This window comes from Sorghum bicolor, chromosome 3 (genome assembly GCF_000003195.3).
Source record: "Sorghum bicolor cultivar BTx623 chromosome 3, Sorghum_bicolor_NCBIv3, whole genome shotgun sequence".
Taxonomy (NCBI): Eukaryota; Viridiplantae; Streptophyta; class Magnoliopsida; order Poales; family Poaceae; genus Sorghum; species Sorghum bicolor.
The window spans coordinates 68,412,890-68,483,730 of NC_012872.2; the positions used below are offsets into that span (position 1 = coordinate 68,412,890).

Below are 70,841 nucleotides of genomic sequence, written 5' to 3' on the forward strand. Positions count from 1 at the left end.
AAACTCACCCGCACATTGCCTCATTTTAAGCTCACTCGACAGTCGACCAGTGGCGGACGCAGGAATTGAAGATTGGGTGTATATGGTGTATATAGATACACATAAGAACCAAACCATTATAGCATACTATGTACTAAATGTCTATCAATTTAAAGCAAACAGTACTTGAGTATAAAGTACATTAGTATAATTAATTAAGGAACATTACAAATTTTTTGTGTCATGGTGTGTTCTCTGTGCGGCTGTTGTGCCGCCTACTGGTGTCGACTTTGTGCCAATGCCATTGAAATCAAACCCTAGGTGGCCGAGCGGCGCAGGTGGGGAACAAAATTTGTTGGTCAATTGGGAAAGGTGAGTTCAAGTAGGCAGGCAAGTGCTTGAGGCGACGAGCAGAGGGCATCACTCCTGGTTGGCTGGTTCCCTCCGTGAGTTTGCTTCTTGAGCTAGCAGTCAGACCCACCTAGATGGTAGAGGCGAGGAGGCAAGAAACGTGGCCTTTTTACTCTTAGGCCCTGTTTGGTTACCCATATTAAACTTTAGTCTCTATCACATCGAATGTTTGGATATATGCACGAAGTATTAAATATAGACTATTTACGAAACAAAAAACACAGCTAGAGAATAATTTGCGGGATAATTTTTTAAACCTAATTAGTCTATGATTAGACATTAATTGTTATAGTTACAAATATGCTACAATACCTATCGAGCTTTAGTCCCTCCAATCAAACACTCCTTTACTTGGATCAAATATATATAATTTGGTCTACTTATATGTACAATACATACAAATGTATAGTGTCTGTAATTTTTTTCTCAAAATTATTGGGTGTACATCTGTACACCCATGTCCATATACTGCGTCCGCCAGTGCAGTCGACACACACCTAGTCATGAAGTTCATGAGAAAAATGGCTAAGTGTGACCTCTCTCATGCCATTTATTTCTCTTGTGACCTTTTCCTTGGCAACTAGAAAAGCAACGTCTATTTTCCCCCGATGACCATGTTATTTTTTTTCCCCATGATGCCTCCCCAAGATTCACCACCCTTTTCCAAGGCCTTGTTTACTTCCAAAATTTTTTGCAAAATATGAATAGTGACACTTTCGTTTGTATTTGACAAATATTGTCCAATTATGGACTAACTAGGGTTAAAAGATTCGTCTTGTCAATTTCGACCAAACTGTGCAATTAGTTTATTTTCGTCTATATTTAATACTCCATGCATGCGTCTAAAGATTCGATGTGACGGGAAATCTGAAAAATTTTGCAAAATTTTCCGGGAACTAAACAAGGCCCAAGTGAGAACGTGCTACAAGATTGTTTGTTTGGATATCCGGTCGGAGTACCTCGAGGCCTACATGGACAAGTTTTCCCTTGCTAACAAAAGCATGCCAAATGGCGCTTTTGGGCTAGCAAAAACAAATGAATACTCTTGTATGAGTGAGCAAGACGAAACGAGGTGGCTGAAACAACAAAACATATATTTAGATCCTATATTTGGTACCGACTCTGACAAAATTATTTGACTCAATCAAAATAACAATCTTAAACATTTAATTTTAGTTGTCTTTGGTTGAATGCTGGGCGAGGCAATTTTAGCAAATTTCTATGGTCCCCGACCAGACATATCCTCACTCACTCGCAGCTCGCTGCGGAGTGGCAACGTCTCAAGGCAAAATCACCTGATGTTGCTAAAAAAAAAAAGAAGAAGAAGGCAAAATCACCTGATAATCTTCAGTTCACCGCCGAACCACCTATATGCTCTGAGTCCATGCACCGAAGTCCACCAATCTACCGTTCGTTGAACAACCTACGGCAGGGATATAGTTCCCAGGCTCCAAGGCCTGAAGCCCGAGATCGTCTGTCCCGTGGAACGGCACCCCACATCGTTTCACTTCAACCCGTCAGTCCCCTCACTCCGTCAGTCTCCCCTCCGGCCTCACGCCGCGCTCACGACGCTGCCTCCAGTTCCAGCCTTCCAGGCTCGCACTCGCACGGCCTGGCCCGCCCACGCTCCGACCCTTCTCGGCGACAAGACACGTCGTACCGGCACGTCCCCCCGCCCTGTCTTCTGCCCACCTGGCACCAGCCACCAGCGGGTCCACGCTTCCAAGGGTTTCAAACTATCGGCGGCGCGAGCAATGGCGGCGGGGGCCCGGGAGCACTGGTAGTTTCTCGTATCGCGGCGGCTTGTTGGCTTGATGCCACCTCGCCATCGCAGATTATGGGGATCAACGGCGAGGAGTGGGAGGGGACGGTAGTGGACGGCGGCGTTCGGAGGCGGAAGGGCGGTGCCGAGGGTGCCTGCTTGGGCGCATCGTCCTCCTTTGCGGAGGGGACGGGGGAGTTCGTGCTGAGGTCCATGGACGCCAGGTTCTCCGGATCGGTCGACGACGACGAGTTATTTGTTTCGTCGCGGCAGCCAGGTACGTCGCCGGACTGTTTGTGTTTGGTACTTTGGTTCGGTGGGCTTGTGAATTCTGAGGATATTAGTAGCAGCATATGTGTGTAAACGTGGAGACTGAGATGTTACGTGTGGTAAGTTTCGTGAAGGGGAACCGTGGGATGGCCAAGTTTAGTGTCATGCCAATGCGGGTGTGCGATGATGATTTAAGATTTAGTCAGGTTTCACTGTAGTCTACCCATCTTGCTTGGGACTAAAAATTCACGACTGTAGATGTACAACATGTAGAATGAACCATAGAAAACTTAATTGTGACGAGGGTTGCTGTTTTATGGCTGCTGTCACACGGTTGTGTTGGCAGTCGCAAATCACAATATTGTCTAGGCTTTGTTTTGTTCATGCTAGTCATGTCGTGCATTGTAATTGCCAAACATCTGTATCAAAGTTACTATGGTTTCAACAGAGCTAGAAGTATGCTCCTTCATTTTGAAAAAGCAAGCTACTGAACACTATAGCATCTGCTGCAGTTAATCTTTCAATCAGCTAAGTGATTGCTTCATGTTGTAAGTTGTATAAAATGCTAAAGCTAGGGTGCCGTATTTCTAGACTAAATTGCTATTTTGTAAAGATAGAGAGGAATTTGATCTAATAGAATAGTAGAATAAATAAATTGTAATGGGAACAACAGTACATCAGAACTCTACTAGAGAGTTCCAAACATGTTTATTTTTTCTGCTCTGAAACATTATCCATTTGTTCTTCTACAGTATTGGGGCATAGTAAATCAACAGCTGCTACTTCTGGTACCTTTAAAGGGCAAGAAAACGTTTTTGTAAGGTCATACTCTGATAGGTTGCTGAAGTGTGACCTCACTTTGGATATGCTATCAGAAAATGAGAAGGTAGGCATATTAATCCACACTTTATTTATTTATTTTATTATTGTTGCATGGTCGATAAAAAAGCAGTGTGTTCACTTATCTAAAAAATGCATGTGCATGGATACTGTCTTTTTTTTTTGGTCATCTCAGTACTGCAGTGGTCCTGATGATTTTCTGATGTCGAGACTTGGTCTCTTATGAATGCTAGTATTCACAAACAGTGTGATATCTAGTTGCAATCCATCTGTTCGTAATGGTTTCATTATGTTGGTGCAAGAAGCCAGTTGACTTTAGTATGTTGTCACTATGATTATACTGCCTCTGGCACATGTAATTCTGCTACACCTCTCTTATTAATTTAAGCTGGTAATGTTCAGGTCTTTAATAAAATGGTTATACTGGAGTGTTTTGTTTTAGTTTAGAAGGATCTGTGAAAGTCAGGAACAGCATTTCTATGAAAAAGATAAATTGTGTCTTGAAATTTCCATACCTGTCCTTTCTTTGGTACTTATTCAGACTTATGTTATACCTATAGCTATTCATTGTTGCTTGGTGCTCCAGATAAAGATAACCGAAAGGCTGGTAAAGATCCAGAATGATGGTACAGTGGAGGTAGATGTGACGCGCAGTGCTCTTGTTGCCTCAGAACTCTCTGAGATTGATGCTTTTGGTTATGTACCACGTGATGTTGAAGAAGTTACACCTGGAATCACCAAGTCAGTCCCAAAGCTGAAGATTGCTATACTTGTAGTTGGAACCCGAGGGGATGTACAGCCTTTTATAGCATTAGCTAAACGACTGCAGGTAGGTGAACCCACAAGCACTGCTAGAGAGGCTAAGGCTCTCCGGAACATAAAACATTGTGCAGCATAGTGATATATAATGGAGATTCTGGAAAATGCAGATTTTTAATTCACTTTTTTGAGCATGCAGTCAAGTATGCCAAGAGTAAAGTTATCATTATCTTCTCTGATTTGTTTTGAAATTGGGATTAATCTTGCTTATTGCCCTAAGTTAAGAGCAAATCTATGCCTGTCATCCTTCAAAATCTTTAGATGATACAGTGCCCATTAGATATTTTCATGGAGTCAACATGGCCTCCTTTTTGTATTTTACTTTATTCATACATAGAGAGATTAATCTAGGTATCTTCCACTGTGTTCAACCCCCCAGTAGGTGTTCACAAAACTTAAAAATTTTGAGTTTACACTCAAAACATCAGAATATCAAACAGTCATGATACGTCATCCTCTAGTTTTACTCACCATCAAGAAACAATATGATGGCTTTGTAATATTGTTACACTTCTTTTCTCTCTAGAAAATAAAAAAAAACTCTTTTGTTTCAAATTCATGGTTTTGTAACTTGAATTGGAGATTGGATTTTTTCTGCAGGAATTCGGTCATTATGTTAGACTGGCAACTCATGTCAATTTCCGCACTTTTGTGAAGTCAGCTGGCATTGATTTTTACCCATTGGGTGGTGATCCTCGGGTTATGGCTCAATGTATGGCTTAAGTGCTCTTTTATCTTGAATATTGTGTTTTCTACTCAGATAAAGAGCATTCAATACTGTCTAGTGTGCTGAGATGATTATAATCACCTCGGTTCCTTAATCAATTAAAAAATGCAACCAACTGTTGAGCGGCACTTGGTTATTTTAATTCACTTTATTATCCATCTAAACATACTTGTTTTTTCTTCTTAATATAACTGTACACAGTTCACTAGCGTGTTTTAGAAAGAAAAAAAGTCAAAATTGTTGAAGAGTCTAAAAAATCGTATTGTGGTTTGTTAATGAATGAAATAATAATCCAGACACCTTGTTTTTTAAGGAACAAGACATCGATTCTTTAGCCAATTAAACTGATATAAGGATGCTTGTGTCCTTCATACTCAATTTTGATTAAGGGGTGCACTTTCAACTGCAGATATGACAAAAAACAAAGGGTTTTTCCTGGCTGCACCAACAGAGATTGCTGTTCAAAGAAAGCAGCTTAAGGAAATCATCTTCTCACTTCTACCTGCATGCACAGAACCTGATTTGGATACAGGAGCTCCTTTCAGAGCTCAGGCAATAATTGCGAATCCTCCTGCTTATGGTGGGTCTGTCCATCATGACACTGCTATTTTACACCATATCTCATCATTCTTTAATAATTTTTGAAAATAAAAATGTGGTTTTATGGTAATACTTGCTGACTATCCTCGGGTCTTTCATCCTAATCTTTCTTGAAACCCCACCTTTAGGAACTAGCACCTGAGCTGACAATATGGCTGTGCTGGTGGACTGCACAGAGGACAATGACGCATTATGTGTTTGTCCATCTTGTCAGCACTTGGAATTTCATAAGGGTGGGGCTTATGAAACACTGTGATGATAAAAATTGTGCTTATTGATCATCAGACAAAGTATCAGGGGTTTAATCAACTTTGATTACAAATCCAGTGTTTTTCCCCTGTAGCCTACTGTATATTTATCTTATTCTTGTTTTAACTTTAACATGCTCTCCCATCTAGTAAAACCATAACTCCCAATATATAGGACCTCTTTTTCTTCTGTACCTGAAGTTGGGACTTTCCTTTCTTCTCATTATTGTGGAAATTTTTAACTTACCAACCAAACGTAATGCTTCAATTACCCGTCTTTAATTAGATTTACTAATCCATATAAGACCGTGGCATATTACTGCCTTTTGATTTAGCAATTGTGGTTTTATCAGCCCATGAAACTACTCAAGAATCAATCTCATTTGCAGCCGGTACTTGTAGATTGCCCTATTCCATAACATCTCTAAGCATAATATCCCATCTTGTAGTGCTTGCTCACATTTGAGCATCTGTACCACAATCATCACTGTCTGAAGTTGGCCAGAAAGTTATTGCTGTCCAAATAAAATAGAGCAATCAATTTCATTTCTGGATTGTATCATTCCATTCTCCTAACAATTTGTGACTTTCAGGTCATCTGCATATCGCAGAAGCACTTGGAGCACCTCTGCATATCTTCTTCACTTTTCCATGGACGTAAGTCTGTATTGATGGATCTTCCAGAATGAAATATTTATAACAATTTCAAGTTTTTATCACTGTGAAGATTTCTACATTATTTTTCATCATTGTGGAACTGCTAACACATTTCCTGAGCACCATAGATTAAGGCTTGACAAGTAAACAACAAAAGTTAAATTGCCCGTGTACCTAATATTAATTCTCTGTATTGCTTTAGAATATTCATATGACTATCGGTACGACTGCCTCATGCAGGCTAGCTTCCCTCATTTTGGCATGCTAATATGGTCACCTCAGGATGGAAATAAATGCCACATAGATTCCTGAGTTACATTGTAAATAAATATATATTTTTAGAAGAGAATACATTGTAAAAAAATAGAGAAATGTCACTTCAACAAATATATGTGAATGCTTGTGTGAGATTGTACATATTTTTTAACTAACGTTTATGGACGATTATGCTATGTAATTTTTCCTAACTGCTAGCATTTGTTGATAGGCCAACTAATGAATTCCCACATCCATTGGCTCGCATGCCTCAAAGTGCAACTTATAGGGTATTACCACCTCCACCTTTTCACTATTCTAGATATGCAATTAGAATGTGTGATTTTTCTCTCTTTTGCATAGGAAGGTGCAATTGTTCTATTTTTTTTTCAGGGAGAAAAATCTGACATCTTTGCACCTCTCACGTTCAGCTATCATATCTTATTCTGGATTTAATAGTTTGGTGGGGCTCCAGGGGATTCATAAATGATTTCCGGAAGAAATTAAATTTGCCTCCTATTGCTTACTTCAGCACATACCATGGATCTATATCACACTTACCTACTGGATACATGTGGAGCCCTCAACTTATGCCAAAGCCAAAAGGTAATCTGATTTTATTTTATTTAGCTTCGTGATAAGTAGCTTCAGTGCTACTTCAGTTAATTCAATTGAAATTGTTTGATATTTTTCCAAAGTGTGAACTTAATGCACCCCTGTGAATGTAAATGCAGAAGGTACAAGTAGCACTGAATGTAATGCATCCCCCAGAATTCTTAGAAACAATACCATCCGATGATTTTGATAACGATGTGCTTGTGAGTTAAGTTACACAGTCTAGCCAACGTCCAAAATGGGCTCAAATTTTATACATGTGTAGCCTTGCTGATGTGCCCCTGACAAACAGCATTGAGCAAAGACTTCACATGATTTTTAGGGCATAAAATATTTCTTGTGCGTATGCAAAGCTAGATGAACATACCGTTCTGTAATATTGTACAAAATTGAACAAGAGAGAAATCATGTGCCGGTGTTCTATCTTATCCGGACCACACAGTTTTCTGCATCTATCAATTTTGTTAGATGGATATACGTTTGTGGCATTCAAATTAATTTATGAATTTCATAATTGGTAAATTGTTCCTGTGCTAGCATAGTCTTGTTTACGTTAAGCCCTTATTAATGATGTTTTGTCCTCTTCAGATTGGGGTCCTCTAGTGGATGTTGTGGGATATTGCTTCTTAAATCTTGGAACAAAGTATCAACCACCACCAGAACTATCACAGTGGCTTCAACAGGGGCCCAAGCCAATATACATTGGTTTTGGTAGCATGGTATGTACTCTATTAGGGAAGAATTTATCTCAGTAATTCTGGCTGATATGTATTGTTTTGAATCGAGGCTGTTCCCCGTTTCCCTTATCAAAAATGTAAATACAAGAGTTAGATACAGAAAACGGGGAAAGCACAGAACAGCACAAGGCTAGAGGAAGGCCTTACTTCCTCCAAACCAACAACTCTGCCTAAGATTTTGCTGTACTAGGAGAACGCAGGACAGACCCTAACAGAACAAACTTATTACAGTCTGAAATACATGACCGAACTGGCAGTCCACAAAGGCAACCCAAGGAGTATACAAGTACCACTATATGTATGACCCCATAGAAAACGAAGAATTCATTGAGAATGAAAGTTTTTTCTTTAGAAAAGATTGCGCTTACTTCAGCACATACCATGGATCTTTACCACACTTAGAGCATCTCCAGCACACATGGAATCAGACTTGCCATCACTGTTTTTATCCATCTTGCAAGAATTTGAGCCTCCAGCAGACTAGCCAACGGCATCACCATTCCTGTTGACACTGTTGTGCGAGTGTCGGCAACCAAATTTTGCTGGTCAGCATGCCTCGCTATCCTCCATTCCATGAGTCTGACAGCTAGGGCCGGTGCCTATTTATGTTGTTTTGCTTCAAAATTTCATTCCTATCCCCCTCTTTCATAAATTCAGAAGGCGACTATCAAGGTATTGAAATCACTCCTGTTTTTTTTACTGATAGAACAAATAATAACAGAGAACCCATTTGACTGGATTAAACTCAAAGTCTCTTACCGATTTTAAATTAAAATTCCTCAGAGTTGTCTGTTTTTCTAAAATATTTGAAATTTAGGGCATCATTTGTTTGCCAAAAATCTAGAAAAAATGTATCAATTCATGTTAATTTGAATACCAAAAAATTATAGTCAATTGGATATGGAGAGCGAGATTTGGTAGTTTGCTGGAGTATGCTGAAAAATGGGGAGGGAATCTTATGGAGTAGATAGCCAAATGAAGATATGGAGGGTCGAATTTGTAATGTCTGCTGTAGATGCTCTTACCTACTGGATACATGGAGCGCTCAACTTCTGAATGATGTATATATGATGTCATCTATCTTATAAGGTCATTAAGGCTATGTAAGTTAAATCTCAGTTTCTTTGTTGCCTGGAAGCGTAATTTCTTTCATTTTGTTTTTGCCATTCTCAATAGTATTCAATGGATGGTCATACTGCTTTTTAGCTTTACTCATAATAGCTATATGAGTCTTTTTAAAAAGCAATAATGATAAGAGATTTGTATAAACTTAAAGTACCAAAGCTCATGTCAAGCACTACTCGCTGTTAGCTCGACAGGAGCGTACCATTGCGAGCATTTATGTTCTTTCATTTTTATATTACCATCCTGTTACAATTTGTTGATATAATATTCTACAAAATGCTTTCTCTCCCTTTTGTTGTGCTGACACAGCTACCATCTTATTTCTGCTAACTTGGTTTATGTTATGTTTGAAGCCTCTTGATGATGAGAAGAAAGTCACTGCTATCATTTTGGATGCACTTAGAGAAACCGGACAGAGGGGAATCATTAGCCGTGGTTGGGGAGCTCTTGGAAGTTGTAAGTTACCTAGTATTTGTTGCAACTCAGTCCTTTATTGCATATGCCATATCATGATGAAGTTAATGTTAGTATTGCTATCTGATTGTATGTAGAACAGTGAATAGCCTAACTTCTTTATATTTCATATATGCAACCTGCAATTGCAGTTTCAGAAGTTCCAGTTGATGTCTTCATCTTGGAGGATTGCCCTCACGATTGGCTTTTCCCTCGGTGTGCTGCAGTGGTGAGTTTACTATTTCAGACATGCCAGGGAGGTGCTATGCCTTGTGTCAGACATGACATGAAGCTTTCTATTGGTATATATTGACATGTAGCTATAAACATAGCGATCGGACTGTATGAGAAGTCATAAAATAGGATATACTCCCTCCGATTCAAATTGTAAGTCGTTTTAGTTTTGTCATAAATCAAACTTGTCTAACTCTGACCAATTCTATTGAAAAATATATTACAAATCTACACTGTCAAAATTGGCCCCTTATGTGAGCAGGAGAATGAGATCATCAAACACATCCTGTGTGGCTGTGTGTTTGCATGACAAGTATGGTCTCTCATCTTTCATCGTTATGGGTTGCCTGACTTCTCACCTTTCCCAGATGACAGTATCTTCTGTGATTGGTGGTGAGATTATGAGAATACTTGCTTTATTTCCCAGGTACAGCAAGGGAGTGCTACATTCTTTGATCACTTTGGTTGCTTGGTCCCTATGGAAACATCCCAGTGTACAAACTGTCCTTAGACAAATTTTAGAGGAGACTAGTCTCTGGTGCCTGGCTGTTGCTAGGATTGGCTCATCTAGAGGTCGTTGCTTCATAGGGTTTAGCTCTCCGCCTGGTCGAGTAGTTATAGTTTCTTCTAATGTGAGAATATAACTATGTGAAATTGTGAGGGGGCGTGTCTCGTGTGCATTATATTATATAAGTTCTTCTTAATGCGATAATACACAACTCTCCTGCATATTCGAGAAAAGAAAATATATTTCATGGTGTATCTAATGAATCTTGATTCGTGTTATACACGTTTGTGCATTTTTTTTATAGACTTAGTCAACGCTAGAGAAGTTTGACTTAGGACAAAGCTAAAATGACTTACAATTTGGAACGGAGTGAGTATGTATTACTATACTGTACCAAATTATTTATCAATGTATTTAATATCTTCATAAAATGCAGTTCTGTTATTTTATATATTGGAATGAATCTGCAGTGCTTGCCAGATTTGTCTTGAAGTCCAAAAAAAAATCAGTAACGTTAAAATCACTAATGTTTTGGCGTCATGGGGTGCAGGCTCTTTAGCCAAAATATCATGTTGCAATGTTTCAAAAAATCATCACAGTACATGTATGTATTACACATAAAGTTAAGTATATATGCAACAATCAGTTTGAAATTCATCTTTGATGTTGAGAATTGAGATTCAAAAAAAATACAAGCGCACTATCAGCACATGATGAACAATACCAGATTGACTCCTTATCTATTTTGTTTCTTGCTATCCTCTTCTCTTTTGTTGAGCTGAGTTGGGTTGTGTGTGTTTGCTGGTTTACTCGTTTTTTCTTTTAGTTTTGGTGCTGTGTGAATTTTGGGATTGGTCTCTCGGGGGGGGGGGGGGGGGGGGTTGACTTCTCCCTTGTAGCCACCTTTTTCTTCTTAATGACATGCAGCTCTCCTGCGTCGTTCGAGGAAAAAAACATCTAAGATGAATTTCAGACTGAACTATACTTAACTTTATGTGTACTACATACATGATTTCTCTGATGATATTTTGAAGCATTTAAACACGATATTTTGGCTATTGAGGATGCCAAGTCTACATTGAATGTCAAAGAGGAATGGAGGGAGTAGTAGGTGGTAGAGCCAGTACATGTATTTGATGCATCACCAAGGCCATAGTATGGGAAAAAAACATTACTTTTAAGCTTTCGCTGAAAACACATTTCTTTCGGCAAAAGATACTTACAGCCATTCCAACCTTGTTCTATCCAATATATTTTCTGTATATGAATACAATTTACTAATCAGATTATATGTGCGATTGTTAGGTGCATCATGGTGGAGCAGGTACTACAGCAGCAGGGCTGATAGCTGGGGTAAGCTGCTAATCTCTTTGCTGAATGAAATTCTCTGTGCTACAGAGGTTTGAGTGAGCCTAATAAGGGCCTTAGGATATGAATGCCTTTTTTTGTGCAAACATGTCACTTAAATTAAAGAATAGAGCACTTGAGGGTGCCCATATATTGTTTATAAAGCAAAAGGCTTACAGCCTAATGGAGGCATGCAATACAGAGTTTCAGCTGACTATATATAATCTGCAATGAATAGCAAGAAGTTGGCAATTAGCATCTATAGCATTGACTACCATCATCCTTTGTAAGTGCTCTTGACAACTCTTTGTACCCTTGACAGTGTCCTACTACCGTAGTGCCATTTTTTGGAGACCAGTTCTTCTGGGGCGAGAGAGCTCATGCACGAGGAGTGGGCCCTGCACCTATACCTATTGCAGAACTTACTGTAGAGGCACTATCAAATGCAATAAGATTCATGCTTGATCCAGAGGTAGTACTATTTCTTATGCTTTCACTATATGCATCTGGTTATATGTGATGCACTTATCTGATTCTTCTATGTACATTAGTATGCCAAGAGTGTTTTTGATGCAGAACTCTGTGCTTTGGTAAGGCCACATTGTGGTAATTAATTCCTTTTATGGTCCTTCGCTGAAGGTAAAATCACGAACAATGGAACTGGCGATAGCAATAGGCAATGAGGATGGTGTGGCAGCAGCTGTAGATGCATTTCATCGTCACCTGCCGTCAGAATTGCCACTGTCGCCACCCGCACATGTGGAGGAAGAACGCATAGACTTCTTGCAATGGTTTTCTCGAGCCCTGGAGAAGTGTTGTTTCCCATTCAATATGTAGGTATGGTGTTCCATGTAGGTATAGGTATGATTTATTCTTTTATGGGTTGGAAAGGTCGATCACACCAATTTTCTAAATTTGAAATAAATGCTGGTACAAGCCATTGGTAGTTGGTTCGTTCTCATCGTGTTGTGGATGCAATAAAAAGGATTGACGCCATTGTAAATGTTTGGGCAGCTAAAATATGTGTATGTTCCATTTTTGTGTACATGGTCATCAGCTGATGCTATAAATTACTATCATTCAATTTTAAGATGGTAAGCACAGCTCGTAATTGTTGAAAAATTAAGATAATTTACGTTTATTTAACATTTGAAAAATAAATCGCAAACATTTTATAAATTTCAAGAAACTTTTAGATACATTGTTTAAAAGTCTCATGTTGTGTACAAACATATTTTGGCGAATTGCAGTGCAAATGTTTAAAAGTCTCATGTATAAGTGACTAAGTGGCTCATGGACTTAGTGACTGAGTACGTATAAGTGACTAATACAATTAGAGAATAATTTGTGAGATGATTTTTAAGTCTAATTAGTTTATAATTGAACACTAATTATAATAATTACAAATGTCCTATAGTTAGGGCCGTGCACAAGGTGTGTGGGCCGTGCGACGGTATAGGCCCCAAATTTTTAGGGGCTCAAAATTTTTGCTCATTAATAATTAATATTAAATATTTTGTACCGACTTTTCTATGTGGAGTTTATGATAAATTCTTGTGCCAACTATAAAAATTGTTACATTATTTCTTTTTATTTGACACCATATAGTTTCATCTAAACAGTTTGTCCATCAGTCTTACTACTCTGTGTGTGATCCAACTTGCTGAAAAAAAACGTCTCCATAAGGTAGCTAAGGAATCTCAAGTCTAGTACTCAATTGCTAACATTAAAGTGTAAATTATAGAGCGTTGGCGATGAACATTGGAAGGTGTGTTGGCAAGTGCCAAACTATATATTATAGTGTCATGGATCAATCGAAAATAGATAATTGGTACTTGGAGGCTAGAAAGCAACAAATATCCTAATTCTTTAAGATATGCCTATAATTTATGGTTTATATAGAAAATATTCTTAGTTACCCAGTGCTATAAATTGGTGCTACGTTATACTGTATATAATTATTATTTTATTTTTTCTAGACGAATTGGGCCTATTTTAGTGTTTAAAACATGGCCTTAATTTTTGTCGGCACGACCCTTGACTTAGTATCTATTAAACTTTAGTCCCTCAAATCAAACACCTCTTAATTCGCTGAGTGGCCAAGTGATTAAGTCGGTCCATTGCCTAATTATTTAAGTGACCGAGTGTCTAAATGTAGTGCGCATGTGCAATTTCACTAGTTTTCACTAAAATAACATCATCAATTTAAAAATCGAAAGCCTAGAGCCCTAAATCACCGAGTCACCGACGCTTCGATCGTACGGACGCTCGCGGCCTTCACGGCTAAGCAGCCGAACCCACTCACGTCACGTGACCTCGCATCTCCCTCCTCGCTAGTCTAGTCGCTAGCGCAACTCCCACGCCGCAGGCAGGTCGGCACGCACCCGCAATTCGCAAACCCGCACCACCTCCCTAACCCTCCCGCGAGATCTCTCACCTTCCCCTCAGATCCGCCTCACCTCGCCGGCGCGCTCGCGCGCTTTCCGCACGCCCGCCGCCATGTCGCACAACCACAGCGACACGATCCCGCTCCACCCCTCGTCGGCGCAGTCCGACATGGATGAGATCGAGAGCCTCATCCACGCCGCGCCATCCCCGGCCACCGTGCTCCCCGCGCGGCCGCCGTCTCCGACGCGGGCCTCCATCCCCGTATCCTCCTCGCCGGCGCCGGCCCCCGTCCCCACGAAGCCGCCTCTCCCCGCCGCCTCCATCCCGATCTCCGTCTCCGTTTCCCCCGTTCCCGCCTCCGTCTCCGTCCCCATCGGCGCTGACGGGTTTGGGCCTCCGCCCAACACGCTCACAGAGCCGGTATGGGATACCGTCAAGCGAGACTTAGCACGCATCGTCAGCAATCTCAAGCTCGTCGTCTTCCCCAATCCCTACCGCGAGGACCCCGGCAAGGCGCTCAGGGACTGGGACCTTTGGGGTCCCTTCTTCTTCATCGTCTTCCTTGGCCTCACGCTCTCCTGGTCGGCTTCCGTTAAGAAGGTACTCACTTCCTCCTGCAACTAGATCTGGTGCTCCCTTTTGTATGGATCTAGTTATTGTGTTGGTAGTATCTGTTCTGAAGGGTTTCATGATATACCACTAGTTCACACTGCAGTATTCATTTTCATCAAGTACACCGGAAAGCAGGTTGGACTGTACATTAATTAAACTGGGTATATGTCAGCATGTTAAGTTCTCTTAGGGGTGGACAATTACCATTTACAAGGTTGCGGTGATAGCTATGATGTCTTAAGAACATATAATACCCGTTGCCCGTAAGGATGGGTTGAGAGCAATCACCCATAGTGCTGTATCCTATTGACCTTGTCTTCTGATTTGTATGGTTCAAAGCAAGGAGGATACCCATGATGTATTTTTTTTGTAAGTGGATGCATGTTGAATGTTGCATGTGAATTACTTCTCATACCACTACCCTCTTAATTAGTTTCTTCCTTACACTCATTCGAGTTAAAGTGTCAATCTGATGCCAATTATTCTGCTCGTGGTGGGTTTTAAGAATGTGTCATGCTGTTAGTTCCAAAATGGATAGGGAACTGGGAAACATCACACCACAATGGTTAAGCTTAGTTGTGCTCTATAGTGTTCAAGCTTCATATGATCCTCTCTCTGTACACTTTAGTTGTCAATACTGACATTTTTTTGTTTATTTCCTTGTCCCAGTTTCTAGCCAAACTATGCCTTCATACCTAACAAAAAAAGAGAGAAGCTGGAACTTCTTTGATGATTCTGCTGTAGTTAGTAGTGAGCAATGACAACAAATTTCCTAAAGAATTATTTCATGCAGAAACTACAATCTTGGTCATCCCATGAAATGCTTCACTAGTTCTTATATAATTAGGTATACAGTTGTGTTCTTGAAGTTAGTAGTGTCTGCCCCCTTACTATGTATACAATTTTATGGTCGTCTGGACCAAATCTATGTGCATTTTCTTGCATAAGAGTGTTTTTCTACTATTTACTCAAAGAAATAGTTGTGTTGGTACTTGGTAGTATAGCTTGTTAGATACTTGGTAGGTATTTCCCCCCTAGTTCTTATAGAACAAGGTATCCTGAATGAACAGAAATATTCCAAAAGTACCATGTTCAAATATAAGACATGGCATGACACCGAGGCTCTGGTTGATCACATCCGCATATTCCAAAAGTACCATCTTCAAATATAAGACATGACATGACACCGAGGCTCTGGTTGATCACATCCGCATGACGCATCATATAGAAGAAAACATGCAGGGAGAGAATTATTACAAACGAGGGAGACTAAATTGAATGGTTGTATCGAGGCCCAATGGTGACTATATATAAAGTACATAAGCTCGTGTTTCAATCTCTTAGTTAACACATTAGCACCTTTTACTTCAAACACAAACAATGTGTGTTTCTGTTGCGCACTATCAAATCTATCATTAGTGGAACATTTGAATTTTATAGCTCCTAATGTGCAAAGTAATGATCCTGTTTGTTTGTCCTTGTAGTCTGAAGTATTCGCTGTTGCATTCGCTGTCCTGGCAGCTGGGGCTATAATTCTGACCTTGAATGTTCTGCTTCTGGTAAGACCTTTTTCCTCTACACACAAACACAGTCACACATGCACATGACTGTTGGAGATCAATTGCCTCTGTGCTAATCAAAGTACCTTCCTAGAAGTTCTACAATTATTTATTCAATCACTTTTCAGGGTGGACACATCATCTTCTTCCAAAGCCTGAGTCTTCTTGGCTATTGCCTGTTTCCACTGGATGTTGGTGCTCTAGTTTGCATGCTGAAGGACAATGTCATACTTAAGATTGTCGTGGTGACAATCACATTGGCATGGAGCTCCTGGGCTGCATATCCATTCATGAGTGCTGCTGTTAACCCAAGGAGAAAAGCTCTGGCCCTATATCCTGTCTTCCTCATGTATATCTCAGTTGGTTTCCTCATAATTGCCATTGATTAATGAAGGTGGCCAAGCTTTGTAGTAACATCTGAAGAGTTGAGTGGATGATTGAACCACCAGAATACATACAAGTTTGAGTAGACAATGCTTCTACCCTCATGGAGTCTTTGTGAATTGCCTCGTGGGGATTTTGGTCTTTACATGGGCAGGAGGCTTAAGGTTGTAAAATTAGTCGAAAATTTATATCTGTTGTAAAGGGCATGAACATTGGACCACTGAATTGGCTGTCAAGCTTTCTTATACTACCATATGCTGTTCAAAATTCAACTACTCAAGTATTCGATTATTCCTTCAATAGTCTTTCGAAGGTGCATCCTGTGTTAATAAGCCGACTAGGATTACCTGGGCCTCAGTGATCAAATCTTGGGATGAGGCTGAGAGACGCCCTCTGCATTGTCTCAGAAGTCATAATGACAAGACTGAGAGCAACTCCCAGCAATGCCTGCTTGGGACATCATCTTGGGCTAAGCCCTTGATTCTAGGTGCTTTCTCGAAATAAATAAAATCAAAAGTAGGGATTAAGAGAGGATTACATATGCTATCTGTTTTACCCCATAATGGCATAATCTGTCATAGAATTCATAAGATACCCTATATTTCAAGATGGAGAGATTACCCCATAATCTGTCATAGAATTCATAAGATACCCTACATTTCAAGATGGAGAGATTACCCCATAATCTATCATAGAATTCATAAGATACCCTATATATTTCAAGATGGAGAGATTATCAGGGAGTTTGACGGGAGGCTGTTGAGATGGTTGACGATTGGCTCGACGGTGATGCCATATTGAGGGAAATGAGGCAAGAACGGCAATTGAAGCGGCATAGTGGGGGATGGAAGAACCGAACGAGGATTACCGCGGGGAGAAAAGTGTAAGTGACGTTATTAAGTCACCGCATGGTGCAGTAGATTCCCATTTTCTACTCCTGAGTCGTGACTCATTTTCCCCAACCAAAGATTGCCTTGTTCGTTTGGCAGAAAGTACTGTTGGCATTTCTTAATCCTACGAGCAAGTGCGGGCCATGTCCATGTCCTATTCCTGCCCCTTTCCGTGAGACATTTCTTGAGGGCGCAGTGACCATGGAACCATCTCAGAATATAGTATGGTTAATTCTTGTTCAAGCTCTGCACTCTCAAGACTTCATTCTCCAGATGCAGAATACATATCATCATTATTTCTTCTTCCTGATAAATTCTGAAACAAGTTTCTGAATGGATATAGATTACAATCACTTGTGCATAAATTCGTTCCACGCATGTCTTAATCATGAGTTTCACGTGCATGATGTATACTTTACTCCATTGCTATTGCCCAAATAAGTAGCTCGGTGCTTACTCGCTGCTCAGGTTGTCAGCAAGTTTACTTTACTGAACACACACACGCACAGACACACAGTAGCTGATATGTCTGCGAGCAAAGTTGCTGATGCTAACCAAGGGATCGGCGAAACAACGGTTCCCGCCGCCGTCTGCGGCCCTTTTGAGCCCTGCGTGTGGGGCGACTTCTTTGTGGCCTACACACCTCCTCCCCTACAGGCAGGCGGACATGCATCTCGATCGATCCATTGGCAAATGCCAAATGCTACTGTATAATCGTATTAATTAGTTTACATCATATATAGTATGGTTAATTCTTAGATATTTGATTGTACGATTCGTGCATGCATAAGCACACTAGCAGAGGCCAGAGGAGTGGATGAGAGGGAGGGTGGAGCAGCTCAAGTGGGAAGTGCGCCGGATGTTTCAGGCCGGCAATGCCATGGACCTGCCTGATGATACCGTGACTCTAGTGGACGCGCTGGAACGCCTTGGCGTAGACAACCATTTCCGCGAGGAGATCGACGTCGCGTTAAGCCGGATCCATGGCGATGGCGAGGACGACACGGACGTTGGCAGCTCCCACAACCTGCACGCAGTTGCGCTCCGGTTTTGCCTGCTTAGGCAACATGGCTTCTGGGTGCCTACAGGTACGTATCGATCCGCTAGCTACTATGGAAACCTCATCAGCTGGTCTTTGCAAGAAAAAGAAAATTTTGTAAAGATTTCCAACATGAGTAACCTGAATATATTCATCCAGATGTGTTTGACAAATTCAGAGATGGCATGAGAGGTTTCAACGCAGAATTGAGACATAACCCAAGGGGCCTGCTTACCCTGTACAACGCCGCTCACATGGCAGTCCCAGGAGAGGCAGTCCTAGACGACGCCATGGCCTTTGCCAGGCGCCACCTGGAGGCCGACGCTGCAAGAGGCAAGCTCAGGTCACCGCTGGCGGAGCAGGTGTGCCGTGCGCTGGAGACACCGGGGCCCCGGTTCATGCGCCGACTGGAGACCATGCACTACATCACCGAGTACGAGAGAGAGGAGGGCCATAACGCCACCGTGCTCGAGCTCGCGAGGCTGGACTTGAACCTCGTCAGATCTCTCCACCTCAAGGAGCTCAGATCGCTCACCTTGTAAGTCCATAAACCATATACTATGAAAACAGAAAAATTTATATATATGAAAAAAATGGAAAATGTAAGTCCATAAACATTTATTATATACATAATATATGGAATCTTATCTTCGATTCTCATCACATCAATGATGGACACGGCCGGGTTTAATCAATGCAATTTCATCTGATGAAGATGGTGGAGGAATCTGTATAACGATGTGAAGCTGCCCTATGCTCGGGACCGCATTGTGGAACCGTATTTCTACGCTTGTGGCATTTTTCATGAGGAGGAGAATTCGCACATACGGATAGTTTTCACCAAGGTGTTTGTGTTGTTGGGCTTGATGGATGACACCTACGATGTCCACGCCACCTTGGAGGAGTGCCAAATGTTAAATGAAGCAATACAAAGGTATATCTATATATGCATATATAGTTTACATAAGGTTAATTTTGGCTAATATTTTGTATGATCGATCCATAGCTGCAACAGCATATTAATTAGTAATTACATGCTAGTTGTTGGGCATTGGTATTCGTATAGAGAACTATTTTTATGTCTCGATCGATCACAAGGACTGACGCATGAATAAAAGATTCTTCAGTTCATGATTATAAAGTAATTACACTAGTCAAAAATTCAATGTATATGTCACTATTATCTGCAGGTGGGATGAAACTGCTGCCACTTCTCTACCGAAATATATGCGCATGTTGTACATCAAAACACTGAGAAACATCAATGGAATCGAGGATATTCTGGAACCGTTTGAGAAATACCGCATGATGGCTTACATACAAAAACAGGTATGTCACCTCACTGTAGTCGCAGTGTCGACTAGCAACTAAGTCTTAGAGGTTCTGTTGTTTCCTTGGACCATATGTCTTAATCATCTGATTGTCTGTATATAGCTTTTCAATCCCGTTTCGGTATATTTTCTATAGTCAACCACAATTTTTCTAGCTAAATGGTGTTTTTGAATGACCTAAACTTCTAATCATAAGGCATATTTTAATTGTGCAGTATAAATTACAGTCGAACAATTACCTTCAAGAGGCCAAATGGTCCAATGGAAAGCATATCCCAAGCTTGAAGGAGCATGCGGATGTGACACTTATGTCGACGGGTTTGCCGTTTCTGTTCTCCCTGGCGCTAATGGCCGCGGGCCAAGTGGTAGTAACCAAAGAATCACTGGAGTGGGCACTCAGTGTGCCTACCATGGTGCGTGCTAGTGGAGAAATAGGTCGTCTCCTCAATGATATATCTTCTTATAAGGTAAATCTATATGTATTCCTAACCCCTAGTATTAAAGAATCTATTTTTTCTCTTTTATCTAAAAGGGTCATCCATGTCTCTCCATCCGAGTCGAACTGCACCAACGTTTACTCTACTCTCTGCCCATCAAGACAAGTCCGTACATGATTAGGGCCTGTTTGGTTCCTGCCTTGGTGAGCAAATGCCGGCCAGGCAACAGATCCTGTCCAACCGGCAGTCAAAATCAATGGCCAAGCAAGCAACCAAACATTCCCTAGGTGCACTCCATTTTTATTGCAGCAATTTGGTCACCTTACACATGCATCTTCGTGCGCAGAGAGGAAAGAACAAGAACGATGTGGCCAGCACCGTGGAGAGCTACATGAAGGAACATGGTGCGACGGGGGAGGAGGCGATGGCGGCTATCAAAACGATGGTGGAGCAAGCATGGAGGAGGATAAATGGGGCGTGTATGGAGCTAGGCCGCACCATGCAACCAGCGCTGCAATGGTTGGTGGCCATGACAAGGATGCTAGAGGTTTTCTACCTTCATGGCAGGGACGGCCTCACCTACGGCTATGACATCAAGGAGATTGTCGCCTTCCTCTTCCTGAAGCAAGTCCCGGTTTAAGCAATGTTGTTGTCTCCTTTTTCATTTCTTAAAAATTCCCCTCTCTTTCGCCCTCTTCTGTTGGTGTAACTTTGTACTCTTTTTTTACCCAAATTAATTTCAAGCAAGGGCCGAGGCCCCTCCTATTCCCTTAAAAAAAGTTGTTGTTAGCATACAAGGACCAATCCATGAGATATACTCCCTCCATCTTAAACTATAAATTATTCTAACTTTCTTAGAGAGTCAAATCATCTCAAGATTGATCAAATTTATATAACAAAATAATAATATTTATGATATCAAATAAGAATCATTAGATTGTTCATTATTTATATTTTTATGGTATATCTATTTGATGTCATAAATCTTTCTAATTTTCTCTATAATTTTGATTAAACTTGAGATGCTAAGATTCTCAAAAAAGTTTAAATAACTATAATTTGGAATGGAGGGAGTACTCCACATGTTCGTATCTCAGTGTTGTTGTATACTGGTACCACTTGGTTCTAGTAATAAAACAAATATGATCGCCTAGCCTGTTGAGCCTTGTCACTTGGCTTTAGCTCCACTATACGAAAGCCTCACGAAATAGTGATAGCGGTCATGGTCAAGGTAAGGTCCGCTAAGTGGTAAGAACTGTTAGCTAATTTGTCGTAAAAAAACATTATTAAAGATTGATACAGTGACTGTTTTGTCGTTTGCATTCTGCAACTTCTCATGGGTTACGGCGTTGATCCAATTGGACCCAAATGTACGCGTGCGCCTTCTCACCCGTTTCCATCACGAAGTATATATTTGTATCATATAAGCTGACTAAAAGTATCACTTGTGCACTCAAGACGAAACGAATCCATCCTTGCTCTTAATTTCTCCATCCATTCTAAATTATAAGATATTTTGGCTTTTCTAGATAATTCATTTCACTTTGTTTCTAGATATACACTGTACATATAAATGCATAGCAAAAACTTTGCATATAGAAAAGCCTAAACATTTTACAATTTTGAATGGAGGGAGTATATTAGCAATGTATTTCTGCATAAAGCTGATTCATAGTCAGTTAGACACATACGATAAAAAAAATCAACAAACAGGAATGTTAATCTGAAAGAAGAAATCTGGTCAAAGTTGTGTGCTCCCTTTATAACGTAAGATGTTATACAGCGCACAGTTGTAAACGAATTTAATCACTCACACACCTCACGCGTTGACGTTAACATTTTGGACAAGCACTAGTCAGTGCACAAAGAGTAGCGCAACAAGAGTGAGACAATAGTATCCCAGAGCATCAACACGATGCTTCCCCTGCACTTGGAATGCCACGATGGCTCGGCACAGAGTTGCTCCTCTATCCAAATCACATGGTAAGCATACAGCCAAGGCACCTGAATCGTGCCCCACAGGTCATGCTATCTGCTTGATGCACAGCCCAATATCAGTAAACATGCCAAACACACCAGCTGAGGTTGTATAGGTTGGAAACTTTTACCTTGTTGCATGTGACTTTGTGTTACATCACGTCATTCTATTTAGACGAATGCTCTGGCTTTTCCGCGGCATAGGCTCCAGTGATGCAATCACCTGAGGCATGGTCATTCCTCCTGAAACAATTATTTCTGCAGGAACCAAAAGAATGAATAATACAATGGCATCTCAATCCTAGCAAGCAATAATTCAATGGATTTGTATTTGTAATGCAAAATTGACTAGATGGCAAAAATTCAAGGAAAGTTGCCACATGGCATAATAATATATAGAAAGGCTAGGCATCATAGGAACAAAACTACCATACCAATTCCTTCCCGAATGGATAAATTAGGTCTTATAATCTCCTCAGAGTTCACCAGAAATATGTCACCGATGTATAGATGATTTGTTGGCACATACACACTACACAGTTCTTCATCGCCTTTGTCAGTCTGCAATAAGAGAAGTACATCCACATCAAAGGGGAGCATGCATGTATGACATGACAAAATCAAAAGTAAATAGCATGTAGCAGTTCATTTTTATTTATAAAGCATCATATGGTCACTAGAAGTATGAATTTCGCTTCAGCAACTTTTCTATATATAGAGTATGAATTTTGCTTCAGCAACTTTTCTATATATAGAATATGAAATTTGCTTCAGCAACTTTTCTATATATAGAAGATCAAGTACCTGAAGGACCACCGTTGATGTTATGAATCCAAATGCATATTCACCAATTCGTGGATGACGAATTATTGCAACTTCTTTGAAAGCTGTTGTATTTTGATCTGTCAACAAAATAATTACATAAGAAATCTTCTTGTGCAAAATATCTTAAATTATATGCTTATAAAAACAGAATCGTGTGCAATAGAATCTGCCTAACCTGGTGAAATTGCAGTGCTGACTTGCTTTGACGCTGAATATAGATGCCTTACAAATGGCATTTTCTTTATAAACCACTCTCCTACCCAGAAGATGGTTGAACCAACCCATGAAGAAACAAATAGTCCAACCAGAAATATGAATACCAGAGAAGTCAAAAAACCAAGACCTGCAATCGATCATGAAAATAAATAAGCATTTGAGACAATGGGTACTGGACACCGTAGCAAGAATAGATGAAGTTTCATCCAATTATTTATATAGAAGAGGATCTTAAAACAAGATTGTATTCCACCAAATTTTCCAAAGAGACAGAGTTTCAATACTATTCTCGGCATCATAATGCGGGGTCCACATACTACCAAATCATAGTGCAAACTGTTCTGTTAACTCTGTTGAAGGATATTTCTTAGGAATATTGGTGATCGCATTCATGGCACCACTATATGGGTGACATGTCAACAAAATATCCTCAGGGATAAAATACGAGATCAAAATATAGCCTTTCCTTAGTTTACAATCACCATATACAGCAAGTTTGAAGTATTTGAACAAGGATTACCAAATATGTCGACTCCAAATTTTGCATATAAGGGACTGAAAAAACCATCAACAAATTGAATAAACCACCATGTGATGAAGAATGTGACTGCAACAGGGAAAAGGACTACGCTGCATACATAAACACAAGAAATATATCATCCATAAATAGAAGGTGATCCATATATATGGTAACTGGTTTAAATCAATTCTTGTGAAGGGTGTACCATCCAGTCATAAATTTTCTTGAGACCCAACTTTGAAGAACAGCACAGCATGCCTGCACAAATATACCAGGTTAGCCATGAACAATAATTGTTACTCAGTCTGCACATAATTGTTACTCAGTCTGCACATAATAATAAAGTTATGTTTGCAAAATAGTTAACATTTATTCAATATTCCTGGAGATGCACAGGTCTAACATGTGTGCTGTCATAGTCGAACTAACAATTTAAACAGCAAGCCATAAGGGCAAAAAAAAAACATTAAGCGAAGTAAAAAAACAAGTTTGGCCTCCAGAGATGAAGAACTGTAAGTTTTTCTCAATCATGCATGACAGATTTCTTTCCAAGGACAGGCACATAGGGAAAACACATGTTTGGGTGCTGAGATAGAACCAAGGGACTGATTCGACCCAGATACTTTATCTTCACTGCCTTAATATACTAATGCTAACCTCAGATCATAACAAGTGTGCTTCTTGGAGCGAATGAGCAATTTGAAAATAAGAAGAAGAAACATGGAAAACATACTTCACCTCTACAACATCCACATTTCTCTATATGAGTGCCTTAGTCATTATAGATTTAAAACCGGATCATGTTATATCACCTCATATAATAGAGTAAAGAGTAAAACAAGTACATAACTTCACAAACTATCTTGTATTTAAAAAGTTTTGGGCTACAAGACTGCACCACAATACGACAGCAATCACACCAACTTAAACTCAATCACAAATAAGAAACATATATAACTATGCAGCAACCACGCTGCAACAATCATCTTCAGACTAGTAGACTCCAGAAAACACGTAATCCATCGTATAGGAATATCCTCGTTCGCTGATAACGCAACGTCGCACTAATGTCACATAAGTAGTTCGATCAAACATTCAAACTAAGGCAAAATTCCTAAATCTAAACCTGCCCACAGCAAAATCAACGAATTCGAGGCTCGCATCGAATTGACAATCATCCCGCAAGCCCGAAAGTGTCCGACCACTGGGAAGCACAAATCTACTCGTCGAACGGTCAGCAAGACCCTAAAAGGGCAGCACGGGCGCGCTACTAGCTCAATGCCGCCGCAAATCACGAGGCGAACGAAGGAGCGTAGAGGCTAGATCCGGACCTTGCGTGTGGAGGTGGTGGGCGAGCTGGGTCGCGGCGGCGACTTGGCCGGGTCCTCGGGGTCGACGGCCTCCGCCGCCTGGCTGAGCGGGATCGACGTCGACTCCTTCTCCTCCGCCATGGCTCCGCCGGGGTCTCCCCCCTTCTAGAAGCTTCTCGCGGGGGAGCGGGATGCGGGTGAGGCGTCGCTTCGGGCGGGCGAGCTGGGGGGACGGGCGGCTTTTGGCTGGCGGCGGGTAGCAACAAGCAAAAAGCGGTTGGTGGCGGGGTACGCAAGGGACGGGATGGGGACGGACGGGCGGGCCGCCAAGAGAGAGACGACGACGTCAACCTTGGCGGGCACAGAGTGACCAAGCTGCCCCAAGAGACACGGCTCTGACGTTCTGTCCCTACTTGTCAGCGTGTCTCCCCGTTCAGTAGCCGTCCTACACGCGGCGGCCAGCGTATCGGTTGACTGCGGGGACCACGCGTGACGCGGATGCCTCGTCGCCGATTTCGGATGGGGTGACCGGAGGCGGTTTTTTTTTAAGCCCTTAAGGCCTTGTTTAGTTCCAAAAAAATTGCAAATTTTTTTCAGATTTTCCGTCACATCGAATCTTTAGACGCATGCATAAAATATTAAATATAGACAAAAATAAAAATTAATTGCACAGTTTGGTCAAAATTGACGAGACGAATCTTTTGACCCTAGTTAGTCCATGATTGGACAATATTTGTCAAATACAAACGAAAGTGTCACTATTCATATTTTGCAAAAAAATTTGGAAGTAAACAAGGCCAAGGGTATATGCCCTCAGGGCACTCACAATGCAGACTCTATCATAGAGTCTAAAGTTATTTATTTTCTCGAACAATGTGGACTTGGAGTCTTATTTTGACTTGGAGTCTTATTTTTTCTACCTCTTTCTTCGATAAATATGCTACCACATCAGCAAAATACCATAAATAATATATAATTAATTGTCTTGGACTCTGTGATAGAGTCTTGCATTGTGAGTGCCCTCACTCTCTTCATCCATTGGATTCGCTTTGAGAAGTGTGCAAACACACATCTCAAAGCAGTTTCGCATTGAGATGTGTGTTTGCACACTTCTCAAAGCGAATCCAATGAGTGGGAGAGTAAGAGCATATGCCCTTAAGGGCAAAATTAACTTTACCTAGGGTGACCATCATTTTTGGTTTCCCCTCTTTTTTAGGCCTCGTTTAGTTTTAAAAAATTTCAAGATTACGCGTCATATCAAATCGTGCGATACATGTATAAAACATTAAATATAGATGAAAATAAAAACTAATTACACAATTTATCTAAAAATCGTGAGATGAATCTTTTGAGCTTAGTCAGTCTATAATTGAATAATATTTGTCAAATAAAAACAAAAATACTACTGTACCAGAAAACCAAAATTTTGAAAACCTAACAAGGCCTTAGTTTAAGATTTCAAAATCTAGACGACACCAGAGCTACTGGCGTCAAGGTAACATCGCTAGGCGCCAACATAAATTGTGCCATGGTGGCCATCACATATTGTGAACGATGATGATGTGTCAAGAACTCGTTGATATGGGACCCATAGTGTTTTATACTGGAACGGACCTTGATGTTGACTAGGGTTATCTTCCCAGAGGTTCTAATAGCTATCGATTTGGTGGAATTGAGTTACAATTTGATTTGGCTTCCCAACAACATGTCCTGAGCCTCGCAATTGCACCATATCTCCTCAAGTTATTAATCGGTGTTGCACGGTCGATCTCGCCAAGAAAGTTAATCATTGCCCACGAATCGAAGAACACAAGCAAGAATAAAAAATTGTAACCAAATTTATAGATAAATGATTAATCTCACAGAGTGGGGTCTCACAAACCGACGACAGCAAAACTGTTGTTAACAGAATAATTTAAGGAAAATCCAAACCCTAACTTAGGCGGCGGCTACTGTTTATATAGCATAAGACTCCTCATCATGTCCAGTTCTCAGCGTGTTACAAGGCCCAATGACCCAAAAGTTGGCGACACAGCATCGGGACAGATTTTAACTTGTTTCAACGATTCTCGTTGACTGTGATGGAATTTAGGGCTCAAACCAAAGCCACTGATTTGCTTATAAAATTATCTTTTCATCCATATTTGGATCATCGAAAATAGAGTCTGAATATATCCTGAGCGTCTGTTTTACTGCAGCTGGATTCTGAAGGCTAAGGCTAACTCGAACTTGAGTTGGACTAGACCTCCATCTTCGTTTGGGCGTCTTTGCTGGTCCTCCATGCCTCCAAGCCCTTGAATATGAGTCTTCTAGTCCTTTCCTTAATTCCTAAGCACAACATAATCATTAAATTGCAATCTATTCTTAAAATCATATAAAGAGTTGCTTAGAAATGAACTCACCTCTAAATTTAATTATCACACGCGAGTCTTATGATTAGATCTTGAATATGCAGCAGAGGATCATTATGTATATCAGTGTATGTAAAGGAGTTATGTTGTAGCACCCGGTTTTAAGAACAAAACTAGATACACACCATATGTGAGCCTAGAAAGTCAAATCTCACATATAGCCACAAATAAACGTAATATCAATAGACAATGCTCAATATTAACGAACTTAACATAAAAGATATAACCTTAGATAGTAAACAACGGAAAGACACTCCGTTCTTTAGGCGAAAGCTCTAAATCCACAGGGACAACTGGCTAGTTGAGCACAAACCTAAACTCTTCTCCAATATAGCAATCTGTTACCCATCTGAGATTTTTTATCCAAATAAAATGTAAAGGCAAGCGTAAGTACATTTCGTACTTAGCAAGAATAACATGAGGTTAATGAGGCTCAAATGCTAGACATTGGTTTAACTGCATGTAGCTTTTAGTTATCACAATTTTAACATATGAGTAGCATCAAGTTGTCAAGTCCCAAAGTAAACTCATGATCAAGTAGAGTGAACGAAGAATAACATAAACAACATATTAACAACGATAACATTAATGATTTTCTAAATCAGTTGATTGGGGTTTATGAATGCCGAAGTGAGGTTTTAATTTCATATTATGAAAGATTTTTGCAATTGTTGAAGGAGTTTAAGGATTTCTGTTTAGAACATATTCCCCGATTACATAATGAAGAAGCCAATCGGTTAGCTCAACATACCTCGGGATATTAGCCTATTCTAGAAGTGCTCACATCGACAGTTGGTGCCGATGATTGGAGAACGAAAATCACCGATTACTTGAAAGACCCATCTAAGAAAGTTGAAAGACGTACTAGATTTCAAGCCACCAAGTATGTACTCCTCGATAATGAGCTATATTATCATACTTTGGATGCAGTTTTACTCAGGTGTCTTGGTGATGATGAGTCAAAAAGTTTGATGGGTGAAATTCATGAGGGAGTATGTGGGGCACATCAATCGGCTTTTAAAATGAAATGGATGATTAGAAGAAATGGATATTATTGGCCAACTATTCTTGAAGATTGTTTTAAATACTTCAAAGGATGTCAAGGGTGTCAGAAGTTTGGCAATATCCAAAGAGCACCTGCATCGGCCATGAATCCTATTATCAAACCTTGGCCATTCCGGGGATGGGCTATTAATCTTATCGGTCAGATTTATCCGCCATCAAGCAAAGGGCATAAGTTTATTCTTGTTGCCACTGATTATTTCATTAAGTGGGTTGAAGCTATTCCTTTGAAAAATGTGACATCGGCCAATATGATTGATTTTGTAAAAGAGCATATTGTTTACCGATTTGGTATTTCTCACACAATCATCACCGATCAGGGTACTATGTTTATTGGGAGAATTTGATGAATTTACAATCGGTATGGGGATTACAGTTTTGAATTCTTCTCTGTATTATGCTCAAGCTAATGGGCAGGCCGAGGCTTCCAATAAAGGGATTATTAAACTTATTAAACGTAAAGTTGAGGAAAATCCTCGGCGACGGCATACAATGTTAAATGAAGCCCTGTGGTCATATCGGATGGCGTGTCATGGTGCGACTAAAGTGTCGCCTTATCAGTTAGTGTATGGACATGATGCGGTACTACCTTGGAAAATTAAAACTGGCTCTAGGCGGATATTCTCTCAAGATCAGCTAACTGCTGATGATTATAGCACTCTAATGAAAGATGAGTTGGAGGATTTGGCAGGACATCGGTTGAAAGCTTTGGTTAGCATTGAAGAAAATAAGAAGAGAGTGGCCAGGTGGTACGATGAAAAGGTGAAAAACAAATAATTTGTTAATGGAGAGTTAGTTTGGAAGTTGATTTTACCAATTGGGACTAAAAGTTTGAAGTTTGGTAAATGGTCTCCTAATTGGGAAGGTCCCTATCGGATAAGTCGATCTGCTCGTGGCAATGCATATATCCTAGAAACCCTCAAACAGGTTTGGAGAGCATTGAATGGAAAGTATTTAAAGAAGTATTACCCTAGTATCTGGGTCGATGCATAAGAAGTTTAAGTGCCGATAACAATCCTATCGGCTGGACAAAATATTAGTGTTTATAGAAGAACTAGTGCAACATACTACCGATGAAGAAATTTACAAGTTTAGCAAAGTGTGGAAAGCCGATATCGCACGCAGGTGAATCTAGTTGGCTTCCTCAATCTCTTTGGTATCTTCATCAGCTAAGCCCTCCACTAGCTTGAGTTTCTTCTTCATTAGTAGGTCCTTTTTTTGCTGAAGACCTTTGATCATATCGGGTAGCTAGCTTTCTTCTTGCTTAGTCTGAGTCAATGCTTCTTCGACCTACTTGAGTTCAGCTAGCAGAGCTTCTCTCTTTGCCGATAGATCTAAAATCCTTTGCTTCAATTTAGCACCTAAAACTTACAGGTTGTCGATGCTTTTGTGCTTCTCATTGGCGACGTGCTTTATTTGTAGCATTTCTTCTTTGAGCTGGGCTTGGGCAGCTCTGTCGGCAAGGCATTGAGTGCTCTTTTGATATTGAAGCTGGCGACTCTCTAGATGGACAGCTTGGAAAAGTGCTTCTTCAATATTAGCAGGGACTTGGCCACGGAGTGTCTTGAAGATAGCTTTTGCTGGGTCAGAATCATCCACTAGTTGAGCTATATCGTGCTGCAATAAGCCCAACAGGTCCTCCAGCTTGGATTTGACTTCCGCTGATATTGTTTCAAGCGCTAGTGAAGAGCTTGCTTCTTCTCCTTCGTCGTTAGAAATCTCAATGGCAAAGGAGAACAGGCTGTTGGGAGAGTCTTGCTCCTAAGGAGGGGAGAGGGAGTAAATCAGTTGGAGGTAAGCATGAATATTGCAAATATGAAGATTGGTCGAGTCAGATAGCTTACTTGTTTTAAGGCAATTTCTTGCCTTTGGCTAGAGGAGGTAAGCTGGATTGTGCCTTGGGGAGGATCGGCTGGATCTACCAATGGAATATCTTCAGCTGTAGAAATCGGTTAAATGCTGAGGATGATGATAATTTCTTTACAAAATTCATCAGAGGTGACTTATTGGATAACAAATATTTTACCTTGTGCGAGAGCAATAGTCGTTTGTTTGGGGACAACAGCCGATGACATGCCTTGGTCAGACGGGTCAATTGTTTGCTCACGTGCATCGGCCGATTCAGATTGACTGGGAAGCACCGATTGAGGTGGAGAGGATGGTGTCGCTTTCTTCCGTTTTGGTTGAGTCTTGGTGCTTGTCGGAGCGTTCCGCTTGGGTTGAGCTTTGGTGGCTGCTGGCTGGGGGGGCATCGGCACCCAATGATTGAGCTTTTACCGATGCACTGGTTTGTTGCTGCAAGGCGCATGTAAAGCATAGAAGTTTTATTAGTTGAGTATAAAGGCGGGAAAATACTTCTAAAAATTTATCAAGAGTAAAAGTATCTGGTGCAGAACAAAGTTACCGATGATGCTCCAGTTGTGGTCGATACACCTTGAAAAGATAGTGTAAGTATGGACTGAAATCGGCATGATGAAAGTAGTCAAGGGTTTTTACCTTGAAAGCTTGTGCTAAGGTGGCGGCTGCAACCGGTGGAGTGACCTTTGAGTGCTTGGTAGTCATTTTCTTGAAGCGGATTCCTCGGTGCATCAGAGTTGCCAAAGTGGGGGCGTTGTAATCGATCGGAGAGATTGGAGATACTGGTTAAAGGTTGAATGGTCGCCCACTTCTACTCATCGGTGGTGTTGGGTCATCAACCTGTAAAATGAAAAAGTCAGTTACCGATGTGGTTAAAGTAAAGAAAAGACTAAGTGTTGGTAGGAGACTCACAGTGTCATTGGGGATCTCATGCTCGGAGTTGATCATGTTTCGATATACATGAGCCGATACTGCAAACAATTGTCCTTTCCATTCTTGCCACCATGACTTATAGGATTCAGTGATGAAAGAGGCTGGTACCCAGGTCGACAGATCGATGTCTGCAGTATCGGCATCTGGCGGGAGTTGAGCTACCCTGATCCAGTCAAGACCACTGGTGATTGTTTCCCTTGGCTTGATCACATCGGCATAGCAAAGCTTAATCGGCAGTTGACCAAAGGCCAGTTGATGGACTAATGCCAATGAGTTGTAAAATTCATAAGTGACGTTGGTATTTTTCCCGCTGCCAAATGTGTTCACTGGGATTGCCCTGGGAGTAATGATGGCCATCATCAAGTCATTATCTTTATTCAATGCTTCATCGGCAGGATGGAAGAGGAGAGGGAATCTGGAGTAGGGATGAAAACAAATCGGATCGGAACGGATAATAGCTTCCCCATATCCTAATCCTTTTTCCTTGATCGGATTCGGAGCGGATCGGATATCATGCGGATTCAGATATGAATACATATTTTTTAGATGTCAGAAATGGTACAGATTCTGACCGGTATCGGAGCGGAAGCGGACTTTTTAAAGTCGGATAATATGTCCTTACGTGTTATTTTTTATGATGAGAAACAATTCATTAACCAAAGACATAAAGCGTTTGTGCAACAAAAAATAATCACCATCAATCCACCACTTCAGTTTAAGATATCAAAAATTTAATTAATACATGTTAGTGGTCTGAATTTAAGAGTATAAAAAAGTGTGTAAAATATGTAAATATTCTTAATTAGGTAAAACTTTGCCTTTACTCTTTGCCTTGTACTAGTCCTTCACTTTGGTAGAATTCTTTCATTAGATGAGCTTTATTGTGGGCTACAATATAATCATGTCATGAGCTACGCTGACTTATATTCTTTTCACTTGGACTCCTTAAAATATTCGGATTATCCTATTATAAACGTCGGATAATCTACGTTCAATTATCGGATAATGCATATCTATCGGATTTCACCAATCCCATATCCTACACCGCATCCATCTATAGTCGGATACAGATGATCCATATCTGCATGGATATTAAAATTATTTATCCATATCCTTAAAATTTGGATTTGAAGCGGATCGGAGTGGAGAATTATTCATACCACTTTCAACCCTGATCTAGAGTCCTCGTCGACGTAAGGCATCCAAGCCCGATGCTCCCGGGAGAGACCATTGTAGAGTCTAGAAGAATTTGCCGATTTGGTTTTCATTTGCTTCAGTCCCAGGAAGGACTATAATTGCTTCGTCGAAGTTGAGGGGCGAGCAGGTTGCCGATTCATCCTCTGCCAACTCGTGATCTTCACCGATGTCCTGTGGGAATTGTTGAGTGAAGAAATTCCACTGCAGATGCTTGTGCTTGTGGGTATTTAGCCACATGTTGATGAACCACCAGAGGCCTCCTAGATTGCCGATGGGCTCGCCAAGTAAGAGTTTCTCAGTCACCTAGTGGAGGAGATAGTAGGTGGAGCTCAGGAGATATCGACCAAGAAGGAATCTAGAACCATTGGCCAGTGACTCGGCCGCTGCGAGGTAAACATAGGTTGGTCCTACCAATCGACCACAGAAAATGAATTTGTCCAGCCACATATTTAAGAAAATAGCATGTTCTCTCTGGCTAACCGATCTGGTTTGCTGATATTTCTGGATATATCCTATCCAGTCGCCGATGTTATGGGTGTTTACTTTGTAATCGGACTTTCTGTTAAGAGCCTGCCGTCATCGGCAGTTGAGATGTCCAAGCCCGTAAGCATATACACTTCAGCAAGGGAAAGAGCAGCTGGGCCATGACCAAACATGAAAGTATTGAGGGTGTCTGACCAAAAATAAGCAGCTGCTATCATCATCGACTCATTCTTCTCCATATTGGCGATAGAGAGTCTGATGCACTGACTTAGCTTGCGTTCTCCCCAGTATACTTTATTGGTTTCACTAACCTTTAGAAACCAATTCTTCCATCCCTTGGTGGTTTTGGGCTAAGATCGGAAAGTGTCTTTCCACAGACCTAGGGAGAAGTTTTCGGCTCTGAATGGGATTCTGTTAGTCTCTGCGTTTATCAAATCAATTGGATCTAGATTGCCCATCGGGCCCAAGCACTGGATGTGTGGCTGATCGGTTGGGATAACTATTTTGTCGCTCAATTCCTAGGTTTAAAAGATCAAAGAGGTAGAGAAAAAGAAAAGAAAATTGCTAAGCATATGAACTTGCAAAAGCAACAGGAACTGCAGTAAAAGAGGATTAATACAAGATTAACCTCAGGAACGTTGAAATTGATCGCCATTTCTTCTGAACAGAATGAAGGTGAGGACGAGAACTTGGAGATTCCACTAGGGGAGGTTCTTGCTAGCTAAGGTTGTGAGTTTGCTTGCCGAGGTTGCCGTCGGAGGGAATAGGTCTTGGAAGATGAAGATGGCAAGGTAGAAGATGAGTGCCTGAGGGGGATGTATTTATAGGCTGGACTGAGTAGGGGCATTTCAGACTTATCTCTCTGCCATATGCGTAAAATTTGAGGTTGTTCCGATGGATATGGTAACTGTTCGCACGACAATCAAGGGACTGTATAGATGATTTGATGGCAAGTAATCATGATCCTAGAGATATTCTGCTATGCGGAATATTTTAATAAAGATTGGCAGCATATCCTGGTATTGAGCCCTTGCCAATGAGCTGTTTCCCTTATGTTTTGGCATTGATCGGGACAAAGGTGGTTGGAAAATGTGCTATATTTAATGAGATACAAAAATCAGGGTTGGATTTGCATGGATTTGGTAACAGATAAAGATAATTATGTAAAGGCAATCATTATCTGGAGTAAATTTTGGAGTACTAATGATTTTTATACTCCGAAATTAGGGGGCATGTGTTGACACCGTTTTTTAGATACAGGTCAAGATGATTAAAAAGAACCGATCGACAATAGGAAGATTATTGTATTGTGTTAGCAGAAGAGTGCCGATGGAATCAGCCGATAAAGGTTAGTGCCGATGGGAGGTGATAGTCGGTAAGAGGGTGTCGAGGGTATCAGTAAGGGGTACCCTAACCGACGCACATAACGAGAGCACCCGTACATAAATCGAGGCCCCCGACTCGACGCCCCCCGATCGCATGTACGATTGTCAAGACAAGACGACGTCCATAGCCTCGAACACGGAAAGAGCATCGTGCGAATCAACTGGGGCTCGACCGAACAGCAACCGTCGAATACGGAAATTGGCTCGTACGAATCGACAGGCCTCGAGCGCAAGGACGCCGCCCGCCGCCTGACGCGGGTACGAGAACCAGGGCATTTAATGCGCCTGTCGCGTTCTTACCTAACCCGACAGTCACGGGAAGCGTGATAGGGAGCAAGCATCTGTCAATCGCCCCTTTTTGCAGCCTTGTCCATCGGATGAACCAGAGCATGGCAGGGCGCAGCGAGACGAACGGGGCGTCTTGTCACGACCCCCCTCGAGACGCCCAAAGTCAGCGCTCCTATCAGCGAGGCTTTGCACGGCATCAGACCCTCGAGCGAACATGTTCCTTCCCTAAGAAGAGTCAGGCGATGAAAGACGGCACCTCAACCACCCTGACACGACCACAGCCACGACGTACAGGCGTGCCCACGGTAAACCAACCCAGGACGGCGCGCAGAAGCGGGATTCAGTGGCACGCGTAATCATCATCCAAGTACTGGGTAACAAGACAGCTCGAGGCCACGCCAGTACGGAAGCCTCGAGTAGGTCAGCGCGCCACGCCCCTATCGACCCCTACTCTGTCACCTACGCATGTAACCTAGGTCTCCCCTTGGAACTATAAAAGGGGAAGCCAGGAAAGGATAGACACAAGAGACATACGTAGAAGAGCCACCATACTTCATCTCCATCCATCCACGATACCGACTTTTATACACCCCTGTACAAGCACTTAGGTGCAAGATAATAGAAACATCTCCCCCCCGCTGGACGTAGGGCCTTCTCTTGCCCGAACCAGGATAAATCTTTGTGTCTTTCTTGCATCACCATCTGGAAAGGGGAACATGCAAAAGTTTTACTCGTTGGTGTGACCCCCCGGGGGGAAAACACCGACATAGGGGTTCTTTTAGTTTAAATTCGGCATGAGGTCAAGAATGGTGTTTGCCGATTCGAAGATTGTTGCCAGTAGAGCTTGTGATTGCCGATGTCGATGAAGGGAGATGTGAAGACTGTTGCAGGTGAAGTGGCATGCCGATGGAGGGAGCTGATGAGGACTTCATCGTGATCAAGATGGAATTAGAAATAAGATAGATGTTGTTTTCTTCTTTCTATATTAGAGTATGCTTTAAATATAAGAGTCTTGTTTTACTTTAATTGAGTCCTAGTCATATTTGGTTGCAACTTCTTGGGCCAGGGTATAAATATAGGCTGAGAGACAATGTAAAATAGATCTCAATCAATATCAAATACAAGTTTACTTATACTTTTGCATCTGCTTTTCGACGACTTCGTCAATTTTCATACTTTTCTTTTCTACGAGTTCTCATCGATTCGGCGAGTTGCGCGTTCTAGTACAATACTCGACGATCCTCGAGTTCCGTGTGAACACCTCTTGGCCGTGACATCTAGACGTATTGCTGTTGTCGGGACCAAAATGTTCAAATCTTCAGTCTTGTCGATTATTAGGTCAAATCGACTCGCACGTCTTGAAATTGAACTCGAGTATTAGCCCTTTGTATTTGCAGATCTACTTTTGCACCAACAACGTTCCTTTGTAAAGTGGAACGCGTTCCGCAACTTAAAGGAATGAGACGAAGATGTATACCCCTACGTTCCATAGTTTATGAGAATATCGTACTGCGTACCATGTTCCCGTACCACGTATGCTATATTCTGAGAACTTGGCTGCTAAGGGATGAACAAGCTTATCAAAAATTGTAAAATTTTTTAGATTCTCCGTCACATCAAATCTTGCGGCACATGTATGAAACATTAAATATAGATTAAAAATAATTAATTGTACAATTTGATCGTAATTTACGAGATGATTCTTTTGAGTCTAGTTAGTCTATAATTAAATAATATTTATTAAATACAAATAAAAATACTACTGGTGTATTTTGAAAAAAAAAAACTAAACAAGAATATTCCATCGTATTGGGCCTCAATGCGGGCCGGTGAGGTCAAACGAACAAAGGCAGCGCTGAAAGCGTCTCGCGGAGCTGAACGCCTAACCCTAGCCCCTAAATTCCGCCGCCGTCTAGATTGATCCGGCCTCATTCCCCGATTCTTTTTTTTTTTTTGACAATTCCTCATTCCCCGATTCAATCCCTCCCTCTACACTTGAATCTGTCCACCTTTCCTCGTCCTCTTCCCCAATCCCCATGGCCGCCGTCGCCACGGTCTCCTCTTGCGTTCCGCCTACCCTTCCCGAGTGCGACGGTTACGACGCCGCCGTCCTCGTCGACATGCGGTGCTACATCGCAGACCTCCCCAACTCCACCACCGCCCGGGGCACCACGAGCAGCGGCCTGCCCATCCAGGTGACTTTCCATGCCGCCCGCCCGCCGCTCCTCTCCCACTTGTGCGTCCACTGCCCCGACCTGGTCCTCAAATCGAAGCCCAGGGTTGTCGCCACGGACGCCGACCTCGTCCTCCTCCGCGTCCCCATCGACCCCAAGGTCACCTCCGATATACGGTACTGGGACTACTTCCTGTACAAGCCACGCTCCCATCGGCTGGACCTGCTCCCGAACCCGCACCCCCGGAGCTTCGACGACACCGCCACCGCCCTCCTCAGCCGCGAAGACGGCGGCTGGTATGCCGTCGCCGCCCTCTCCATCAGGTGCCCCGTGCACAAGCGCAACAGCGACGTGGTCGTCAAGTGGGAATTCGACCTCCACCTGTACCGCTCCGACGACGTTTCCAAGGGGTGGATCTCCAAGCGCATGTCAGTGAAGGAGTTCGTGAGGGACACGCTTGTGCCGCTACCTGACGCAGTGGATAGGCTGTACCACGAGACGGGGAAGACGATCGTATTGGGTGGTGAGCGCGGCACAGTCGCCTGGGTGGACCTGTGGCGTGGACTCTTCCTCTGCGACGTGCTAGAGGAGCCCCCGGTGCTACGCGACCTCCCACTGCCCGAGCCGACAAGGGGCAACTGGTCTCGCCTCCTCCAACAATGGATCCCCAACTGTCTCCGGGACATTACCATCAACCGACACAAAGACACTATCAAGTACATTGAGATGGAAATCTGGAAACCAAGAGTGGTGAAGACCATGCCTAATTCCTACTTGGAATGGGCGCGCCATAACAACAGCTGCTCCCAGGTCATCATCCCTGGTGGCTGGAAAGCCACAACATGGACCATGGCAATACCGGTTGGTTCATTTGCGGACTGGCGCCCAGACTGTGAGGTCGAAGTTAAAGATGTCACTGTGGATGCCAGCGACCCACATCACTCTGACCTGCTGTCTAAGCTGACCAGCAGCAATACCTTGCAGGAACTTGCATACCCCACCATAAGCATGGATGACGATGTTGTCTACTTGCTTTCTAGGACTACACCTAGGAACATGAGGAAACTAGAGTTGGTGGTTGCTATTGATTTGAGGAAGAAGATCGTGCAAGGAGTAGCCGAGCTTGATGTCCAGAAAGACTTCATTTTTATGCCGTCCTATTGTACCAGTGAGATTTGCAGATTTTTGAGGAAGAGTACATGTAAGTTTTCTGTACTGGTACTCATTACCGCATATTTTTGTGTGCTGTCATCTGTATGATTTCCCTTCTTTGCATGTTAAAGATCAAGGGACATATAATGTTTCTTTCAGACTTTCTCATTTACTAGGGAGGAAATGACCAACCTTTTAAGGCTAGAGATTGGCAAGTTAGTACATATAATTCAGGAGCCACTGCCTAATGATAACAATATGATGCAATGGGATGTTGTTTATACAGGTTGTTCTGTACAGTCCTGTCCAAGTTTTATATCAGTTGATAAAACAAATTCTTGCAATCTAATACAAAAAGTTACTGAATTATGGTGAGATGAATCTGTGCTGTGTTTATGGGCCACCCTTTCTTGTAAAATAGCTGCTAAATGGTTGTGGAAGTAAATGCACAAGTCTACATTCCTTTAACGTTGCTAGTGATGTTGTGTCAAATTCAGAAACTGAACAGTACATCTATGACAATATGCTTATTGATCAAGTGAATTCTGTGCTTGCCTCAACATTATAGTGGTAGAGGATAAGCAACCAAGAAATTGTGTTCAACCTGTTCCTGGCCAAAAGCAGTATTGAAATTGCATTTAAGAAGAAATTAATCCCTTCCAGGTCTTCAGTAATAAAATGAGCCATGACCAGTTTAGATAGGTGATTGTTGGAGAACGTATCTGTTGCTTCCATGCAAAGTTTTGCTAGGTGCTAGGCGAAATCTAGGCGCTGACCCTTAGACTAGGGACTAGTCTAGCCTAGGTGCTTCTAGGCGTTTTTTTCTAGGCGTTTTGCAATCAGTCAACAAATTACAAATCTATACATATACATGCAATCAAAGCAATTAGTCAACAAATACTTGCAAATTGCAATCAGAAGATGGGAACAAAATCTTGACTGTAATTACAAGTATATGCATGCAAATATGCAATTAGTCAATAAATTCAGAGACATAATGATATAAACATGTAATCAGTCAAGAATTTTGTAGATACATACATGCAGTCAACAATTTCACAGATTCATCATGGAATCAGAATCAATCAGTCAAGAATTTCAGATTTCAGAAAGGAAACAGAGGAAGGAGAGAAAGGAAACAGAGGAGAGGAGGGAAGCAGGGGGGAGAGAACATAGAGACCTTGGTGAAAGCCCTAGTTTGGTTTTGGATAATTGTTGAAACCCTAAGTACTAACCTCTATACTAAGTGTGTAGATTTAATAAGGTTGGTACATGCCAAGTGATGGAGCAAGTGATGATCATGGTGATGATGGTGATGACCACAAGATGATCAAGTGCTCAACTTGGAAAAGAAGAAAGAGAAAAACAAACCCTATGGAGATCAAGGCAAAGGTATTGCTTAGGGTTTTGGTTTTAGTGATCAAGACACCATAGAGGGTGTGATCACATTTAGGATAGATAGCCGTACTATAAAGAGGGGAATTCTTTGGCTAAGCGGTTATCAAGTGCCACTAGGTGTCATTGTTCATGTGCATGCATTTAGAACCTAGTGAGCTAACTTAACTCCTTCGAAGAAAATGATTGTGAAAATGCTAACACACGTGCACATGTTGGTTTATACATTGTGGTGTTGGCACACTTTGAGAAGGGAGTTGAAGTTTGAAGGGTTGAGAGAGGATGGGTTCCTCTCTCCCTCCCGCCGAGCTTGCGAGGCGGGATTCGGCGCTTTTCGAGAAAATGAAGTGCATATTTTTCTATTTGCGCCGGTGGGAAATTTAGAGAAGTCGCGGGAGTGTTTTCTCACTGAGAAACACTCACCGGACGCTGGCTTAGAGGCACCGGACGCTGTGTCTGAGCGTCCGGTGTGCAGACAGTGCCTGACCCAGCTAGGGTAAGGCACCGGACGATAGGCACCGGACGCTGGCTTGAGCGTCCGGTGGTGCGCGTCCGGTGTGAGGGGTTTTTGCAACCCTCTCTGCGCACGAGTCCGGTGAGCACCGGACCGTCCGGTGCCTAGCGTCCGGTGAGGTCGCGAGTTTGACAAACTCTCTGCGCACGAGTCCGGTGAGCACCGGACCGTCCGGTGCCCATCGTCCGGTGGTGCTGTGCAGGCGCGCGTGCGCAGTAGCCGTTGGCGGCAACGGTCGACTTCAAACGGCTAGTGACACGTGGCGGTTAGCTGAGCACCGGACGCTGGGTGTTGAGCGTCCGGTGGCTCCCTGTGAGCGTCCGGTGGCTCCCTGTGAGCGTCCGGTGCCCCTTTAAGAGCGTCCGGTGATCCCGATTTTTTGCCTAGTGAAAGAGCCAACGACTCTATTTGTTTGAGGGGCTATATATACGTGTTTGGCCGGCTTGGGGCTCAGACTCTTGGCATTCTAACATACTTGACATCCTTGTGAGCCTAAGCAAACACCTCCCACTCATCTCCTTCATAGATTATACATCTTTGTGAGATTGGGAGTGATTCCAAGTGCATTTGCTTGAGTGATTGCATCTAGTGGCACTTGGGGATCGTTTTGGCTGCGGTTTTCTTGTTACTCTTGGTGGTTGCCGCCACCTAGACGGCTTGGAGCAGCGGAGGAGGATTGGCACGAGTTGGTGATTGTTCGTGGCCATCTCCCGGTGACTGTGAGAGGTTTGTGCCTACCTCGGCGGAGAGCCAAAGGCAACATTAGTGGATTGCTCGTGTCATTGAGCTACCTCACTTGTGGGTAGGTTCTTGTGGTGTCCTAGTGAGGACGAGGTTCGTGCTACACCTCTTAGCCACCGAACCACCAAGTGTTGGTCGACACAACGGGGACGTAGCGTGCCGGCAAGCACGTGAACCTCGGGAGAAAAATCGGTGTCTCAATTGTGTTTGATTGACATTCTCCCGGTGCTTGATTGTTTATATTGGTGATTGGTTCATCCCCTACTCGGTGGTATAATTATCTCATTCACTCTTTTACATTCCCGCAAACTAGAGTAGCTTACTTACTTGTATAGAAACTTTAGGTAGCTTTCTAGTGTAAGTAGTGACATAGCTCTTGTGTGCCTAGTGATTATATCAACTAGAATTGTTGGATAGGTGGCTTGCAAACACCCCATTAGAGCTAGAGCAAAAAGCTTCGCTTTGTTATTTACTAACCTCTTGCTCTAGTGAGTTTGTAGAATTTGTAAATAGGCTATTCACCCCCCCCCCCTCTAGCCATATTAGGACCTTTCACTTGGGGCTTCGGTTGAGGGAGGAGACAGGCGCCGCGGAGGAGCAGCAGCCGCGTCAACCGCGGGGAGGAACAGCAGCCGCGTCGCGGCACGGGGAGAAGCAGCAGCCGCGTCGCCACGCGGGGAGGAGCACCATCCGTCTGAAGCTCTGTGCGTGTCTTCCTCCCCCCTTATCCTTCTCCAGAGCGCGCGCACTCTGCCCGCGGCAGCAAAATTTGCGTGCGCGCCCACGGCGCCATTATTTTGCGCGCTCGCCTGCGTCGGCCCGCCCAGCTCACCTCCATGATGGCTAGGGCACCTGGGCGTCGCCGAATCGCCGCAGGTCGCCGCCTAGGTGCTCTGCTCGACTTGAAGCCCGACTACCCCCCTAGTCCAGGCGCCAGGGCAAAGCCTAGCGACTAGTCGCGACTAGGCGAGTCCTAATTGTCGATTTTCAAAACTATGCTTCCATGCTACCCATCTAAACCAGTGTTGAATCATACACTGGTTTAGATGCTACCTTGTTTGGTAGCACAGTAGCCCCGTAAGGAGGGAAGCACTGGATAGCCCTTGTGATTATTGCTGCAGCTTTTTGCCTGTCTGTTTTTTAGGGTGCTAATAACTGGCAATATGGGTGCTTGTTCTTGTTGATTGAAATGAAAGTAATTCTTGCTCCAATGCTTTTTTGAAAGTGAGATACTGTTTGATGCAGGCGCAAAAGAAGAACTTAAACAAACTGAGAACAAAGCTATTAAAGCAACTGAAAAAGAAGAGGGTGAACCAACTGAGATGCACGTGAAAGGACCATCCAGCAGGAAGAAGTATGTGAAGCGTCCTGTCAACCTGTTTGATGCGTGATGCTTCAGCAGGAAGAAGTAAAGTGTGTATGGTGTCCTGTCAACCTGTTAGATGCGGACCGGTGATGCTTCATGCAGATACTAGGATTGGGGAGCTTGGTGAATCGATTTATGAGAATTATGCCAAAAATAATTATCTGTATTGTACTGCAGGCCTGGCTACTCGATTTCTGTACTAGAACTTGCGTAGGCTCATGTCACTAGAGCTGAAGCATTCTATCTATCGTTTGGAACCTTGTCAGATGGTGATAATCTGGGCAGGAATCTGCATTTGGTTTTATTGCTTTGAACATTGTTTTTCTGTGTTTTGGTTTGATTCAATAATTTATTGTATTCGTTGTAATATACTAAAACCAGGCACGGCTACTTATTCTAATCAATCAATGATGCTCTGTATTCTTTTGCGGAGTTTCATTTAATTATCCTCTGTCCAATTTGCACACACGCTTCTTGATTTTTGCTGGATTATATTTGACAGTTTTGGTACCAATTGGAATAGCATAATCTGTTAACCTGAAAATTGAGGACGTCCACTGAAGCATCTACTAATGGATGCTCAGACAACTTTATTGTAACTAGTAGAAAGCACTCGCGCTCGCGTGGTTGAAGAGAGCGTGACAGGTATAGAAGAAAGCATATGTTAGATTGGCATCTTCAAATTAGACCTAAATGAATATTTTTATCAAGGAATGACCGCCAGAGACACTAATGCTATTAAAGATAAGTCAACTAACAAAGTACCGAAAAGACAAACTATGATGATCATGATAAGGCAGCAATGAGTTTTTTTTTGGGTCAGGGGGGGCGGCGTTCCCCACCTGATCAATTTTTTTTATTTTAGCCCAAACGGCTTGCATAATGTGTCAGCATATTACATGAATTGCAACTAAAAAGTTGCTGCAAGAGGTTTTACAAAGCATAGGATTAAACTGTCTAGCCTGTTGAATGCCTAGCCATTTCATGAATGGAACACCGCTGGGTAACTGTTGCTCTTTTTTCCCTTGGTAGTTTGCCAGAGTTCAGCTGCAGACTTGCAATCACGGAGGACACGATCAACTGAATGTGCTTCATTGCTGAAGATCCTTGCGTTTCTGGCTTTCCAGATTTGCCAGCAGATTAGTGCAATGAAGGAAGGGAACTCATGGATGGGGGCCGTAGGGCAGTTGGAGACAGTGTGAAGCTGTCTAATGTCCATGGAGATTATGGACTGAAGGCCTAAGTATTGCCATACCTCCCTAGCGATGGTGCAGCCGTGGATGATAGGGTCTGGAGACTCCTCACTGGCATTGCGGATTTCGCAAGTTGCTGAATCCACAATGTGCTTCTTGACCAGCACCGTCCGACACTTGATCCTCCTCTGAGTTAGTGGCCACATAAACAGCTGAACCTTTGGGGGAGCAAAAGTTTTTCCAAATGAATTTCGCTCTCGGATCCTTTCCTTGACCTTTGGCCTTGATCATCCTATATAGCTGCCCACTGTCAAGGGCTTAGCGGCCAAGTTCCCGGAACATAGGGTACGTGGTACGGGAACATGGTACGCGGTACGACATTCTCATAAACTATGGAACGTAGGGGGTATATAGCTTCGTCTCGTTCCTTTAAGTTGCGGAACGCGTTCCACTTTCTAAAGGAACGTGTTTGGGACGTAGTGGTTGGCTCAGGTAGTTTTACGTGTTGTTTTGAATCAAATGAGTTTGATTCCTAGCGTGATATAGTTTACTATTGTATTTTTGTTTCATTTAGGGCTGTCCAACTCCAACCTTAAGGCTCATTGCAGGTCTAGGCCAATGAGTCAATCACCATCTAGATTTTTCGCCGACCGCTCACGGATGGGCACGGCGCAGTATGCACACACACCACGAAGTTCCATAGTCACTTGGGATTGACGTTCCTATGATTGCTCTTATATATGATTCGTGTTCCACCGCATTTGGGAACGATGTTCCATGATGTTCCCGTTCCACGTTTCGGGACGAAGTTCCCGGAACGGGGAACGTGCCCATGTTCCCGTACCCCGGGCTGCTAAGGTCAAGGGAGTTGTCTGTTCGTATGAATGGCGAGCACCTCTTGTGAGCACCTCTTGTCTGGTTAACCATTTAGTTCAGTGGTATCTAGTATGTCCTGAACCATGTGCAGTTCCTGTGCTGCTAGTGTCGAAAGCCTGGGTACCAATGAGGTATGGATGCCAGAAGCTTTGACTTTATTCAGAGAAGATGTCTTATTGTTACAGTGAGATAGCAGCGAGGGGAACCGATCAGCCAAAGGCTCGTCACCGACCCAAACGTCATACCAGAAGGAACAGGTCCTTCCATCCCCGACCGAGTCGTGATCGCTTGGTATAGTGGCAAAATGGATCTCAGTGTATGCCAATGCTCCCCAAGGAGATCACCTTGTAGGGAAGAAATCGAAGCTCGACCCAGAACCCACTGTGCCCATGCAGAAGACTGAGGGCAGTGTAGCCGATGGATTAGTTTCAGCAAAAGGCAGCAATGAGTAACTAGTAAAATGACCTTCGATTTTTGTATCCCTTCGACGGTGAATTAACAGCCGGTTGCAAGGGATGAATTAGCAATTTGCAAAATCAGGTGTTTCCCATGATTGACAAAGCAAAGGTGGAATTTGAAAACTCATTCTTTATTAAAGTATTTGGCATTGCAGGTTGGGCCATCTGTAAAGAGAGGAATGGTTACATCTTTAGACAAATCAGCCTGCTGCACGAAAACCTGGAAACCAAACCAATTTTTTCAGAGAAACTTACATGTAGTTGTATAAGATAAGAACTGAGTTAGAAATGCATTCTAAACATCTGGGAATCCACATTCTATATTGGCAAAGACATAGTAGAAGTTACTGTTGCATCAGATATCTATTGCATAAAAATGTCATAGATTTTAACAGCAAAAATGAAAAAGTATATTATGGAAACTTAAGATTGGAGGTACGGTATGTAAGTTGTGAAAGTAACCCATTCTAGCGCACCACGTCAGGAAAGAAGCAAACAATCCTTAGTACAACCGAAGGAAGTTTTTTGCTGCATAAGCTACCCATGTAAAACATTTCTTTTACCAAACAGCTATGTACAAATGGTACATTAAAAAATAGCTTGCTAATTATGGTGTTTTCTACTCAACCAACTGCCGCAGGCAAAAACATTTTTTAAATGATTCCCGGTTCGCTTCCAACGATAAAAAGAACTGAAACTGCAGTAAGTTGAGAATGTAGACCAAATAATCAACTTCTGCCTACATGCTCGGAGCCCAGGACTGCTTGAGGGTGACTTGGTGCAGCATTGTAAGCTGAGGTGAACTCCAAAACTAGGGAAGCATCCAGCTCTGCGATATTGAGGGGAACCATTAATAAGAACAAGACACCACGAATTCTTTGAAAAATTACGTCCCATACTCAAACCAATAGTGATAGAATGTACCTTATCTAGCCACTTTCCTGAGGCAAAGTATGGTCTGCACAGGGTCGTTTCTTTTCAGCAACAAGAGTCTTGACAACCACAATGTTTTAGGATAGTTTAGTAACTCCATGTAGATCCACATAGCATGTAAAAGAATAAGATCAGAATGGTAAAAAAAATAACCATAAGAGTACAATTAACTTTGTTTGATAACATTAGGCGGCGCCAACACTATGATTATATTTGATAGGGACATACTACAGGTATATGAGCAACTACTTTACCTTATGTATATAACCTCAAAAGGTTGAATAATTTATGTCGTAGCAACTAACCTAATCAAGCCTGTGATTACGTCAACGAAGGTAAAAATCTGATTTTAACTATAAAGAAGTTAATTGGAATAATTATTTAGACTTAATAATAACTTCTTTCCACTGCTGAGGTAAGGACACATTTGTAGGACATAACCATAGCATCTTTTTTAAGCAAATCTAAGCAACTAAATAGCTAGTGTGAAGTTGTGTCATATAGTACTACAATCTGACACCTAAAACCTACATGATCACAAGATCTTTTGAACAGAATACATTGGGTTCATGTGCTTCAGTGTTCTCCCGCCTTGCCAACATGCCATCAATATAAAAAAAGGATAGGATGAATGAGCAGGAAATGGAAATTAGCAATATTGGTAAAACGAAGTATACATATACTTTTGCAAGAGAATTAAAGTTTGAATCTGAATTCCCCTTTTCTTACAAAAAGAAACTAAAGCTAATCCTTGTTCGTTGTTGACAAAACAATAAAGTCCATCCTACAGATTGACACTGCTAAACGAAGTGTACATATGCTTTTACAAGAGAATTGAAGTTTGGATCTGAATTCCCCCTTTTTGACAGCAAGAAACAAAAACTAATCCTTGTTCGTTGTTGACAAAACAATAAAGTTCATCCTATGGATTGACACTGCTAAACCAAGAAAAGGAAATAAAGTCTTTCCCTTTAGCTCATAGGTTGAAAAATCAAAACAAAAGGAAAGAGGTGATATTAGTGGTTACCTAATCTCTACGAAAGCAGAGGAACGGATCACCTATTTTTACTGTACTCCCTCATTGCGTCATCCACCTATGCTTATAAATACCATCTAGAAATTGAAAGTAACTACATAAATTGGCAAACCAGCAAGCCAATTCCTAAAGAGCGATCAACAAAATTCAAGGTGCAATCCAGTATTGCAAGCTGGCACTCGAAGTAAAAACAACTAAGGTGAGGTAGGTGGCTATAACAAATTGACTAAACAACAAACTGATATAGAGAGGATGGAACCCTATCATGAAAATATAATTATAGAAGGGCTATGGCATATATAGATCAAGACTAAGCCATCTTTGCTTGTAGTTTATATTGTTTCTGTTTAACTATAAATAGCCTCTCAAAATGTGTTACTGTACCTTAGTCTAAGAAATGCAGGATGGGAGGGAGGAGGAGGGAAGGGAGAGCAGTAGTATTAGTATGGGTTACCGGGAGATAATTTTTTTTTAAAAAAATATTAAACAAGGGGAAGAGGGAGGGAAGGGAGAGCTGACATAAAGATGCATTCCTAAAACATGAGTCTAGATTGTGCACTGATATGCTAATAGATGGCAGAGCAAGCCAGAATGGTCAGCTTCTGTACATAATTAAAAGATGTTCATTCATAAATGTGCTAGCAGTACCATGGAAACACTAACTTGAGTGTCGTGCTCAAAAATATATATGTATAATACAGTCCATATATAGCAGTTTCAGAAACACACACGACCATAGACATGTGTGAAACAAGACATTATCCTAACATTAATGTTTGACTGTGTCTCAAAAAACCAGTGTTTATGCAAAACAAGGATAGGAATATTATGAAACTGGCAGAGGATGACAAGCAAGCTATTTAGTCAAATCACATGCAAAAGGAGGACATATGCTACTGTTTGGACAGAAAAAATAATATTTCTCCATCACAAAGAAAATAAAACACGCGGGCGTGCCAATGTACTAAAGTACACAAAATAAATAAATAAATAAATAAAAGAAACACAAATTTTATTCATATTTAAGGAAAATACAAATATAAGTCCCCTGGTACAAGTGTGCGCTCCATATCCTGATGGCGGTGATCTAGCTTAGGCGATCGTGGTCTTCATGGTTCCTAGGGCCTCAGAAAGCTCCTAGTTAATTACCCCTACGAGTCAAGCTCACAGGGTACCTCTGATTAAGCTGTGTTGGTCGTCGTCATTGATCTTCGTTTTACTTCTTCATGCGTGGTGTTGGTGTAGATGTAGGTGGCGTTGGCGTGAGGGTCTTGTCGGTCCATGAGCCGGTACAACATGACTGGAATATCAGCCATCACTACTGGACTCACATGCTCAAAGGCCAAAAAAACCCTCGGCAAAGCCTTTGCCGAGGGCTGCCCTCGGCAAAGACCCCTCGGGGAATTTTTAGATGGCAAAGGGGGTCTTTGCCGAGGGCCCTTTATCGGGCACTCGGCAAAGCCTTTGCCGAGGGTCAAGACTGGCCCTCGGCAAAGAAAAGCAGCCGTCACGGCGCCGACACTGTTAGCAGTTTCTTTGCCGAGGGCCGACCCTCGGCAAAGAAATGTTTTTTTTTTAAAAAAAACTTTGCCGAGGGCTTTCCCCAGGCCCTCGGCAAAGATATATTTTATTTTTTTTTAAAAAAAGACCTTTGCCAAGGGCCTCATCCCTGGCCCTCGGCAAAGAAATGTTCAGGATTTTTTAAAAAAAATCTTTGACGAGGGCTATTGCTAGGGCCCTCAGCAAAGACACTACTACAGCAAAAAAAAATTACAATAATCAAACTTTAATAAAGCAGTTAGCACAGCCTATATAATTTCAAATCTAATCGAACCACAACACAGCATATATATAATACCAAATCTGACCACATCACATAAGTCATAGTCATCATCCAAATATACAAAGAGTAGAAGTAAACTATCTAGGCCTACCACATTTGTTACAGGAAATAAACTTGAAGATTGTTCATTCATAGTTTGTGTAGTTCAGGAAACACATCCTTTACAAATAAAATTCAGATTTTCACTACTTTAGCTAGACCCATCCTACTAGTATGATTAACCAACAAAAGTAGCTGGAAAATAACTTACATCAACAGATGACTAGTGCACTCTGGAAAATAACTTTAGACATCTAATTCCTCATTATTTCGTATCTTTCCTACAAACCAATGATTTTGTTGACTTCAAAACCAAACTTTTCATGCTCCGTGCTAATTCTGTAAAGCACAGATGCTAACTTTGGGGATAAACTGAATAGCCAACTAAAATATATTTTCTTTTTTAAAAAAATAAGAAAATACAAGGATAGCTTCAATAATTCAATAAATACCAAAATTATCGATGCTCAAATAAATTGAACAGTTACAAGATATAATGGTGACCAAGTAATGGAGTGAAAGGACATATATCAATTACTGCTGGGCAGACACCACTATTCCCAGTTTAGACAGACCAAAAGGCTCTTTTGACTAGTATAACTTTCACTTTAACAAAATAGCAAGCTGCAGTTTGGTACTCTGTAAATTATAGCAGCAAGTAATTAACCATAGGATTACTCTATCTACTACAAACATATATATGCATCAGAAAAACAGAGAGCACTTTGATCTGCAGATTGCATCATAAAGACAAAGTAGCATGACTTGTTTGCTTAATAATGTTTTAGTGCTACTGTTAATAGCCTGCCTTCAAAACTGCTAGAATTAATTAACCACAGATATAAAAGGCAGTCATGGGACTTGAATTGAGTATCTAACATGAACAAAATGTATCTGGTTTTACGGAATCACTGATTATATGATTTGATACTGAATGTATCTGGTTTTACGGAATCACTGATTATATGATTTGATACTGAATTAGAAAAAATAGCAGGATAGCACTTAGTCAAGTGTTTGCACTACTCTCCATTTCAGTCACTTCAGTCTTCATGGTAACAAAATCCAGCCACTTTTAACTTGTTTATATATTTTCTTAATTTATATATACTGAAGACTCTACATAAGAGAAGACAGCTACTGACTAACGAGGCAATCGATCTTTTGAAGCTTGGGTATATATGATTTTTGCAATACCACTCAGCAAAAGTACACCATGAAACACATAATCAACCCCTTGCAAGAGAATAGATAACCCAAAACCCTAGTAAAGTGAAGAATAATTGGAATTGACTCATCCAATCTTACACTGAGTAAACCAATGTGTCAAGTCCATATTATACTGTTTGCCAGTTAAACATGAGAAATCTAAAACCCTAATAATCGAAGGAAAGCTCTAAGTTACTGAATCAGCAACCATGCACAACGGGTCACTCTACTTTGGCGAATTTTACTGCAGATCCCAACCCGCACATTTGCTACCTAGACACAACACTAGCACTTACATTCAGAAAACAATACTACAGCTCAGCTGCAGCAAAATCCAGGACGAAGACGCCTGCCCATGATCAACAACCCCCATACACTAAAACACATCTACATCCCCAGAACGGACCGAACCAGCAACAAATCTAGCCCTTAGAAGTGGGATCGCCGGTCCCCCAGTAGGCAGGCAACGCAGCTGGCGGGAACCGCATCTGCCTCCGAGATCATAGCGGGACATGGATCATGACGAGCCGGACGGCGCAGCTCGACGGGGGGGTTGGGTAGTAGAGATGCGAGAGGGGGGGTCGCGGGCGGCGGGCACTTACCCATCTCTTCGGGGGAGGGCTCCAGTCCATGCCGAGCGGCAGCGGCGAGGTGCCGTCGTGGCGGTGCTTCGGGGGGCTGGGGGCCTTCCTGCGCGCCCCCGCCGACGACGTCGCCATCGCCTCGCCCGACGTCGCCCGCGGGGCACGGTGGTGGTGGGATCGGAGCTGACGAGTCTGCCGAGGCGCCGCGCCGACGATTCTAGTCGTCCACTACTGGGCTCGAGATTAGAGGGAGGCGGCGAGGGGGAGGGAGCTGAGGCGGACGCGGTGGCGGTCGGTCGGACGGACGCGCGGCGGCGACGGCTTGCAGGCGCGCCGAGTGGCGGCAGGTGAGCTGGGCGCGTGCGGGTGGCGGCGGGGGAGCGGGTGCTGGGCGCGTGGAGGGGGCGGGAGAAGGAATAGGCTTCGCGTGGCCTTTTTTTGGCCGGCCCGATTGCGATTTAGGGTGCCGAGGGCCGAGGGCTAAGGTACAGAGCCCTCGCCAAAGATATTTGTATTTTTTATTTTTTAAAAAATCTTTGCCGAGGACCACCAATTAGACCCTCGGTAAAGACCTTCTTTGCCGAGGGCCAAGTTAGACCCTTGGCAAATTATTTATTTATTTTTTATTTTCTGAGCCTAGTTTTTTTATGGTAATAAAATACATTATTGAAAACTCAATTTTAAAGTTTGAGCCAATTTTGACTTGTTTATATATTTTCTTAATTTATTTTGATTTGTTGATTCTTTTTTAAATATTTTAAATTTGAACTGCAGGTGCATGAAGTAATGTAATGTAGTGTTTTGAAAAATATTATTCATGTTATTTGGTGTATGTTGAGTTCCTATACACAAACTCGTATCAAATTTTGCACATCTTCTTCGCGTATCATGACAAGCCACTTGCCAAATTAGTGTTTTTAAATTATATAAAATTTATACGAAGTCCAAAAATCATAAAACTTATCGAGATGACATGTTATCCCATGTGTAGGCTATGGTAAAAAACTGAAAAAGTTTCGAATGAGTTGTGATGTCGGATGCTAAAAACCCACACATCTCCACATTTGATCGTTGATCATATGTGAAGATGTCTGAGTTTTAGACATCCGATGTCGCAACTTGCTCGAAATCTTCTCAATTTTTTACCACAGTCTAGACATGCGATGACATAACACCTCGACAAGTTTTGTGATTTTTGAACTTTGTATGGAATTTATATAATTTAAAAACACTTTTCTCGCAAGTTGCTCATCATGTTACGCAAAGAAAATGCGCCAAATTTGATGCGATTTTCTGGATAGGGACTCAACATACACCAAATATCATGAATAATATTTTTCAAAACACTGTATTGCATTATTTCATATATCTGCAGTTCAAATTTGAAATATCAAAAAAATCAAAGAAATGAATTAAATTAAGAAAACATATTATAAAAGTCAAAATTGGACCAAATTTTAATTTTGGGTTCAAAAGAATGTATTGTAGCATCAAAAAAAATTGGGCTCAAAAAACAAAAAAAATAAAAAATTATTCGCCGGCAAAGGGGATCTTTGCCGAGGGCCAGACCTGGGGCCCTCGGCAAAGGCCCCTTTGCCGAGGGCCTCACCTCAAGCCCTCGGCAAAGACTGTTTATAAAAAAATATTTTTTGGGTCCAAACACTGAATAAAAAAACTTTGCCGAGGGCCTAACGGCTGGCCCTCGGCAAAGCCTGACGGACTTCGGTCGCCGTGACCCAACAGGCCAAATTTGCCGAGGGTGTCTTTGCCGAGGGCTCCTGGCACTGGCCCTCGGCAAAGAGTGTCTTTGCCGAGCACTCGAGATTTGGCCCTCGGCAAAGACTTAAGCCCTCGGTAAAGGACGCGTTTCCAGTAGTGCATGTCCATCTGCGTCGTTCGCCTCGTCGGTGTCGAACAGCGCATGGTATCATCACAGTCGTACTTGCATGGATGGTGTAGCTTGGATCGCTTCGGACTTCTTTGACAGCGTCGTCGTGGTATGTCGTGGGCTTGATCACATATAGTTGTTGAAGTAGTTGATGAAGACTTGCACGTATATGCATATATACCGGGCCTTGCATCTTCCCGTGCACAGCATGTACATCTATACAGGCCATGTCACAGCGCCGCAATCCTGGCTGACCGTAGTGCCTTCCTTGATGGCGCTAACGGCGGCTGCCATCTTCTGTATGTCATCCTTCCTATATGTAGTTGGAATAGAGAGACCAATACAGAAAAGAATATAGTTATCATTACATTAGATGTTAGGGCATGCGCCGGCTATGGTGTCGAGACAACAGCCGCAGTTAGTGCGGGTTCATGTTCATCCCTTCGGTGCGGCCAGCCAGGACGTCCTTGGTGCCGGGTGCAGGTGTGGCTGCCTCCTGGGCGGCAGGGTGCGGTAGTGACCGTCGTGCTTCGGGTGTCCTGTCTTGAGCGCTTGCTTGGGACCCACCGTCGTCATTGCTGACAAACACGACTCCTCCATGGGTCGCGGCGTCAGATGGAACGAAATCCGCAGGTAGCTAGACGAGATGCTCTAGAAAGCAGGTCGCATGCAATGGCCATCGCGCCGTGCTGGCCGAGGCCGGTGGCATGTAGTAGATGAACGAGGGCTGCGTCGTTGCAGCGTTGCTCCAGCATAGGCGTAGATGATCGTCTTCTTCTTTCTCCTCGTCATCTCATCTGGATTGCGCTAGTAGACCGGCAGGCTGTTCGGCATCTCTTTGCTCCTAGCGCCGCACCGTACGGCGGCTGCCCTGTGTGTTATCTGGATGCAGACCTGATTTATATAGGCAGCAGCTAGGGCGCCGCAGGCCCCTGGCCATAGATAATACGGTAATGCTACCTTACGGTCGTCCGGACAGTTACGTGGGCGACTCAGAAAGACGTGTGGGCAGCCCGCAACCATTCACCGCTTATCCAGTCTATCTTCTATCTCCCCGCTCTCGCCTTGCTACTCCCCCGCCATTCCTGCTGCCCGTGCCTATGCGCCCGCACGCCGCTGCTCCTGCCGCCCATCCGTGTTCCTCCCTTCGTCGTGTGCTCTCCACGCCACGATGGCCATGAGCCATCCCTCCCTCCCTTCCTTTTCTCCCTCACCTCTGCAACCTCCATGTCCTCTATGTCGCCGGAGTGGGAACGATGGCGTTGGCTTCCGACGAGCCACACACCTCCCTCTGCCCTCTCTTCCTCGCTGCGACCTCCATGCATCCGGAGAGAAGAGCAACAACGGCGACCTCTCTTCCTCGCTGCGACCTCCATGCATCCGGAGAGAAGAGCAACAACGGCGACTTTCGGCAAGGTAGGTGGGGTCCTCATCTGGATCTCAACTTTTTCCTCTTTTTCCTCCCTCTAGACTAAGCACTCCTCTACCTTCTCCTCGTCCTCGTCGTCCACCTCCTTCTACTCCTCATCTGGATCTGGATCTAAGGGATACGACAGTGGCTAGGGTTTTGATGAGCTCTTGGGTACAGATCTCGTCGTGTTGCAATGGTTCTCTCTTGATGTTGCAGTAGGTTTTAATCGATGTTGTAGTACTGCTTTTTTAGATGTTTTGCAGTATGTTTTCAGTTGCTTTAATCTGCATGTTGCAGTAGTTGTTGCATGTGTGTTTCAACAGTTATTCGGTGTTATTGTAATAATATCTTCTTGGTGTTTCATATGCTGCAGCTTAATATTTCAGCTATTTTTCTTTGTTGTTGCAACAATACGTTCAAGATGTTTCAACTTCATCCTCACAATGTTGGAGTTGTTATTTTTTTTTGTTGCAATATATATGTTCATAGTGTTTCAACTGCTTCAACCTATTGTTGCAGCAGTTCATTCTGTGTTGTTGCAATAATATGATCATAGTGTTTCGAATTGCTTCAACCTATTGTTGCAGTAACTTGTTCGATGATGTTGCAACAACATGTTCATGGTACTTCTGCTACTTCATCCTACTGTTGCATCTCAAGCGGGGGAGGTGAGCTGGGGGGAGCTGTGGGGGCGAGCTACGGACGAGGCGGATGTGCTGGGGGTCGATGAGGTTGGGGGTGGGCAGATCTCGTGTGTTTGGGGGGCAGGACGAGTTCTTTACACATGGACAGAAGGATAGGGTGATTTCTTTTTCTTCTCTGAGTGGGGTGTGTTCGCATCTCTACTTTTTTTTCTCCATGCGGGGGCAAGTGGGGTCATGTATGAAAACCCAATGTCCGGACACTAGCGTTTTTTTCTTCTCCATGCGGAAGCAGGTAGAGTCGCGTACGAAGACCCGGCGTCCGGACACTAGCACCCGGATCGGATGCCCGGGCGCTAGCAGTTCCGTAGATAATAGCTGCCTCTTTCGTAGGCAAGGTGAAGCCCCGTGATTATCCACTGGAGGAGTTATCTCTTCACGTCGTGATAATCCTTCTAAAAGGCTTCATGTTTGTGTAACAATCCAACTGAGGCCCAAACATTCACCGGGCCGAGCTGGCCGATGGATAGGATTGGTTTTGTAGACCGCTATGCCTATAAGCCATATTATATAATACGTACATGATTCGTATTCAACTCCTCTATGCACAGACGACGCCGTATGCTGTGGCTGCCTAGTGGGCTCCGGTTGCCTTGCTAATTAAAGGCATTTGAGCTCCACTATATTTTGAGAAGATATATACCATACTCGCTATAGCTTCTTTGATTGCACATCATAAACACACGTACATGCATGGAATATATACTTACTAGTTTCTTGTTTTCCTCTTCTCGAGTAGTATATGAGAGATCACGGGTATCAGGCCATCAAGTGAGCCTTAGCCACACGTAACCAATTGACGCATGCATGGCCGTGTATGTGAGAGTGCAGATTAGCTGACAAGCTAAACTGCCACCTCTAGCGTGTGTGCATATACAGGTACATACGCAATGCATAAAAATACATGGAGCATCTACTACTTCAATTCTTCTTGTTTCTCAACAGCATATATAAATGATGTGTGTATGCAACAAATATTGTACAAAATCTCGTCAAAAAGCTACTACTCTTAACAATGCAGAAAGCATAAAAGATGAGCGCCTAGAAGAACAATCAAAGATGTCCATAAGCATTCACTTTTTCAGCTACAACTATCCAATCTGACACATAAAAAATGGAAGCAACAGGATTACCGTATTCAAATGCAGGGTTCTCTTAACATTGCACAAAGCGTCGTGCAAGGGCCGGTCAATAATGCATTAAGTCAAAACATAGCACTATGTCACTATCTCCAAATTAATTTGCTTTCACTTATAGTAGGAAACATATGCAGAGGCACTATCTGATGCATCACATCCTTGGGAATCAACATGAGGCATCGACGTTGAAAGGTCCTGTATGGCTTTGGGAGGGTGAATAGGCTATTTAAAATTTCTACAAATTTAAGTTTTTGCCCTAGCTCTAAAGGGGTGTTTGCAAGCCATCTATCCAACAATTCTAGTTGCTATTGTCACTAGACACACAAAAACTATATCTCTATAAGCTACACTAGTGAGCTTAACTACATAAGCTAAACTAGCAACTAAACTGGTTTCACTACTTTGCGGTAAGTAAAAAGAGAGGATGAGATATTTATACCGCCATGTAGAGAACAAACCAATCACCAATATAAACAATTAAGCACCGGGAGAATGCCAATCAAACACAATTGAGATACTGATTTTTCTCCCGAGGTTCACGAGTTTGTCGGCATGCTAGTCCCTGTTGTGTCGACCAACACTTGGTGGTTCGGTGGCTAAGAGATGTTGCACAAACCTCGTTCACACTAGGACACTGCAAGAACCTACCCACAAGTGAGCTAACTCATTGACACGTACAATCCACTAGAGTTGCCTTTGGCTCTCCGCCGAGGAAGGCACAAAACCCCTCACAATCACCGGGAGATGGTCACGAACAATCACCATCTCGTGCCAATCCTCCTCCACTGCTTCAAGCCATCTAGGTGGCAGCAACCACCAAGAGTAACAAGAAACCGTAGCCACAACGATCCTCAAGTGCCACTAGATGTAATCTCTCAAGCAAATGCACTTGGAATCATTCCCAATCTCACTATGATGATTAATCTATGAAGGAGATGAGTGGGAGATGTTTGCTTAGGCTCACAAGGACGTCAAGTATGCTAGAATGCCAAGAGAGTGAGCCCCAAGCCGGCCAAATGCTATTTATAGACACCCCAAGCTGTTGACCCCAAATTTTTACGAGACAGGGTCTGCTTGTGGGGTCACTCCATGGAAAGAGAGATGGCTAGTTTGTTGGATCGGCTAAATAGAAGGTTGAGCGGTGATAGTCGATTGGGACATGTCGGGCTAGGGCAGGTTAAGAAAGAGAATGTGTCGGACTTCATTACAAGAAAAGATTGGAGTCCAAGTTACCTTTTATTTCTAGAAGTTGTATTTTGTTAGGACATATGATTAGGTTTTCGGGTTATAAATATCAAGGACCCAATTATTGTAAAGAATATACACAATCAAATACAAAACCTTTTTGGCTCCAGCCACAAACTTTAGGAGTAGGAGTAAGAGTAGATCTCGATAAGACCTTCAACAAATCGAGCTGTATCGGTTGATTTCGACCTTAGGTTTGCTTGTAGGTATTGTCACGGTTCATATCTAGTTACCACGGTTGCATCATTTGATCTCATGTTAAGCTTGATTTGAGCTAGTTATCGATTTAGATTTTATTTGTAGGATTGCATTGCTTTAATCTCTTATAGGTAATTGATCTAAGCTAGTTATCGGCTCTACCAGACCGGCAACTTGGTAGATTCATTAAGTTATCAATATTTCCGTATTCAATGATTTATTTATTATAATAATATTCTGCCCAATCAAGATTTGACAGATTAGATTAAGCCTCAACCCTGTTGTGACGAATTCCAATTAATTATCAAAACAGTCGATCAATCTTGTACTAACTAATATGTCGATCTTGATTGCTACATATTGTGCGTTTGAGATATCTATTTAACAATAATTAATTTGAAATTAGAATAAGTTTAGCTTAATAATACTTGTTATTAGTTGTATTTTCAAATCCCACTATCAAGTACATCAAGTTAAGTTTAAATTAATCCAAATTTAGTTATGACAAAGTAGATAGATCTTGTTCGTGCCTACCCTGTATTGGTAAAATAGTCGATCCAGTCATGCTTCAACGAATAGCGCATATGTGTGGGTTCGATTAAGACATTAAATAAACTAGTAATATGTGTTGAATTTATTAAAACCTGCTTACCTTTAGACTAGATGAATATGAATTTAACGCATTTTATTAAAATAACTTGTTAAGACCGCGGACCTTCAGACCAGTCCTGATAGGTTATCGTTTATTTAATAGATAAAAGAATAGACACGTGTAAGATATCTCTCTTATAAACACTATCGATTAATCAGTCGATCCAGTCACTTTCGCTCATAATACGATCATATAATTAACTTTAAAGAGCAATCTAAATGAATGAATTAATGAATAAAGAATATCATAATTATTCTATCATTATTAAATACTGTTAGGAGTTCACTTTTTAGTCAATTTCTTTGGATTGACAGCTATTTTAAGCAATATATTTTGGAACTGTCTGGCAGCAACCGATAGCTTTCATAATTTAACATTTGCTTTTCTCCTTGTCAATTATAGGTTAAATTTACTGGCACGCTGTGGATCTAAATCACCAAATTTGGCTCGTGTGTTGAGGCTTAGGAGATCTGAAACTCAAGCTTCCAAACATTCTCCGAGAGACTTCGAGTGTGTTCACGTGAAAACCATTTTTCATGCCAACATATTTTTTGCACGCTCGATGGGACCACAATCAACATGGACAACGACAATGTTCTGAATGTTACTCTGGATAAGCTCCGTGACAACTTGAAAGATTTGGTTGTTACTGCTGTAAATTAATATCAGAAGAAGTTTATGTTATCTTTCAGCAAGAACAGGGATAAAAGGTGATTTAGAAGACCTTTCTTCCAAGGGTGATCATGGAGGAAGAGCGTGACCTCAGTCTTCAGATTTGATTCAACATGGTGCTATGTATGAGACTATTAGCAAGGCTATGGCTACGACTCTAGCCAATCATAATGAGATGTTCTTGAATTGTATAACTAATGCCATCAAAGAAGCTTTTAATCTGAATATAGAGAACAGGGGTCCAATATATTATGTCCCTACTAGAAGCAAGCGAATGTTTATAGGGCAAACATCAGGAGAGTATGCATCTAGAGAGTAATTGATGGGAAATCATCGTGTCAATGGAGGTAATACTGTTCAGCAGACAGTACAACAACCAATAATAGGCTATAATAACAGTCATTCGACTATAAAAATTGCTCCTCAGAATAGAAGACTTGTTAGGGATTTCAGTGCGCTACCTTATCAAGGAAGAGTGGCACCTGGTGAAGTGACTATAGGATATCATTATGTCTCTGAGCATTATACTTTGAATGCTTATGAAAATCCTGAATATCAGCCTAATCTTCCAAGGGGGCAAAACCTTGGTTATCTAGAGCCAAATAATGTGAATTAGCAAGGGACACAGTTTCAGGTAAATCAGCTAATGAATCAAGTGACTGATATGGTTCAACGCAATTCGGTCTAAAGCCTAAGAATATGATAATCTCATATAGAAAGCCATACCTAGTATGGTATGATCAAGTGGTATTGCCACCAAGATACATATTGCCTAACTTTTTCAAGTTCACTCGAACAGGTTCAACGTCAACTATGGACCATATCAGTCAGTATTTAGCTTAGCTTGGGGAAGTTGCTGATGAGCCAGCATTTAAAGTGAGATTATTTTCTCTCTCTTTATCAGGGTCTGCATTGTCATGGTTTGCATCTTTGCCGCATGATTCTATTATCGGATGGGAGGATTTGAAATCCAAGTTTCATCAATACTTTAACTCAGGAGTTATGGAGAAAAGAATTGCAGATTTAGTCGATGTGAGACAAGGGAATAATGAGTCTAGGCTTCATTGTCTCCAGAGATTCAAAGAAGTCAGGAATCATGGAGTAGATCTTATGGGGCGCTGCTGATTATTCCAAACCATAAGTTCAAAATGTTTTTTGGCCTCAAGTAGAGTTTGTATAAGCTCAGAATAAACCTAGAAACGCCTTTCACGGTATTGTTGTTGAAGAATCCTTTCAGAGGAAAGCATAGTAGACAAAGTCTTTTCTATCTTATCCGCGTTTGTAGGTTCTTTCTCGTAGAATTGCAACTTTGAGCAAATCCTATGAACAACATGGTTGTAGTAACTCAGTTTTGAAATCCTGTAAGTGAAGTTGCGTCCAATCATAGTTGGCCGCGGGTAGGACATGTGTCTTTTGTTGTTCATAGCGTTGCTTAAGAGAATTCCATAAATTTTGTGGGTTTTCTTCCAACAAGTATTAAGCCTTTAGGTTAGGATGAATATTGCTCCTAATGAGATATAGGGTCGTGTATATATGTTGATCATCAAGTGTGTGCAACACCCTCTTCGGGTGGTAACACAGCTCGATAAAGTCCACATGATGCAAGACTAACTTTTATGTCCATAGCCCATGTGGGATAATTGTGGCCATCTAGAGCAAGTAAATCAAACTGTTTGGCAGTCATTGGTCCTACATGAGACAAACCGTCAAAACATTTTAAGTTATTAAAATGTTGTGTTGTGTTGTGTAATTAAAGGATGCAAATAGAGACAATGTAAATCTCATATTATTAATGGTGTAAAGATCTCATGTACATAATAAAATAAGGAGGTAGTCACCACGAAGGTGTTCTCCTCAAATTGGGCATAGTCTTGTGTGTAACAGTAGATGCCAAGTAATTATGCAAGTTGTATGAACACGTCTTAAGGTAGTCATCAAGATTGATGTATACCTTAGTTAATTTGCAAACGAATTGGATACGCACGTTGAGGATAGTCACTAAGTTTTGGACTTAGTGTTGATCCTACAGTAACAACTATGGTGCTACCTTGTGTATGGCTAATCGAAATACGAATTAATTAATGGTAGTCATCTTTGTAAAAAATGTAGACCAAATGCTCTAATTTATTATGTTGGGTATGCACGTTGAGGATAGTCACCAAGTATTTACTTAGTGTAGATCCCGCAGTAGCAACAGTGGTCCTGCCTTGTGTATGGCCAACAAATAAATATAGAACATGCGTGTTATACCACTGGAGAGAAATACACATAAAATGTCACATCCAATATTTAAGCACATAGTGCTTTAAAGTTAAAAAGCATAAAAGGACTTAAATAAAAATGATCGATTGTGAAATAAATAAATAATTGCAAGATCATGGTCATGATAACAAGGATATTATTTATTGGATTTGTCGTTTATACCAGGACAAACACTTTGAATAATATCACAAATAGATATTTTACAATAATATAAAACATCACGAGTATATGTTGTTGCTAAAGTCAATGACTAAAAATAATCATACAGGAACTTATTGTACTTTTAAATTTACAACATAAAATTACTAGGAACTAAACAGAGTCTCATACAAATTTATGCTGAAATAAATAAATAAATAAAACAGAAAAGGTAATGAGCCAGCCGGCCATAGGAAATGGAAATGAATCCACGTTCATTTTGGGCCAATATGGCTCATCGGGCGCACACAGTAGGAGAGGAGGGGGCTGCAAGACGTCAGCCTTGGGCTAGCCCATGTGAGGGCGCAGGCCTTTTAGGAGTGGACGAGCGGCAGTTTCGGGCTACAACCCTACTGCACGCCACTTCTTGTGAGTTGTGAGGCCGCCGCCGTCACTTGCTTGAAATACACCGCCACCGCAAAATCACCTTGCTGCTCCCCTCCACTGCGCTGCCAGTGCTCACCATCTTCAAGTGGAGGAAGACTCCCCCTCATCAGGGGAGTAGAAGCCACCGTCGTAGGTCCCCATGTTGAGCACCTCTGCGCTTGGGAGGCAAAGATCTGCCGGGCTCCAGGCGCCGGTGCGACGGAGGCCAGGGCGCCAGTCCACTAACACCGTCTTGCGGCCGAGGAAGCGTCGGAGCGTCGGAGTCGACAGCATCTCTGCTGGAGGAGGACCGGTAGGGCCTGCGCCTTCATGCGGGCAGCGGCCTCCGTGCGCGTCGTAGGCGCGGAAGCCAGTGTCGGGGTCACTGGAGGAGGAGGAGGAGCCGAGGGGTCAGCCGCGTTCAAGTAGTACGGCGGGACGCCAGTCCTTGCCGCGCGTGTGCCGCCTTGGTTGACGAGGTTGCCGGTGTCGAGGCCGGTTACCTCATCCTCCTCTTCTTCAACCTTCACGGCGTCGAGCGCGGGAGCAGCCTGCGTGTTTAGGAACCACGGATCCAGTGGGGAGACGCCATTGATTGTCGCCACTGCAGTCGGAGAGGCTGGTGTGGGTGTCGGTATCGAGTAGGTGTACTCGAGCGTGTGTGGGATCGACATGTACACCTTGCAGAAGTCACACCGTGGCGATTTGGTGCCGGTGCCGGCGACATCGGTTCCATGGGATGTATGCGGGCACAGCGATGGGCTCCACAACCACTTCATCGACGGGCGGTGCAAGGGCTTCAGCAGTGGGTGGTGCCGGGGCTTCCATGTCGTGTGGCGCGGTGTTGCTGGGGCTAGCCCCGTTCACGCCAAGGCAAGAAGACGGTGGCTGGCTTTGCAGAGGAACATCGCGTGGAGAAGCATGGCGGCCACGGCGAACTGGACACCATTGGTGGCGAGGAACAACATCTGCACGGAGGCCACGAACAACAAAGTCAAAAAGACGGCCGAAAGGGCCATTGCAGTGTTGTGGTGAACACGAGGCCCAAGGCTCTCGAAGACGCTGCGACGCTGTCCATGGTGGTTGTGGTGGCGGATCAGGCCACAACGAACTCCACCGACGCGACGAAGGGCGAAGAACAAGCCTCTAGCAACATGAGTAAGTCTGCATGCTTACCGATGGGAGTTCAGAGGTTCGGGCCTCTGTCGTTGTCGTTCTCCTTCTCTCTGTTCTATAGAGCAAGCTGTATGATAACGTGTTTAAAGTGAATATAAATGAATAGTGATTTGGGAATAACTATTATCTTTCATTTGATCTCATAAAATATATACATATGAAGAGATATCTCCAAGAGACAACTGTTCACTAAAGGACAGTCCTTTTGGTGACATGATTATAACTGCTAATCTCTAATATTAATTCTAACTACTTGTATCGTACGGATATGTACGAACAGATGAGATCATCACTAAATGGATGCCTATTGAGAATAGGCGTCGTTTCACAACAAAGTCACCCCAGACAACCTTATTGATAGATTTGTTCAAAGTGCAAGTTCTCACTTGTGTTATACCACAACAATATAAGTATCCTTCAAAAGACATTTCAATCCTATTCTCATTTCAGTTGAATTGATGCTTAAACGGCCCGTAGACATCTATCCTAATTCTCTTATGAGCTTTTCAAACCGCCTTTTTAAACAAAATGGATATTTTATCTCCTCGTCCATAAAGAATAATCAATTCCATTATTATTGACTTGTAGATTATTCTCTCGATTGACCTTCTCCATCCATGCAGCAACAATGCAGCATTGTACTCGGGCCGTACTAAAATATAATCAAAATCGAGCTTCTCCGTAATCTCTCTCTAACGTGGCTGTGTTCAGATGATGTGGACTCCCTCTCCGCCGGCCTCCAGTCGATTATGATACTTTCCAACAGCGGTCACAACGTGTGGTAAAGTCAATCTTAATGATGTTTCATTAGAGTTCTATGAACATTAAATATGCTAGCACCATATTATTAATGAAGAAATATGTGACAAAATTTCTTTCTAAAATATAAATATATTAAAAACTAAATCATAAAACCCCTCCAAGAATGTCCAAAGGGATCCATGGAGGGCAACCAGGAAAAATCCCTATCACCATCTGAATCATGAATGGTGGTCTCGCAGGCTCATCAATGGAGGCTGGCTTCTCAAAATAATCTCACAAAGGGCAGTTTCCCACATACACTGCGTCCTAAAATAATTGTCATTTTAAGTTTTCATATCACAAGTTTGATTAGATTTATAGAAAATATATGCAATATTGGTATCTCCAAATAAAATTATTAAAAAAACTAGATTCAAAGATCTTTCTAATGACATTTACTATATACCATAAGTATTAATATTTTTAACATATATTTAGCTAAAGTTGTTTCTCAGAAAGAGAGACAGTTTCCTTCAGCGGGCTTATCAACTTCAACAAGGCAGGCATTGAAGTGTACAATAATAAAAATAGCATCACTTTTGTCAGGGTTCAGTCTGTTAAAGCATGGCAGGCGATTACATGACAGCATGCATTTGCAATATCAGGCAAGATTTAAGATAGTTAACAAACAAACATGTAATTCTTCATAGTTCAAATCTAGCATAGAAATAACTTCAGCAGTCTGTACCACGGAAACTGCAAGAAATTCAAGAGTTTGAAATAAAAGTTTAGCCTACCTAATAGAAACAAACAGTCTTAACAAAATCCTGCAAACCCCATGAAATAACGTCGCATGAGATTGGCATACACGAACACATCTGACAAAAGATGCACATTGTACAACGGCTGTGCAAAAAGCTAGGAGGCTTCTGGTGTGCTGTACGCTTCAAATAACTCCTCCAACCTACAAGATTCAGATTTTTCAGTTACATGTTTTCTAATTTCGATCCAAGTTCAACGAAGACAATAGTTTATCGAAAAAGGACTTACATTAGCCATAGTTTTGTAGTCATAAAATCAGAGCAATACAACTCATGAAGAACCATTGAGAGAACCGTTTCCATATAATGAGAACATAATAAATCTAAATCTGAAGGCAAATTTATAACTTCTTCCTGTTCAGGCCCTTCTCCATCCACAACTTCCTGTCCAGGACCTTCTCCATCCTTCAGAGAAATTTTGTTCTTAAAAAGTAAGACAATGTTTGCCACAAACAAAATATGGAGAATAAGAAAAAAAACTCACCTTAGTCTTAGACATATCAGTACCATGTTCATTAACATGGCGTGGGAACATCGCAGCGCTGAACAAAGTATTCTGATAAAGGCCATACTCCGGTTTGTTATCATCATTTTGCACCAGATCAATAACCCCATGATTTTGCACCAGATAACTACCATTCTCATCAGGATCTTCAACCCCACTGTGTCTTAAAACCTTTTCCAGTAGCGGATGTCCGCTTTCTGCAATAATTGATCTCCAGTCGTCCACAAGACTTTGGGACAACAGCACAGCTTTTAAAGCCCTTCTCAAACGCCTTGGCATTGAACGGCGGATCCTGTACAAACCTGTAAACACGTTCGTTCTCCACATGCTCGACTTGAAGGCAAGGTGATTTCTTATAAAGTCCCAAAACCTTGCCAACTGATGGTGTCGCATGTTATGAGGCTCAAAATTCCTGAGAGTCTTTTCCAGCTCAGAAAAAAAAGCTGGCATGCCTACTCCCACTACTTCAAAGAGCGGGAAAATTAATTCCACAAATGCTATATAGTCATTAACCATGGCATCCCAACTGAACTCCTCACAGAATGGGCTCGTGATCAAAACACCGAAACCATCAACAATAAGAATACTGCTCAAGTTGAACTTTCCATTCCAACAGTTCTTAGCCTCATGCGCCTCAATAATGTGTTGCAAAATATTGTTTGCGATGATTCTTCCAATCTTTAAGGTATCTGCAACAATCTGCGATGTGCTATGCGGAAATATGGTTCTTTGTTCGGCGAAACGATTATAAGGTAACATCACAAACTCTTTAAGTGACACAAAACCATAATAGCCACTGCCAGAGTGATTGGCACAAGATATGGGAGCACCAGATGGCATCTTGGAAAAGGGTGTAGCCCCTCTGCTATGAACAGAACCACCAGCAGCAAATCTCGAATAATCAATACCAACAGACATAGGAGGTATTATATTGCCAAAATAAATTTCCCAATGGTCTGTTTCTGGTTCCTGTAATAAACAAACACGGGTCTTTATCCTTTGGACAGTACATGAGTAAACAGTGAATAACAATATACCTACCAATGCTGCATACAGATATCATAAGACTATATCTTCTAGCGAAACCAAATTTTCCAAAAGATCAGATCACATGTTCAGTGGATGTAACACTATTGTCCATTACTATAGCATACAGATATCCACAGGCAACAACAAAGATTAAATGAGGTAATGGAAATGGTTCGGTTCTACACCTGGGGGATTTCTTGTAATGCTAACAGTGTACGCATGGATGTGTTTAGGCAAGTGAACTCATGATTTTGTCTTAGTGGTTAATTAGAATACTAACTCTGAGTGAGGTTTTAGAGACAAATTTATAGTTCAATTCTATTTATATCAGAGACACTGCATCGCATGGGAACATGACTAGCAGGGAAGCATAAACAAAATAATGCATGAGGGTAGGCATCAGTGTAGACATACATGTGCAAATATTTATGATAAATCAAATATGACAACACCGTGTGTGATGAAATATCACATCTATCTAAGAATGCTATACTTACAACAAAAGTTGGAATATCCTCATTTTCCTCAGGGATATCTTCTGCTTTCTGCCCTGATATTGAGGGTACCTGTTCACAAGTAAACAACCATTAGATAAAAGAAGCATAAATTCCTAATACAGAAAATAATAGGACAAAAATAGTACTCAATAGAGTGTATTATCGGTATATATTCAGCTTTTATTTGAACTCAGAAATAAAAAAAAGATTTAATACAAATCAAGAAGAGAAAAAGATAGTAATATAGTGCCAAATGAAATGTAACCTCTTTCTATTAGTGTTGCAGCACTACCAAACACAACTGTCTTAGCGAACTCTTTATGTTCCTCAGGCTCTAAGGAGGTACAACGATTAATTAAAAATAAGTTAATTCCACAGAACCATAACTAGTTATTACGCCAGCTAAACTATAAGGGAAAGGAACGACTTTTGGAACCAATTTCACCAAACTACAATTTTTAGTGGGCCCATGTCAGCCAAACACATTTTGCGTGGCCAACATGTGGAATTATAATTACAGGTGCATCCAGGCATAATGTTGTATGTAAAGGACAAAAGTAGTAGCTTCTTGTTACTTTCACACACAGTAGTAGTTTTCTCAAATTAACAAAAAAAACTCTCTTCAGCTTTGGACAATAAACATTAGATAAATGAGCTATATACTACAACAAAAATAGAACTCAGTGAGTAAAAAAATGACAGTGTCAAATGAAGCATCACGTTTTGTTCTCTTCCACTTACCACAGGTGTTATGCTGGACACAAAATTAATTGGCTCGAATTTGTCATCCACAAGTAATCCCGCGCCATTCACCTAGCAAGCCATGATTCCAAACGATTTTAAGTACATTTACATCACATAGAGATACGAATCAATGATGCAAACATAGATTAGCTATACCTCATTCAATGATATCCAAGAAACACCTGATTCTAAATAACCAACATCAGCAGCTAATGTGTAAAGTTCTCCTTTGAACTACATGAATTAATATGGGTCAGGACCAAGCTGAATTGAACGCCATAAGTAACAACTGCTAACATTATCTCACCTTAATAAGAGTATGGAAGTGACGGTTCCAAAACAGGACAAATGGCACATTTTCTTCAAGTTCCCTTCGTAAGGATCTCAACCTGTGTATTAAAACATTGTAATTAGACACAAATGAAGACCTATAATTTATCATAAAAAATTAGCACACTAAAATTATATTTTTACCCAAAGTTGGAAAGCTGAGGACCGTTTAGAAACTTCAAAGCCATCTCCACCAACCCTAATGAAATATTGAAAAAAGAACAACACATCACAAGATATGGTTGTGAAGGTAATGTGTAAGAAAAATAATACTAACCATTCGGAAAACTAGGCAAAGTAACCTCCTGTGTAAGGGATTTGTAAGTATGTCCACGTATTGCCGAATGTAAGACATCGTCCTAAAAATCAATATCATGGCATCAGGCTTTAGTTCCTTCAAATAAGATTCAAAGCACCAAGCATTCTACACACATCAATGTCCACAATCAACTTACATCTGATATCCAACCATGGTAAGGGGTTATGCCTAGGTAATCAAAAAGCATAGATTCTGGTGTCGCCTCAAAGCCATCAATACTGCAATATTGAAATCCCAAGCATCAACAACCCAGTACACACACTGCCTCCCCCAAAAAAACATACACAGAAATATAACTGATAATATCATAATCACCTATTAAAGCACATGTTTATTTCCACACTGTGCGGGAGGATCGGGATCACATCGCGAACTTGTCTTTGCAAGTCTGAATATTTTCGGCCCTCACACTGCAGAAAAGGGGTAAGGGACAAAGCAAGATATAAAAGGTCATGTTCACATTCATGGCAAAGAAATTGGAGGCAAGCATTGTCAACCTTCATTTTTTCACATTTTTCAAGGACACCTTCGAGAAGGCTAAGCAGTTTATCCTCTGGAAATTCACTAACATCCGGTTCAAATTTTATCACACCCTTAAGGAGGAGTACGTTGCCTGCCGCACATGAAAATAAGGATAAGTCTATATCGTGGTAAGAAAAATAAAATGTGAAAAAAAGCTGTTCTCTTACATATCGCAAGAAGGGTGCATGGACCATTATCATCTTGATAGATAATATGAGTGCGGAGGCCAAAAAAATCAATCATCCTCATCTGGTAAATCCTCTTATAACGCACTGCTGGCTGAGGTGATCCCACCTGAACGTCTCCTGCTTCCTAAAAGATAAAAAGAAACATGCTCCATGTAGAAACAAGAAATCTACAAGCATTTTCTGATACAAAACAAATAATGTATGACACTGTCTTGAACTGGAATAGTGATATCTAGTAATCATAAGACTATAGTATCTTCTAGCGAAACCACATTTCCCAACAGATCAGATCACATGTAGTGGATGTAATGTAACACTATTGTCCATTACTATAGCATACAGATATCCACAGGCAACAACAGAGATTAAATGATAGGTACTGGAAATGGTTTGGTTCTACACCTGGGGGATTTCTTGTGAAGTTAACTGTATGCATGGATGTGTTAGGCAAGTGTGCTCATGATTTTCTGTCTTAGTGGTTAGTTAGAATACTGAATACTAACTTTGAGTCAGGTTTAAAAGTCAAATTTATAGTTCAATTGTATTTATATATGAGAAATCAAATATGACAACCGTCATGAACTATCATGTTTATCTAATAATGCTGCACTTACAACAAAAGCTGGAATATCCTCATTTTCCTGAGGGAGCTCTTCCTCTTTCTCCTCTGATATGGAGGTTGAGGGTAACTGTTCAGAAGTAAACAAACCATTAGAAAAAAGAAATATATAAATTCCTAATACAGAAAATACTGGGACAAAAATAGTACTCAATAGAGTGCATTATCGGTATATATTCAGCTTTTATTTGTATTCAGAATTAAAAATAAAAGATTTAATACAAATGAACAAGAGAAAATCATAGTAATATAGTGACAAATGAAATGTAACATCTTTCTATTAGTGTTGCAGCACTACCATACACAGCTGTTGTAGCAAACTATTCATAACTTTTTGTCTTAGTGGTTAGTTAGAATACTAACTTTGATTCAGGTTTTAAAGATAAATTTATAGTTCAATTCTATTTATATTGGAGATACAATGCATCACATGGGACATGACTAGCAGGTAAGCAAAAACATAAGAATGCACAAGGATAGGCATCAGTGTAGATGTACAATATATTTCTGATAAATCAAATATATGACAACACAATGCGTGATAAAATATCAAGTCTATCTACCAATGCTGCACTTACAGCACAAGTTGAAATATACTGATTTTCCTCAGGGATCTTTTCCTCTTTTCCCCCTGATATTGAGGTTGAGGGTAACTGTTCAGATGTAAACAACCCATTAGCAAACAAAAACAGAAAGTACTGAGATAAAAATAGTACTCGATAGAGTGTATATCGGAATATATTCACCTTTGAAAGCCTCTTCTTCTCCTTGCTTTTCTTCTTCTTCTCCTTCTTTCTATCTTTTTTTGTAAAGGGCTGACTCAGAGAAATTGAAGATAGGTTTGTTGAGTTTGCAAAACATTCTAATAAGAGAATTAAATGAAATATAAAAACTAGACACAACACGGAAAAACATGTTTTTCTCATACCAGCATTGTAGTATTCAAATCTGAATCTACTGCAGTGAATTTGCCATCCACAAATGTTCCACCTTGGTTAACCTGACGAACAATACAGGAAAACTTAGTCCACTTTTCAACAGATAAGTGAAAAAAAGGCAATATATACCTCTTTTAATATTTCCCACACGATCCCTGTCTTAGTTAAAACATTCAAATCATTGACCAACAAACATAGTGCTCCCCCGACCTGTAAAAGAATAAAATGGTGTCAAGGATAGAGCCAACTGCAAACCCAAGACTACTGACCATTAGCTTCTTACCATAGCTAACGTGATGAATCGATCATTCCAAAGCAGGACACCTGGTTCACCCTCTATCAGTTCATTTCTTAGGCATTCCAATCTGCAAAATATACTGAAAAAGTTACTTGAACATACTTCACAAGTTGCATGATGAATTTGTAACCAGAAGAAACATACCCATGTGACGTTAACCGAGAGCCTTGTAAAAATCTTGCGATGATTTCAACTAAAAAATACCAAACAAAGAATAAAGGTATCAATTGTAACATCAGGAACTTGAATACGTACAACAGAAAAACAATACTAACCCTGATCTTCGCGTGATTTAATGGCATCATCTGATGTTCCCAAGGAGCGCATAACTGCTCGGTGTACATCATCAAGCTCTTCAGCATCACCCTTCCGTTCCACCCCTGATTCTTTCATCGATTTATACACAGCAACCTCAATGGAATGTTCAACGAAGGATTGTGTAGACATTGCTGAGGCAAGGTCTTTATCCTAATATAATCAAAATAAAAGTTGGAATAACACAAATCAGATTTTTTTAAAAAAAAAGAAACAAAAATAAATATTGCTACAGACATCCTGCTGCATTCACAGGAACATCTACAATAATTATAATTACATATTAAATGCCTGTGCTTACTTGAGGGTCTATTAACCACCCATGATACAAAGGAACTCCAAGGTATTGAAACAGTGCATATTGTGGGGAGTCCACAAAATCACTAATGCTGCAATATCAACAGTCCAAGCATTACAACGAGGACAAGCATGCATGGAGACACAAGTAATCACAAATTAGCATTAAATATCAAAATCACCTGTTGAATCTCATGTCCATGAACAAATACCCAGAAAGGTCTGGCAGTACATTAAGCACTTCCAGCTGAAAATCAGATCGTTCCAAGTTATGGTCGAGCTGCATAAAAAAGAGAACCAGCAAAGAATGTGAGCATCGGATTCATTTATTAAACAACTGCACTTATAACACAGTTACAGACCTTCATTTTTTCATTGCCATATAATAGACAATTTTGGATAAGGTGCAGGAGGTAATAATCAGACACCTCACTGACATCTGAACCCAAAGATATCTTACCCCCAAGCAGGAGCACATTGCCTGAAGCGGCAAACAGAACAAGGTCAATAAGAGCGGAAAAATAACGAGAGGAGGAGCTATCTTCACTTACACAACGAGATAAGGG

General features: G+C 41.7%; 6 protein-coding genes and 1 long non-coding RNA gene across 9 annotated transcripts; 5 read left to right on the plus strand and 2 right to left on the minus strand.

Annotated features, from left to right (window-relative positions):
• LOC8060977 (sterol 3-beta-glucosyltransferase UGT80B1) lies at positions 1,878-12,677 on the plus strand. 2 transcript variants are annotated; one of them, XR_002451403.1, is made up of 15 exons: positions 1,878-2,429; positions 3,175-3,308; positions 3,849-4,091; positions 4,682-4,793; positions 5,218-5,388; positions 6,250-6,313; positions 6,801-6,858; positions 7,000-7,174; positions 7,772-7,902; positions 9,399-9,501; positions 9,651-9,727; positions 10,101-10,159; positions 11,546-11,593; positions 11,910-12,059; positions 12,227-12,677. XR_002451403.1 is itself a non-coding variant. In XM_002456649.2 (14 exons), exons 1-14 carry the CDS (start codon positions 2,228-2,230, stop codon positions 12,422-12,424), a joined length of 1,866 nt encoding a protein of 621 aa, XP_002456694.1. In that variant the 5' UTR covers positions 1,908-2,227; the 3' UTR covers positions 12,425-12,677. The 2 variants fall into 2 exon arrangements, 1 of the variants encoding a protein (XP_002456694.1); XM_002456649.2 differs by lacking the exon at positions 10,101-10,159 and having other exon boundaries at positions 1,908-2,429.
• LOC8062380 (protein YIPF6 homolog) lies at positions 13,919-16,821 on the plus strand. The gene is made up of 3 exons (XM_002456650.2): positions 13,919-14,575; positions 16,072-16,146; positions 16,275-16,821. The coding sequence occupies exons 1-3, from the start codon at positions 14,087-14,089 to the stop codon at positions 16,533-16,535; spliced, it is 825 nt and encodes a 274-aa protein (XP_002456695.1). The 5' UTR covers positions 13,919-14,086; the 3' UTR covers positions 16,536-16,821.
• On the plus strand, positions 18,238-19,001 carry LOC110433764 (probable terpene synthase 2). Its single transcript, XM_021456331.1, has 2 exons — positions 18,238-18,508; positions 18,619-19,001. Exons 1-2 carry the CDS (start codon positions 18,238-18,240, stop codon positions 18,999-19,001), a joined length of 654 nt encoding a protein of 217 aa, XP_021312006.1.
• LOC8062381 ((+)-germacrene D synthase) lies at positions 19,187-20,867 on the plus strand. Its single transcript, XM_021456332.1, has 5 exons — positions 19,187-19,393; positions 19,650-19,788; positions 19,894-19,911; positions 20,006-20,257; positions 20,574-20,867. Exons 1-5 carry the CDS (start codon positions 19,326-19,328, stop codon positions 20,865-20,867), a joined length of 771 nt encoding a protein of 256 aa, XP_021312007.1. The 5' UTR covers positions 19,187-19,325.
• On the minus strand, positions 21,922-25,442 carry LOC8062382 (protein LIKE COV 2). The gene is made up of 8 exons (XM_002458779.2): positions 25,097-25,442; positions 23,971-24,023; positions 23,766-23,875; positions 23,205-23,372; positions 23,009-23,106; positions 22,639-22,765; positions 22,336-22,462; positions 21,922-22,259 (listed from the first exon to the last, which is right to left on the minus strand). The coding sequence occupies exons 1-7, from the start codon at positions 25,214-25,216 to the stop codon at positions 22,362-22,364; spliced, it is 777 nt and encodes a 258-aa protein (XP_002458824.1). The 5' UTR covers positions 25,217-25,442; the 3' UTR covers positions 21,922-22,259; positions 22,336-22,361.
• On the plus strand, positions 36,573-42,479 carry LOC110433303. Of its 2 annotated transcripts, XM_021455127.1 has the most exons (3): positions 36,573-37,762; positions 37,850-38,066; positions 41,913-42,479. In XM_021455127.1, the coding sequence occupies exons 1-3, from the start codon at positions 36,728-36,730 to the stop codon at positions 42,056-42,058; spliced, it is 1,398 nt and encodes a 465-aa protein (XP_021310802.1). In that variant the 5' UTR covers positions 36,573-36,727; the 3' UTR covers positions 42,059-42,479. The 2 variants fall into 2 exon arrangements, with proteins under 2 accessions (XP_021310802.1, XP_021310801.1); XM_021455126.1 differs by having other exon boundaries at positions 36,575-38,066.
• LOC110433304 lies at positions 44,962-50,216 on the minus strand. Its single transcript, XR_002450670.1, has 2 exons — positions 45,485-50,216; positions 44,962-45,389 (listed from the first exon to the last, which is right to left on the minus strand). It is a non-coding gene; the product is annotated as an uncharacterized LOC110433304 (long non-coding RNA).

Bases quoted from the DNA above. Each gene is read 5' to 3' on its own strand.
- LOC8060977 (XM_002456649.2), top strand. From the start codon at position 2,228: ATGGGGATCAACGGCGAGGAGTGGGAGGGGACGGTAGTGGACGGCGGC. The intron at 6,859-6,999 runs GTATTACCACCT...TCTCACGTTCAG, and splicing joins CTCAAAGTGCAACTTATAGG to CTATCATATCTTATTCTGGA. The intron at 12,060-12,226 runs GTAGTACTATTT...CCTTCGCTGAAG, and splicing joins GATTCATGCTTGATCCAGAG to GTAAAATCACGAACAATGGA.
- LOC8062380 (XM_002456650.2), top strand. From the start codon at position 14,087: ATGTCGCACAACCACAGCGACACGATCCCGCTCCACCCCTCGTCGGCG. The intron at 14,576-16,071 runs GTACTCACTTCC...TTGTCCTTGTAG, and splicing joins GGTCGGCTTCCGTTAAGAAG to TCTGAAGTATTCGCTGTTGC. The intron at 16,147-16,274 runs GTAAGACCTTTT...ATCACTTTTCAG, and splicing joins CCTTGAATGTTCTGCTTCTG to GGTGGACACATCATCTTCTT.
- LOC110433764 (XM_021456331.1), top strand. From the start codon at position 18,238: ATGAGAGGGAGGGTGGAGCAGCTCAAGTGGGAAGTGCGCCGGATGTTT. The intron at 18,509-18,618 runs GTACGTATCGAT...ATATTCATCCAG, and splicing joins TGGCTTCTGGGTGCCTACAG to ATGTGTTTGACAAATTCAGA.
- LOC8062381 (XM_021456332.1), top strand. From the start codon at position 19,326: ATGGATGACACCTACGATGTCCACGCCACCTTGGAGGAGTGCCAAATG. The intron at 19,394-19,649 runs GTATATCTATAT...TATTATCTGCAG, and splicing joins TTAAATGAAGCAATACAAAG to GTGGGATGAAACTGCTGCCA. The intron at 20,258-20,573 runs GTAAATCTATAT...CTTCGTGCGCAG, and splicing joins ATGATATATCTTCTTATAAG to AGAGGAAAGAACAAGAACGA.
- LOC8062382 (XM_002458779.2), bottom strand. From the start codon at position 25,216: ATGGCGGAGGAGAAGGAGTCGACGTCGATCCCGCTCAGCCAGGCGGCG. The intron at 23,876-23,970 runs GTACACCCTTCA...TTATGTATGCAG, and splicing joins AGAAAATTTATGACTGGATG to CGTAGTCCTTTTCCCTGTTG. The intron at 23,373-23,765 runs GTAATCCTTGTT...GATCGATTGCAG, and splicing joins ATTTGGAGTCGACATATTTG to GTCTTGGTTTTTTGACTTCT.
- LOC110433303 (XM_021455126.1), top strand. From the start codon at position 36,728: ATGGCCGCCGTCGCCACGGTCTCCTCTTGCGTTCCGCCTACCCTTCCC. The intron at 38,067-41,912 runs GTAAGTTTTCTG...TGTTTGATGCAG, and splicing joins ATTTTTGAGGAAGAGTACAT to GCGCAAAAGAAGAACTTAAA.